This window comes from Jatropha curcas, chromosome 6 (assembly GCF_041381405.1).
Source record: "Jatropha curcas cultivar XTBG-Jc1 chromosome 6, XTBG_Jcur_1.0, whole genome shotgun sequence".
Taxonomy (NCBI): Eukaryota; Viridiplantae; Streptophyta; class Magnoliopsida; order Malpighiales; family Euphorbiaceae; genus Jatropha; species Jatropha curcas.
Genome location: NC_143156.1, coordinates 22,350,351 through 22,420,836, shown reverse-complemented (window position 1 = coordinate 22,420,836; position 70,486 = coordinate 22,350,351). Strand labels below are relative to the sequence as shown.

Genomic DNA, 70,486 nt, shown 5'->3' with positions numbered 1-70,486 from the left:
CTCACACCAACATACTTTTTTCTAATTCTTAGCTTTAAAAATTATGACACCACTTTATTCAAAATTCCACTTTTTTTTCAAGTCTTGTTATCACAAATTAATTATGAACTATTTCATTCACAAATTGATTCAAAAAAATTTTTTATTATTGTTACAAATTTTTTTTTGAGAACATATTATTACAAAAATCTACTCTTTAAAGATTTTCACTTTTACAAATTTACAAACAACTCATTCTAGTCAATTTCTTGTTTTTATATAATAGTTGACATAAATTATAATATCAAATGCAAATTCTATTTTTAAATTTATATAATTTTATACATATTATTTTCTACAACATCTAACTTTTCTCTAATTTCAGCTTCAAAATTTATGCGAACATTTTATGCAAAATGCCAACTTTTTAACAATTCTTATCTCAAACTATTGATGATGCCTATTATGAATTATTTTTACCCCATTTACATATTTCATTTCTTGCATTTATTAATTTCATTTGACAAACTACACATTTTTAACTAATCCTTAAACATTAAAAAAAAAAAAAAGCATAATAATGCTCATGGTCATTGAAACTGCTCCAAAAAAAATAAAAAGTAAAAAAATAAAAAAACTTCAACTTGTTTGTTCTTCTGTGGCTTAAAATGATCTATGTCAATCAATTTTACTCGATTTTATTCGAGGTGACTCGTTTTTCTTGTAAAATCCTTACATTTATCTTTACATTTATCTCTACTAATGTCAACCCTAATCCTTCTCAAATTTAAGTTACAATAATCTCAAAATTATAAAATAAAAATCAGATCAGTTGATTGTAAATTCAACTTGATCGAGGACGCATTTAACTTGGTAAGCTTCATCATACAACACCTCCCTCGAAACTAAGTAAAAGCCGAAAAAATTTTCAGAATAAAGATTAGAGAAAACATGTTACATTAAAAGGTTAATTTAGGTCTATTTGGATAAACACAATTTTGACAGTCACAATAATTAATTTCAATCCAATATCTCAAAATGTTTAAAATGATTTTCATTAGTCTAACTAACTTATAATCTAAGTTGCATGAATATTTCGTGATACATAAATTATACTCATTCAAAGTTCATTTTTTTAATAAGAAAATCATACTAATGTTGACTAAAGAATAATTATTTTATGATTAGAGAAAAAATTTAATATATTATAGTGAGAAAATGATTTCATTATATTAATGTAATCCTAGAGTCAAGCCCAAAATTAGAATGTACTAGCATTAAATTACACAGTAGTTTCTCTCGTATAATGATTTATCACGTATTGCAATTAAATAAGTTTTAATCGCACTGAGATTCCAATTGCATGTTAAAAAATATAAGTAAAGATAAGTGAAGATTTAATTAATAAAATCAACAACAATAAAAATAATCAACCAACACTATCCATTAAAATTTGAAATAATTTTCAAAATTCAAAATTTTAATTCTTTTTGAAGAAATTCAAAGATTTAATTTTATCATTTTTACTAAAATTTTTTCTTTTTAAACTAACAACATCGATTTTTTGGTTTAATGATTTTTATATTAATTAGTTAAAGGCCCCGCGCAGTTCACGAATCGATTTCTTATCTAAACATAATATCAAATTCTAAGTAATTAGATTGATAATAATCTAAGCTTCTTGGTGAATTCATAGTTTGGTAAAATTTATTCCTCATTATTTTATTAATTGAAATAAAAATGCGAAACTTCAACGTGAATTTTTATTAATCAAGATTCTGAGATGTGTACTATACCACATATAAGCAAGTTATTTTAAACATTTTTTTAAAATTAAATTAATATAAATGTTGGCCGACATCATAATATAATATTTGTAGTAGAGTTTGGAGTTTAAGACAGCTTTTCATGAAGCGTTATCTTCATCAACGTTTAATGTTTTATAATTTTTTATGACACATATACCCATCACTTGTCTTTACATTGTTCTCTACTTTTATACCCTTTTTGTCATTTTATATTGAACAGCTAATTAAACAGTTATTTGTACCGAAGACTTTTATTCTAAACCGCTATATAAACAGCTAACCACTAGTAAAACAGTTAACAACTATTAAAACAACTAACAGCTACTATAACAGCTAAAATTACCAAACTGACCCGTTGCTTTCCTAGAAATGTCTTTTTTTTTTTCTTTTTAATTTCATCTTTTTATTTGCTTCAAATTAGTTTGCAGTTAGTCCTTAAATGGTCACTAATAATATTTTAATGACACCTATGAGTTGTGACTCAGTTGGCAACGCATGATGGGTATGTGAGAAGAGCTCTCAGGTTTAATCTCCGTTAAACACAACTGTAAGGAGAAGTGAAGAGATTTAAGTGTGACTAAGCCTTGAGTTGGCTTCGACGGTCCTAGATACCAGTGATTTACACAAATATAGTAGGTAATTCTTTGCTTTAAATTTTTTCTTGGAAAATGAAAATTAAAAGAACTTTATGCATATGTTTGCTATGCATAAATATTCATTTTAAATTTTATAGTTTTAATTTTGTTCTGAATTAATATTTGCTGCAAATCATAAACCGAAGAAAAGACCATTTTCAATTCCAAACCCAACAAGTAAGAGCATGTAAAATACTGAAAATAACTATTATGATGATAGTGATATAGTGAGGCAGAAAAAGATGACTCCTATACCTGTGAAACATAATACTCCTCTATCTCATACAAAAATCATTTTATCCTTTTTTACCCTTAAATATTAATAAAAGTCTTTCATTTAATGAACACTCATAAAGATTATTAGAAGAAAAATAATTATTTAAATGTACAAATTTAGAAATTTTATAAATATTTTGAGACATCTAAAAAAAAAGGAAGAATACCCAAATAAAATGGGTCAAAGAGAGTAATTTATAGGCTCGGAGCACCATCTAGAAAAATACATAGTGAGGCAGAAAAAGATGACTCCTATACCTGTGAAACATAATACTCGTCTATCTCATACAAAAATCATTTTATCCTTTTTTACCCTTAAATATTAATAAAAGTCTTTCATTTAATAAACACTCATGAAGATTATTAGAAGAAAAATAATTATTTAAATGTACAAATTTAGAAATTTTATAAATATTTTGAGACATCTAAAAAAAAAGGAAGAATAAGCAAATAAAATGGGTCAAAGAGAGTAATTTACAGGCTCGGAGCACCATCTAGAAAAATACATAGTGAGGCAGAAAAAGATGACTCCTATACCTGTGAAACATAATACTCGTCTATCTCATACAAAAATCATTTTATCCTTTTTTACCCTTAAATATTAATAAAAGTCTTTCATTTAATGAACACTCATAAAGATTATTAGAAGAAAAATAATTATTTAAATGTACAAATTTAGAAATTTTATAAATATTTTGAGACATCTAAAAAAAAAAGAAGAATAAGCAAATAAAATGGGTCAAAGAGAGTAATTTACAGGCTCGGAGCACCATCTAGAAAAATACAAATGATCAACCATAAGCAAGATTTAGCAAGATTTTAAAAAGTTAAAACTCAAATGCAGTATATAGATATGAAGATCAGGACTTGATAAAATATAAAATAATATTAAATACTTGAAATTTCACGATATTAAGCATTCTATAAAACAGTTAAAAGTTGGTGATAATGAAAACAAAACATTGAAAAGGAATAGAGAAAGGACAATAGCAAATTAAATATTTCCCTATATAAAATAAAATTAAGATTGTACATAGTAAAATTAGTAAAAAAAAACAAATGAAAAGACTCGTGTCTCTCTTCTATATCTCATCAAGAAATCTCAATTTTCTATGTATTGTAGCAGTCAAAGTCTCAAGCTCTTTGCTTGATCTCTTACTCCATTCAGTTCCTCTCTTTCTCTCTTCAGATTTCTTTTATTTGACTTAAGACAGACCCCTTCTCTCTTATCTCTATCTCTTCCTCTTCTTGATGTCCTATTGGAAGAAATGGAGCTCTTTGGTATGCTTTTCAATGATAAGGTGAGTGGAAATCGAAGATCGATCATGAAGTTGATCAAGTTTTGTCACTTGACAAAACTTCTGTTGATGGTGAGTTTTTCACTTATATGAGACCTTGTCCTCCATATGTTATGTGACATATATACACTGATAGTTAGAAGTTTAAATTAGAAAAATATCCGTATAGGCTAACTGATAATAGTTAAATTTATTTGTTTATCATTGAAAAATCTATTTTAAATACAAATTAGATATAATGTAGATCTTAAAAGTAACATTTATTATATATTATATAGAGATAAGAGATAAATATAAAAAAATTGTTAGGAATCAGCTCTGATACCAGTTATTGGGCATCAGCTCTGATACCACTCGTTGGGCCCTTTCAACCGATTAAGAGAAAATTAACGCAGCGGAATAATAAACTTGTGACACAGATATTTACGTGGTTCACCCTCAACTGTTTAGGGCTACGTCCACGGGACAAAATCCGAATCATTCTTCCACTATTAAAATAGTAGGTATACAACGAGAGTAATACAAAAATAGTGACACTCAAAGTGTTTCCCAAAAACACTCCATAATAATTTCCTCACTATTTTTCTCTCCCCTAAGTTTAGGAAACCCATCCTAAAATTAGAAAACTCTCTCGCTACATTTTCTCTCTTCTTTCTTCTATGTGTTGTGTGTTCTGCCTCTGCCTCTATTTATAGGCAGGTTAACGCGTAGAAATGCCATGTACAACTCCTGCCGTGTACAACTCCATTGCCTTCCATTTTTGACTACACGTAGGGATGCCGTGTACAACTCCGTTGCCTTCCATTTTTGACTTCCTTTATTTTCCTTTCAAATTTATTGTGGGTCCCACTTGAGTGGGCACACAACCACAACAAATCTCCCCCTGCACACTCAAGTGAGGACGTTAGCCATCATCATCCCTGCAGCTATAATCTATTAGATCTGCCCACCATCTTGTACCGCCGCTACAACTTTGCGGGACACGCCGCCCGACCTCCTTTTGTCGGGAAGACTTTCGACACAAGACACCACCTGCAGATCTTTTTTCGGTCTTGGTTCTGTTGTTACACAGCAACTCTTTGCACGCTTCAGTAATCTTGACTGCCACGACACGGCTCCCTCTGTAAATGTGATTAGATATCCTGATGTAGACTTTCTCGAGTCAACATCCCCAGCCATATCTGCATCGGTATAACCGACTAATACTGGCTTCTCATCTCCAAAGCATAAACATACTTTGGTTGTACCTCGAAGATCCATTTCACTGCAGTCCAATGTTCTTTTCCAAGATTTGAAAGAAACCGACTCACTACTCCGACTGAGTGAGCAATATCTGGCCGTGTACAAACCATGGCATACATCAAGCTTCCAACTGCTGAAGCATATGAAATCTTTTCCATTCTTCCTTCTCTCCATCCGTAGAAGGGCACTGTTTAGAACTTAATTTAAAGTGATTAGTAAGAGGCAACTAACCGCTTTTGCATTCTCCATTCTAAACCTTTGAAGTACTTTCTCAATGTACTTCTCTTGTGACAACCATAATTTCTTAGTTCTTCGATTTCTTGTAATCTTCATGCCAAGAATTTGCTTTGTTGGTCCCAAGTCTCTCACGCAAAGACTTACTAGATTTCTGACCAACAATCAACCACATAGAGCAAAAACAATGTAGTCATCAACAGAGAATTTCTTCATAAAAACACAGTGATCTGAAGTAGTCTTTCTATAGCATTACTCCCCCATAACAGACTCAAACTTCTTGTACCACTGTCTAAGTGCCTGCTTCAAGCCGTACAGACTCTTCTTCAGTTTGCAAACACAATCCTCTTTTTCTACGAAACCCTCTGACTGCTCCATGTATATTTCTGAGATATCGTCCACCTCAGCAAACACTGGCCCACTCTGCTCTGAGTCGCTGGCCACTGGACTTTTGAGATATCGTCTACCTCTGCAAACACTGGCCCACTCTGCTCTGAGTTGCTGGCCACCATGTTATGTCTGTCATCCACCTCTGCAAACACTTGCCCACTCTACTCTGAGTCGCTGGCAACTGTGTTATGTCTGTCATCAACCTTTGCAAACACTGCCCACTCTGCTCTGAGTCGCTGGCAATTGTGTTATGTCTGTCGTCCACCTTTGCAAAAATTGGCCCACTCTGCTCTGAGTCGCTGGCCACTGTGGACTTTCTGAGATGTCGTCCACCTCTGCAAACACTGGCCCACTCTGCTTTGAGTCGCTGGCCACTGGACTTTCTGAGATATCGTCCACCTCTGCAAACATTGGCCCACTCTGCTCTGAGTCGCTGGCCACTGGACTTTCTGAGATATCGTCCACCTTTACAAACACTGGCCCACTCTATTCTGAGTCGCTGGCAACTGTGTTTTGTTTGTTGTCCACCTCTGCAAACATTGGCCCACTCTACTCTGAGTCGCTGGCCACCGTGTTATGTCTGTCATCCACCTCTGCAAACACTTGCCCACTCTACTCTGAGTCGCTGGCAACTGTGTTATGTCTCTTGTTCACTTTGACTTGTGCAGAATATCTTCACCAACATAAACCGTATACGTGAACAGTAGTATACGTGAATAGTGATCATGAATAGTAACAGTATACTCGAATAGTAACTGTATGCATGAATAGTAACTGTACATGTGAATAGTACTATGTGTGAATAGTGCTGGGTTTAACAGTGACGGGCTCAGGCCAATAGTAACTATTCACCATCAACCGCGAGTTACTATTTTACTATTCATCACTAAGTCGATTCTGCAACGTCTTTCCGAGCGGACAACACCAATGGACTCGTCGTAATTTTCTCTTCATCGTGGTATATTTATTTTCAAAATATATCCACGGATCCGGTACCACTATCTGACCGGCTGGGCCTACCGAAACCTTCGGCTCTGATACCACTTGTTAGGAATCAGCTCTGATACCAGTTGTTGGGCATCAGCTCTGATACCACTCGTTGGGCCCTTTCAACTGATTAAGAGAAAATTAACGCAGCGGAATAATAAACTTGTGACACACAGATATTTACGTGGTTCACCCTCAACTGTTTAGGGCTACGTCCACGGGACAAAATCCGAATCATTCTTCCACTATTAAAATAGTAGGTACACAACGAGAGTAATACAAAAATAGTGACACTCAAAGTGTTTCCCAAAAACACTCCATAATAATTTCCTCACTATTTTTCTCTCCCCTAAGTTTAGGAAACCCATCCTAAAATTAGAAAACTCTCTCGCTACATTTTCTCTCTTCTTTCTTCTGTGTGTTGTGTGTTCTGCCTCTGCCTCTATTTATAGGCAGGTTAACGCGTAGAAATGCCATGTACAACTCCTGCCGTGTACAACTCCATTGCCTTCCATTTTTGACTACACGTAGGGATGCCGTGTACAACTCCGTTGCCTTCCATTTTTGACTTCCTTTATTTTCCTTTCAAATTTATTGTGGGTCCCACTTGAGTGGGCACACAACCACAACAAAAATATCTATGTAAAAAGAAATTGAAAAGGCTCAAAAATTTGTCAAAAAAGGATATATAGAATGCATAAAAAATAGAGTGCCAAGTCAACATTTTTAAAATGTTTTTTACTTCAGGATCATATATATATATATATAGATATTAAAAGAATGAAAAGAGAAGTCCAAGGCACAAAAAAAAAAAAAAAAAAATGCCAACAAAACCAACCATTAACATATTCTCAATAGAAATATTCTAAGAAACGGACCGGTTATTGAACCATTTATAATAGAAACAGATGCATCTGGTGAAGGAATAATGTTGATGCAAGAGGGGCACCTATTAGCCTTTTCAGTAAAATCTTGTCTCCAAAAAACCAAAGACTTTAAACATAAGCGAAACCATAAAATAATTCGAATTTTGCTGGTTGTTTTAATTATACCTTAAATGCAACATTTTTCTCTTAATACACTAAAAAAAATGGCAATTTGCTACCGATTTAAAAATTGATCGCTAAAATAAGATTGTGACCGATTTGCGAGAAGCTATAACGGTTGCAAACTAGCTGGTTGCTAATTTGTTAGCAACCAAATATGAATGGCGATCCCAAATATGCAACCGACTCTATCGATTGCAAACGTAAGAGTGGATGTCGGAGAAGGATCTTCCATTGATTTTGGAAACATCCATCGCAGACACAATCTGTTGCTGTTCTGTAGGAAAATGGTCGCTAATAGTAGTTGCAAAGGTTGCAAAATAGTCGTTAAGTGGTTTATCGAATTTTTTTATGTAGTCTCAGATCGGTCACAAATTTATATTACAGGCAAAAAAAATAAAAAATAAAAAATAAAAATCTCAAGCACATGTTAGAAAAGCATATATATACATATTAAATTATACACAAACTCAAAAAGCTAAAATTAGCCGAAAATTTGTATACGGCTTAAAAACATAAAAAAAATATAACAAATAAAAAGATTTATGACTTGTTTTAATTGTTTTTTTAATTGTTAAAATAAGTATTAACAAATAGAAGCTAATACATAAGTATTAACATTTATCATAATAATTATTTTAATTGTTAAAAGTCTTATTGATTTAAGTAATTAATTTAAAAATTAAGTAGTAAATTAAAAACTCCTGTTGTCTTTCTGTGACACTCTCTTTCTTGTGTTCTTTAAGATTTTATTTCTAAACCACCGCTAACTGTCTTCTTTGGTCAGCGGTGGTTTCTTTTCATATTTCTCTATCGTTTTTCTTTATTTTGTTTAGTTTTCTTTCTAATTATTTACAAACCTATAATCGTTTGATAGATTATTTTAATAATATATGTGGCCCATATAATTAAAGGGCTGATTTTTAATTAAGGTGGCCCAAGATGATGGTTATTGGGCTTAATGGGATGAGGACCAGTTAGAATTTTAATACCTTTCCTCTACCTTATAAAAGATCAAGGAAATCAACAGTGTAGGTTAAGAGAGTGTGACGGCTACCTTAAACACATAGCGGTGATAGATTGTTTGAGAGAACATGAAAAGAAAACTCCCGTTGGAGTTGATAATTTTCTGACCATTAAGAGAGAAACTTACAGACAATAGGCCAGAGTGAAGAAAGATAAATCTACTGTTATGGTGAGAATCGAATTGCCGCAACGAGGTAATCAGTAGCTATGGATCAAGGTACGATTTCGTTAACAGTTTTTCTATTAAATAATTTCTGGACAAAAACGATCTAGGTAGCATTAAAGTTTTTATATGTGGTATCAGAGCCTGGTTTGTTCTAAATTTATTTGATAGATTTTGTATTTAGCTTGATTAATGGAAATTAATTTCGTATTATGAAATTGTTTTAATCTGGTAAAACGAAGCTAAAGTTATAGAAATTGGAAAACTGTTTGTTTTCTTTGTGCTTTCTAAATTATTCTGCTCTAATTTATAAAAGAAAGATCAAGACATCATATTGTATAATGTCATTAAAGTTTTGAGATCTTAATTTAATCTCATAAGGTTCTGCATAATTCAATGTTTAATGAATGGGAACTTGTTAGTCACCAAAATGACATTGTTTGGATTTATTTAGACATTTGATTATGCAGTTTTTCAATTGTTCATAACATGTGATGTCGTTAAATGACATAAACGATAAAATTGAACAACTAAGATCATTGATTATAATGTTATGAGGTTACCCAAAGGTAGACCATTACTTATAATCAATGGCGTCAAAGAGACCTATCATTGTATTTTATAAATATGTATGTATACCCAAAGGTAACATAGATATTTTCTTTCTATATTATTGCTAAAACTGGACTCCAAAAAGGAACACGGGCGTGCTACGGACTCCAGAGAGTAGCACGGGGCGTGCTGCAATGAGCACGGGCATGCTAGAGACCTCAGAGAGCAGTACGATTTGTGCTATAATTAGCACAGGTGTGTCCTGAACCTCAGAGAGTAGCACGGGCCGTGCTGTAATATAGCACGGGCATGCCTTTGCTCTTTAAATGACATATCCATTCGCAAGTTCCTGTGCATCAATGAAGGTCTATTAGAGTATTTTATTGATTAAAGCGATGTGTTTAAGTATTACCCAAACATGAATTTAAATGCATAATTAAGTTTGTTATTTGTTTGAATCCAATTAAGTTTTTTCTCAAAGTGTTAATGTATGAGTATATGTATTATGCTGCAAGTTTCTTCTAATATGTTCGCTATGGGCACTGGGTTGATTAAGTTCAATGGATTGAACTATGCCGATTGGTCTGAACAATCCATTATCAGTTAGGAGTTCTGGACATGGATCTAGCATTAGTCTCTGAAAAGCCAACAGCCATCATAGAGACCAGTACAGAAGCTGACAAGTCTCATTATGAGGCTTGGGAACGGTCTAACAGGCTGAGTTTGAAATTAATGAGGATGACAATGGCTGAAAATGTTAAGCCATCAATGCCCAAAACGGACGATGCTAGAGAGTACATGTTGAAGATTAAGGAATACTCCCAATCGGATATAGCTGACAAATCCATAGTAGGGTCCTTAATGAGTGAGCTAACGACCAAGAAGTTTGATTGGTCACAATCCATTCATGATCATGTGACTAGCATAAGAATTTGGCGGCCAGATTGAAATCGATGGGTATGGATGTGAGTGAGTCCTTTTTAGTTCCATTCATTATCAACTCACTCCCTCTTGAGTTTGGTCAGTTCTAGGTGAATTACAACACCCTTAAGGAAAAATGAAACATTCAAGAAATCAAGGCCATGCTGATACAAGAGGAAGGGAGACTAAAGAAAATGAAGGAACACTCCGTCAATCTCACTTTTCATAATGGAGCTAGTAGCAGCAACAATAAATCAGGAAAGAAAGGCAAGAGAAGGGACAAATCCCCAATGAAGGTGAATGAGGGCCAAATCCGTAAGGAGTTGAAGTGCTACTTCTATAAGAAGAATGGTCACTTCAAGAAGAATTGTCTGAAAAGGAAGATTTGGTTCGAAAAGAAAGGGATTCCTTTCAATCCAACCTATAAACGAAACTGAAAAGTTCCTATACATGGGAAACAAAATGAAGGAACGAATAGATGGAATTGGGACTTATAGATTGATCCTGGACACTGGTTGGTATCTGGATCTTGAAAAATGTCTCTATGTTCCTGAATGTGCTAGAAATTTAGTTTTTGTAGGGAGGTTGGACAATATTGGTTTTAATTTCAAGATTGGTAATGGTGTTTTTTCATTGTATAAACATAAGTACTATTATGGTTCTGGTACTTTGATTGATAGTTTTGTATCATTTTAATCTTGATGTTAAATTTGTTGTATCCTTGTTTAATTTTGAGCACAATATAGGCAATAAATGTAGTGAACAAAATAAATGTTCTGCTTTCTTGTGGCATCAAAGTTTAGGTCTCATATCCAAAGAAAGGATTTTGAGATTAGTGAAAGGTGAAATCTTACCTCAGTTGGATTTTACTGACTCGGATGTGTGTATAGATTGCATTAAAGGTAAGCAAACTAAACGAACATTAAAGAATCCAGCCATAAGAAGCAGTGAATTACTAGGTCTTATACACACTGATATATGTGGTCCTTTCGACGTTCCCTCTTGGGGCGGTGAAAAGTATTTAATCACTTTTATTGATGATTTCTCACGGTATGGTTATGTATATTTGCTACATGAAAAGTCTCAATCTGTGGATATCCTTGAGATATTCATTAATGAGGTAGAGAGGCAATTAAATAGAAGAGTTAAAGTTGTGAGATCTGATAAAGGTGGTGAATATTATGGTAAATTTAATGAAAATGGACAATGTCCAGGTCCATTTGCAAAGTTCCTTGAAAGTTGAGGCATATGTGCGCAATACACAATGCCGGGTACACCTCAACAAAATGGTGTAGCTGAAAGGCGGAATCGTACACTTATAGAAATGGTTAGAAGTATGTTAAGAAACAATATTGTACCTTTATCATTATGGATGCGTGCATTAAAGACCGTTGCATATTTGCTTAATAAGGTTCTTAGCAAAGCAGTTCCTAAGACCCCTTATGAACTGTAGACAGGAAGGAAACCTAGTTTAAGACATCTTCATGTTTGGGGTTGCCCAGCAGAAGTCAGGATATATAATCCACATGAAAAAAAAGCTTAATGCTAGAACGGTTAGTGGATTTTTCATAGGATATCCTGAAAAGTCAAAAGGGTACAGATTTTATTATCCTAACCATAGTATGAGAATTGTAGAGTCAGGTAATGCTCAGTTTATTAAAAATGACCAAATTAGTGGGAGTGGTGAACCACGTAAAGTGGATGTGCAAGAGATTCAGATTGAAAGTCCAACTCAGGTGGATTTTCCTAATGTCTCTTCTTCGATTGTTGTTCCTCTGGTTGTATCACGGTTTAACAACATGGTTGAACAACAAAATAACATTCCAAACCCATAAAATGACCATATAAATGATGAACCAGTAAATAATGAACAAGTCACAAATGAGCAAGTGGTTCCACAAGAAATGACATTACGGAGGTCAGAAAGGTGAAGAAGGCCAGCTATTTCTAGTGATCATGTGGTGTACTCACTTGAACATAAATGTGAATTGAGCATTAATAAGGATCTAGTCTCTTTCCAGAAAGCCATGGAATGTGATAATTCTCGAAAGTGGTTCAATGCCATGAAAGAAGAAATGAAATCAATGAGAGATAATCAAGTTTGGGACTTGGTTGAGTTGCCTAGGAGTTCAAAACAAGTTGGTTGTAAATGGGTTTTCAAGACCAAACGGGACTCTAAGGGCAACATTGAAAGATATAAGGCCTGACTTATTGCTAAAGGTTACACTCAAAAGGATGGCATTGACTATAAAGAGATTTTTTCTCCAGTTTCCAAAAAGGACTCTTTAAGAATTATTTTGGCTTTGGTAGCTCATTGTGATCTAGAGCTTCACCAAATGGATGTAAAGACTGCTTTTCTTAATGGGGACTTAGAGGAAGAAGTATACATGGACCAACCGGAAAGATTTGTGACAACAGGAAAAGAAAGTTTAGTGTGTAAATTAAAAAAAATCAATATATGGACTGAAGCAAGCTTCTCGTCAATGGTATCTTAAGTTCAATAACACCATCACTTCATATGAGTTTACAGAAAACACTGTTGATCGGTGTATCTATATGAAAGTCAATGGGAGCAAGTTCATTATGTTAGTCCTATATGTTGACAACATCCTTCTTGCTGCGAATGATGTTGGCTTGTTACATGACGTAAGGGTTTGCTCTCTAAGAACTTTGGAATGAAAGATATGGGTGAGGCATCTTGTGTGATAGGGATAGAAATATTCCGTGATAGGTCACAATGATTATTAGGATTGTCTCAAAGAGCTTATATTGACAAGGTTTTAGAGAGATTTAGAATGGAAAAGTGCTCCGTAGGAACAATTCCAATTCAGAAAGGAAATAGGTTCAGCGAAATGCAATGTCCTAAAAATGATTTGGAACGTAAAGAGATGGAGTCTATTCCCTATGCGTCAGTAGTTGGGAGCTTAATGTATGTTCAAACATGTACTCGATCGGATATTAGTTTCACAGTCGGAATGTTAGGGCGATATCAAAGTAATCCCAGGATGGACCATTGCAAAGCTCCAAAGAAAGTACTTAGATATTTACAATGCACTAAGGATCATATACTCACTTACAAAAAGTCCACCCATCTCGAAGTGGTGGGATACTCGGATTCAGACTATGCCGGTTGTGTAGATTCGAGAAATTTTACATTTGGCTACTTGTTTCTCCTAGCTGGAGGAGCAGTTTCATGGAAAAGTGGAAAGCAGTCTGTCATTGCTACTTCCACAATGGAGGTTGAATTTATGGCATGCTTTGATGCCACTGTTCACGCATTGTGGTTGCGACTCTTTGTCTCAAGTCTAGGCATTGTCGACAGTATAGCTAGACCGTTGAGAATTTACTATGATAATTCCGCAGCTGTTTTCTTCTCTGAGAGTGATAGGTATTCTAAGGGTGCAAAGCACATGGATTTAAAATATCTATCTGTGAAAGAAGAAGTGCAAAAACACAAGGTGTCAATTGAGCATATCGGAACTGATATGATGACAGCGGATCCGCTAACTAAAGGATTACCATCCAAAATCTTCACTGGCCATGTTGAAAGGATGGGTGTTATAGATAAGTCCTTGTTAGCATGATATTCAAACTTGTATATATAGATACTTATGGTTATTTTGCTCATATTATTGTGACACTTGGAAATTCAATTAAAGATGTGTTTTGCTTATTTATTTGTTATCCACACTATAGATGTATACAGGAATGGTTTAAGTGAGATAACAATAATGTTGGTTGCAACAATGTATTATTTGTTGCATCATTTCTCAATTAAGGATTTATGAATTGAGATGGTCTATGATATATGGAATGAATCATGTCGATTAATGACTTGTGACCGCCATAATCCAATCACTTCAATTCTAATTAAAGCTAATATAATAGATTCAAGAAAAGCACATGGGCCAAGTGGGAGATTGTTAGATTATTTTAATAATCTATATGGCCCATGTAATTAAACGATTGGTTCTAATTAAGGTAGCCCAAGATGATGGTTATTGGGATTAATGGGATGAGGACCAGTTAGAGTTTTAATACCATTCCTCTGCCTTATAAAAGATCAAGGAAATTAACAATGTAGGTTAAAAGAGTGTGCCAGCTATCTCAAACACGTAGCGGTGATAGATTGTTTGAGAGAACGTGAAAAGAAAACTCCCGTTGCAGTTGATAATTCTCTGACTGTTAAGAGAGAACTTACACACAAAAGGCCAGAGTGAAGAAACATAGATCTACTGTTACGATGAGAATCGAATTACCGCAACGAGGTAATCAATAGCTATGGATCAAGGTACGCTGCCGTTAACAGTTTTTCTATTAAATAATTTCTGGACAAAACGATCTAGGTAGCATTAAAGTTTTTACATCGTTTGGAATAAAATTTGGATTTAGTTTCTCAGATCTGTAGATCTTGAGTGTTTTTGCTACCCTTTTAGTGGGGTTATTAATTTCTTTTCTTTCATGGGGTTATTTCCTCATTGTTGATGAGTTTTTATGTGGATCTTTTTTTTTTCTCAGGTAGTTTGAAAGACAAAATGGATTGTTGATTGCTTGTGGTTGAAAACTTCAGATCTTCAAGTTCTGGTAAGATTCTTTTACCAATGGAGTATGGTAGTGTGGTCTGCTCCTCTATTAAACTCTTCTCTGAGCGTCAGTTATAACAAGTTTTCGAAAAATAATATTCGGGACAATATTGTGAAATGTTTCTTTTGTCGTCCTATTTGAAAATAGAGCAGTTTTTACTTGGAAGATTAACCTCTTCTGGCAATATCAAGAACATCTCCAGACAGAAAATTTCAATTTTTTATATTTATATTTATTATTCCTATCGGAATATTATTATGTACTCAACTTATTTTCATTATAAATTATTAAGTTTTCAAAAAAAAAAAATATGAAAACTTTAAAAATATTTAAAAAAGTTATTATTATTTTCAATCGCATCTGAAAACAACTCATAGTAAGTTTTTATAGTTTTACAGTAATATTATTATAAGATTTTTTTTAAAAAACAAACATTATTAATAGTTTGAAATTTTCAAAAAATAAAAATAAAAAGGAAAAAAAGTAAAGAATTATTACCAGATATAAAAAAAAGTAGGAATTTTTCAAAACAAAAAGTAAAAATATAGAATTACTTATTACCAGATTCAAAAAAAAATAATGTTATTAGGATTTTCAAAAAAAAAAGTAAAAAAAGTAAAAAGATAAAGTTAGTTATTACCAGAGTTAAAAAAAAAAAAAACACAGTTAGTAGGAATTTAAAAAATAATAATAAATAGAGGAAAAAAAAAATAGTAAAAACAATTGAGTTTATAGTGGATGATAATTTTATCAATTAAAATTTCAATGGTTTGATTTTGTGAAATTCATATGAAAATTTTATTAATTTTAGTAGAATTTGAGTAAACCACTTCCAATTTCATAAAATTGAAATCTATATATTTTTTTTTTTCATTTCAAACACAAAATTTTAAATTTTCAAATGAATTCTATAAAATTTTATAGAATTCATTTATTTTAAATGGTCTATTAACATATGCTCAATACCAACCCTTAAAAAGAAAAAAAAAATTAATTTTATTAGAAGTAACTTGTGGTTTTTTTTTTTTAAAAAAAAAATATGTAAATGTGCTAATATTGCTAGTATTCGATAATTTGCATAAATTATCAATTAAAAGATATTTTTCGTTCACATATGAAAATTATCTTTACAATTTGACATGTGAATTTGGGATTTTGAAATTTTTAAAATTTTAGAGGTTATTTTCTATTTTTTAAAATTATTTTTCATTTTGATATTTAATTAAAATATTAATTTTAGTTAAATAGAAAATCTCATGATGCCGGGTGGAATTCTATTTTAGCAAAAGGAAAAACATTTGCAATTTAAAATGTTTAGCACTTACAAACTAAGATTATTCAATAAAAAAAAAGTCAACTTTATCATTTTCAAGACCTAATTTGTAATCTTATCATATTTTAGTAAGTTTTATTCTGGTTGAACAAAATTCTTGCTGATGTATTTCAGACATTTTCCAAATCACAGAATATCGTTTCCCTCTGACGTTGTCCAATGCAAATGAATATGATATACTATAGCTACTGTCTCATTTGACATTTTAAAGAAGTAAAATTTTATTTTCTTTATATTAATGAAAGAAAAAAGGTTTATTATCAAAGGAAAAACCATATATCATGCCTTTCAGGCGGTAAAATATTACCATTGGAAGACAGACTCTTAAAATATTTATGTTGTCAAAATTTTTGTAAATTTTTTTTTTAAAAAATAAAAATTGTTGGATGGTTGATAAGTACATTGATGAGTGCAAGGTGGCGTCAATGGCTCCACTACTCCCTCCTCTAGAGGTTGCCAAGAAACCTTTCTTTTTTTGTCTGATTTAAACAACCTATGTTAAAATATATATTTGCAATTTTATAATTTTAGGATACTCAAATAATAAGACCAAATCCTAATAATTTACACTCAGAGCCACCAAACACAATCTTATTAATAGGTTGGATTTTATCCATTTACAAAGAATAAATTTTATATATACACACACACACACGTAAATATAACTTAATTTAAATTTTTGATATTTACGGCTAGAATATTATTATTCAATGTAAATTGAAAGTATGAGAACATATTTGTTGCATGAATCATCATCACTTGAAATGTTGTTTTCTTGTCCTTCTTATGTTCATATAAGACATTATTTTGATTCTCGTCCTTTAGCCTCTCTAGTCTCTCTTTCCTTAATTATGTCCACTTAAAATAACGAAAGAAAGAAATGTCAAGTATTTATTCAATATATCATCCACAAAATTTAATCACTTGCAACAAGTCGATTGCTTAGAAATGTCAAATAATATAGCTTTTGCGAAACAAAGATGTTTCCACACAATTTTTAACATTTGTAACTATTGCTAGAATTGAAACTATTGGATGGCTAATACAAATTTAGACTACAAGATAGCTAAACCAATATTCCTATTAATGAAACAGAAAAAAAAAAAAAAAAGAAAAAAGAAAGTGATATAGTTTAATCATACAATGCTTGCTTCAAACTGTGCTAAAACTTCCATAAATATAAACAATCCTCTTTGTGATTAGGAGAATTAGTAATCAAATTTATTTATACTAGCAAATTATAGTTTAAGTAGAAAATGAAAACTATGGTTTAAATAAAAAATAAACCTTTGCGTGTGAAGCTGCTGGGATTACAATCCTCCCCTTCATAGTAAGCAAGGGTGCAGACTTTGACAAGAGAATATCTACGGACGATACTCATTTTACTTGCATCATTCAAGTCCCTTTGCTATAACTAGTGTTCAATCTTTTAATCAAATTTTGAAATTAAAGATGAGAGAAGGCTTATCGCATTTATTTTTGTTTATGAAAATGAGTTTCAAGATAAAGACTAATCGTTTGATCACTCACCTTCGGTACTAATTTTTATCCATTCAATATTTTGTATAAACATATTAATTAATTTCACCCAATATCTCAAAGTCTTTAAAAAAAATTGATGAATCTAATTCATAATCAAGTTGGATGAATATTGCATGATAGGTAAATTAGTTTCAACATAAGATTTGCAATTTTAATCACCGTTACAAATATTTGGTATAAGAATATCATATAAATGTTGCTAGTTTGCTAAAAAAAACTGATTAATATCATTTGTTTTTAGTGTTTCGTGGGAAAACATTTGAGATGTGATTTTAGATTTTGAAACTATTAAATTTTTAGAAGTTATTTTCTATTTTTCTTAAAATTATTTTTCAATTTTGATATTTAACTAAAATACTCTCATGATGCCGGGTGGGATTCTTTTTTAGCAAAAGAGGAAAAACAAAAACAAAATTTGCAATTTAAAATGTTTACCACTTACACTGACTATTCAATAAAAAAAAATTCAACTTTATAATTTTCAAGACCTAAATTTTAATTTTATCACACTTTAGTACGTTTTATTTCATAAAAACGTGCAAATGATAATGGTTGAGCAAAATTCTTGCTGATATAATCCACACATTTTCCAAATCTCAGTATATCTTTCCCCTCTGACATTGTCCAATGCAAAGTGAGTATAATATACTATTGCCACCGTCTCATTTGACATTTTAATGAAGTGAAATTTTTATTTTCTTTATTCCTAAAAAAAATTATTTTCTTTATCTATATATATAAAAACAGAGCAGTTTGCATTATATAGAAGTCAGTGTAAGCCTTTGAAATTGACAAGTATGAGGAGGACAATAATTATTTAGCACGATTGTAAGAAGATAAAATGTAATGACAGCAATTGTAAGGAAATAAGTTGTTTTATATTTTTTTAGATAATATCTTTATCATGATAAAATCTATTAGTCACATCCTATTAACATGATGTATTACATTAAATTAAAATTTAATTAAAATTACAAATAACCCAAGCTATAAAATAAAAAAATTACTTAATTTTTTATTTTAATAATTACCTTGGTGTATGGATAATTTTATATATCAGAAATTAGATTGCACGAACATGAAACACGAAATACGGAACGTATGGAATATATGATAATAAATAAAAAACAAAAAATAAAAAATATTTAATTTTTTATTTTAATGATTACCTTGACGTATGTGGTAGTCTTATATACCAGAAGTTAGGTTGCACAGATACGGGACACAAAATACAGGAACGTACGAGATATGATAATAAATAAACAATCATTTATAATAAATAGAAAATATAAAATAAATTTTTTTTAATTTTTAATTTTAATATCATTAGTTTAAATTAAAATATATATAACCCAAACTATAAAATAAAAATATTTAATTTCTTATTTTAATGATTGCCTTTAACATATGGATATATCAGAAATTAAATTGCATAGATACAAGATACGAGATAGGGGAATATACGGAATATGATAATAAATAAACAATCATTTATAATAAATAACAAATGTAAAATGAAAAAATAAGTAATTTTTTATTTTAATATAATTAGTTAAATTCTCAAAATTATTATCACTTTTGAAAAATCTATATCTATCAATATAATGTATAAAAGCAGGGTAGTTTGCTTTATATGGAAGCCAAGTATAAATAATACATTTTGCTACTGGACATTCTTTTGGATTATAGAATGACGGATATTGGAATTCACATAATTTAGCACAATTATAAAAATTGTAAAAAGATCAGTTGTCTTATATTTTCAGATAACTCTTCTATCAAGATAATATCTATAAAAAAAAAGATTACCCTTAGTATTTAATATATTAATATAAATTTATTTCTTCTTACAAAATAATTAATAAGTAATCCACATGCTGAGAATGCGAAAAAACGATACATTACTATTAAATAAACAATATATAAGCAATTTAAGAGTATAAATTAGAGCATACAAGATACGATAATTTTTGAAAAAGTAAGACAATAATATTTCAAATAAATAAATAATAGTTTATAATAAATTATAAACATAAAATAAAAAAACTTAATTTCTTATTTCAATGACACAAAAAATATTTAAAAATACTTATACTTATTTTTTATGGGTAATAAAAAAATCTTGGTTGATTAGCTTGGTCTATAATGTCGTCTCATATACCAGGAGCTGAGTTGCACAGAAACAAGACACGAGATACGGAACGTAAACGATACGATAATTTTTAAAAAAGGTAGGACATTCACTCGCTTAAAACACACTATACTGAATAAGTAATACATTAATATTTTAAATAAATAAACAATCATTTATAATAAATATAAAATAAAACAACACTAAATTTCTTATTTCAATGACACAAAATCAAATTAAACAAAACACTTTATTTGAATTGGTAAGTTGATTAGCTTGGTGTATAGAGTAGTTTTATATACTAAGAGTTAGGTTGCATAAACACGAGACACGAGATGCAAGAACGTACGAGATACGATAAGTTTAAAAAAGGTAGGACATTCATACACTTAGAACACAATATGCTATATAAGTTATATATTAATATTTCAAATAAATAAACATTCATTTATAATAAATTATAAAGACAATAAAAAAACTTAATTTTTTATTTCAATGACACAAAAATAAATTAAAGAAAGCACTTCATTTTTTATTGGTAATAAAAAAACCTTGATTGATTAGTTTGGTGTATAGAGTAGTCTCACATACCAGGAGCTATGTTGCATGAAAAGGAAATACGATAATTTTTAAAAAAGATAGAACATCCACACGCTTAGGACGTAATACACTTAATAAGTAATACATTAATATTTCAAAAAAATAAACAATCATATATAATAAATCATAAGCATAAGATACATATAGGAGGGAAAAAAAAAAAGCAGGAGATGGCTTTTACTATTGCATACCTTATGAAAAATTTCGCATGATACTTCAGAAGACATATTTTAGCTTCGCAACTTTTCAGCATATCTCAATAAGATACAAATTATCATTTTATTATATAATTTTACTATTTTTTAATGATGTTATACAATACTATTTCATTTTTTAATATTACTCTGCGCATCGTGCGGATTATAAGGGAAAAAAAAAAGCAATTATATTTTCAGTTACTATCATATTAGAGGAAAAAAAAATTAATATTAATAAGTAAAAACTATTTTATTTAAAAATAAAAAAAGAATATGAGGGAAAAGAATTCCCATAATTTTCTCTTCAAATTAGAAGAAAAATAAAAAACTATAAAAATAAATTTGTAAAGAAAGATTAATTTTATTTTCTTTTATATCCAGAAAAATATGTACTAAAAGTTTTTCTGAAAAAAAATTTAGTCCCTTCTTATTTTTTTTGATTATTCATTAATAAAAAAGATACAAAAATAAATTAAAAAAACACTTCATCACGCGATACGGGTATGTATGCGATACGATAATTTTTTAAAAAGTAGAAAATCCACACGCTTAGGACACACTATACTAAATAAGTATAATACATTAGTATTTCAAATAAATAAACAACCATTTATAAAAAATCATAAACATAAAATAAAAAATACTTAATTTCTTATTTCAATACGATTAGTTAAATTCTCAAATTATTATCACTATAGAAAAATATATTAATAGTATGTGTGTGCATGTTTTGATGTAGGTCATACCAGGGGTGTCAAAATGGGTCACGACACGCAAACATGATTCACCTAACACGTGAAATAAATGGGTTAGGCTTGTGGTTAAACGAGTTCGTGTTATAAAATGAATTACTCATTTATGACACGAATATAAACGTATTGTGTCGCAGGTTGACATGCGGATTAGTCGAGTAATCCGTTTATTTAAGAGTAAAGAGGTAATTTTAGTGTTAGATATAAATACTCCAATTAAAACCTATTTAAATTTTATTGTTCTATTACTTTTTTACTTTAATTATGAATCTTAAAGAATTTATGCATTTTACGTGTGAAAATTTATTTTAAATATGTTGAGTTAAATAAGTTAAAAGTTAAAAATACTATAAGTAGGTTAAATGGATCGTATATAAGTCAACACATCCACTTAACCTATTTATGATATTAAGCGAGTTACACGAGTTGTATATGGATCAATACGACCCATTTAACCTACTTATGATATTAAGCGGGTTAAATGTGTCCTGTTTGTGTCAACCGTCTAATTTTCGTATTGTGTTTGTGTTGAAGTTATAAAAAATTATTATTTTTTTTAATATTGTTCCACGCATCGCGCGGATTCTAACACTAGTATTAATAAAAGAAAAAAAAAAAAAGCTTAATCATTATCAAAGAAAAAGCGAAAGATTGTGCCTCTCAGGCAGTAAAATATTACCAGTGGAAGACAGGCACTTAAAATATTTATGGTGTCAAAATTTTTTGTAATTTTTTTTTTAAATTTGTTGGATGGTTGATAAATACATTGGTGATTGGAAGTTGGTATCAATTGCTTCAGTATTCCCACCTCGAAGGTTGTCAAGAAATTTTTTTTCTTTTCTAATTTATACAAGCTATATTAGAATTTAAAATTTTTAATTTTATAATTTTAGGATACTCAATAATAAAATAAAATCCTAATAATTTACACCTTGAGCCACCAAATAAAATCTTATTAGTATATGAGATTTTATCAATTTACAAAAAATAAATTATATATATATATACACATAAATATAACTTAATTTAAATTTGTGATATTTACGCTGGAAACATTATCGTCCAATGTAAATTGAAAGCATGAGAACATATATGTTGCTTGCATGAATGATCACTGCTTTCTTGTCCTTCTTATGTTCATCTAAGCGTTGTTTGATTTCCATTCTCTAGACCCTCTATTTTCCCTTTTGTTAATTATGTCAATTAGAATAACAAATGAAAGATATGTCACATAGTTGGTCAATGAATAGGCACATATTGTAATAACCTGCAACAACAAGTTGATTGCTTTGAAATGTCAAATAATACACAGCAATAGCTTTTGAGAAATAAAGATTTTCATTTGTAACTATGGCTAGAGTTGTAACTATTGATTGGCTAATACACATTTAGACTACAAAATAGCTAAGCGAATATTTATATGTCTAAAAACAAAATGGTGAGCAAAGAAGCACTCCTTAATGCACAAACAAAAAAAAAGTGATACAATTTAATCATACAATGCTAGCTCCAAAATGTATTAAAACTTCCATAAATATAAGCAATCATCTTTGCAATTAGTAGAATTAGTAATCAAATTCATTTATACTACAAAATACAGTTTAAGTAGAAGGGCCTGTTAGGCAATACTAGATTGTTCTAGTAGTTATTAACTGTTTTAATAGTTATTAGCCGTTTTACTAGCTGTTAAGTGTTAGATGCGAGCTGTTTAAATAATGGTCAAAAGCGAATGTGTTAGATAAAAATAACTGTTTGATTGGCAATTAAATTTAAAATAACAAAAAAAGACATTAGAATTTTCACTTATAGATACAATTAAACTCATTATAAAAAAAATGATGATTTCACTAAACTTAAATTTTCAAATTTTAAGGGAGCAAAATCTGAAAAGTTCACTATTTTATGAATAAAATTGGAAACTTTTAATATTTTAGAGGATATTATTTTTGGTAACTTTAATTTTTAATATTTGCTTGAATTCAAATTCAAATATATAAACAAACATTATAAACAAGCCAAGCATAAAAAAAAATGACATAAGATGATAAGGGAAGGGTTGATTTTAAATTAATTAAGATAGTAAAATAAATTTCAATAAGAAGGCGTAAAACGGTACACGTTAGATGGATAATGTTTTAGAAAATACTCTTTGATCCTGTAAAAGCTACTTTATATCTCACATTACCGAATGCAATAATCTAGAAAAACAATGTTTTGACTAATTTAAAATAGTAAAAGCTATTTAAGTTGTTGCCAAACACACCAAAAAAGAAAACTATGGTTTTTTCTTTAAAAACATTTGTGGATAAAACTGTTGGGATTGCAATTCTTCCTCTGTAGTAACCACTAAGTGCACATTTTGACAAGAGAATATACATGGACACACTCACTTTACTTGCACCACTCGAAACCATTTGCTTTTCGCGGCTTTAGATCCTTTAATCAAATTTGAAGATTAAAGATGAGAAAAGGTCTATCACATTTACTTTTATTTATGAAAATGAGTTTCGAGTAGCAGTTTTATCACTCATCTTCAGTACTAATTAATTTATAATCAAGTTTTATGAATATTGCATGATATGTAAATTAGTTGCAACATAAAATGTGCAATTTAAATCACCATTACAAATATTTTGTACAAAATTATCATACAAATGTTGCTAGTTTGCTAAAAACAACTAATCAATATAACTATGTAAATTAACTTTTTAATATATTAGAGAAAATGATAATTTTGCTTCAACATCTCATTTTTTTTGTAGTGTTTCGTCGGAAAACATTTGCTAACGGCTTATCCGGACATACTTAGTCCATTTCATCATTTTTTTTTTTTTAATACAATCTCCCCTTCTCACCTTCATTGATTGTACCCAACTATCACAAAGAAATAAGAATTGTATAATAGTTTGACAAGTGTACCTAGAGACAAAATTGCTATGAAAAATTTTTTTAACATAAATATTGACAATGAATTTTCCGCTCAAGGAGAATGATACCTTTTTTTATGAATTCAAAAATTTTATAGTAACATGTAAATTTTTTAAAAAAAACTTAATAAAATATTTTACTAAAGCATGATTTATTATATTTCAATTTTTAAGTAGTGGTTATTTTAAAATAACAACTATTCAGTAGTAAATATATTAAATAGATATTATAATAAATATAAATGGTTATTATTATCTTTAAAATAATAGTTTTAGTTAATATTAAAATGGTTATTATATTAGATTATATAACAACCATGTAATATATTTTGATAATTATTAACCATCAGTTAGTATTTTATTTAATAATAACAATTTATTATATTATAATAATTATTAATAATTTTTAATCAATAGTTCAAATTATATTTTAATAAACTTTAAAAAAAATTTCATTGTCAAGTTAATTCATTTTATTTATTTATTTTTAACCTAGTTTAGAAATTTCATTTTGCACTTTAACTAGTTTTATTGCCAACTTACACTTTTTATAGTTTTAATATCCTTATGTAAATGTTTTCCGCTCTTTTAACAAAGTACGTTTTTCGAAATCGAACTTGTATTCTCACTCTTACAGGAATTGAGATCACTAACCACCTCAACTAATATATTATTTGGTAAATTTTAATTAACCTCTAATAACTGAACAATGTAAAAAAATTAGTACATGATATTTGCCGGAAAGGAAACTGCCAAAAATAAATGAATTTCACTTTCTTTGTGGTTCAAAACTATCCAAGTAGCCTATATTTACTTATGTTTGTGTCTAAGGGTGCATCCGTTGATTCCAAGTTTTAATTCCAAAAATCTTTATCTTAGAAATGTTAACTTTGGTTATAGCAAACCATAAGTTATCATATAAGAGGCGATTTGATCAAAATAGCATTAGAACGAAAACACAGTGGTAAACGAATAGAGAGGATAGAGAGAGAATACTAGGGTGTCGTTCTTATTGATGAAAAACCACATATATATAGGTTATAAATGGAACCTTAATAGAAAAAATAGAGTCCTACACATTAGAAAGATAGAGTTCATAATAATTAGCAATACAGACTTTTAGCCCATATATAACATTCACTAATTTTATAACAAATTTGTAATTTTATAATTTTAGGATACTCAAATAATAAAATCAAATCTTAATAATTTATACCTTGAGCCACCAAGTAAAATGTTATTAGTATATGAGATGTTATCCATTTACAAAGAATAAATTTTATATATATACACGTAAATATAACTTAATTTAAATTTCTTATATTTATGTTGGGAACATTATCATTCAATGTAATTGAAGTATGAAAACATATATATTGCTTGCATGAAAGATCACTGCTTTCTTGTTCTTCTTATGCTCATCTGAGCACTATTTGATTTCCATTCTATAGACTCTTTATTTGCCATTCTCTTAATTATGTCAACTAAAATAACAAAGGAAAGAGAAGTCACATAGTTGGTCAATATATCACGTACAAAGTGTCGTCACCTGCAACAACAAGTTGATTGCTTAGAAATATCAAATAATACACGGTAATAGCTGTTGAGAAATAAGGATTTTCATTTGTAACTATGGCTAGAATTGTAACTGTTGATCGGCTAATACAGATTTAGACTACAAAATAGATAGGTGAATATTTATATGTCTAAAAACAAAATGGTGAGCGAAGGAGCGCTGTTTAATGCAAAAAGAAAAAAAAAGTGATACAATTTAATCATACGGTGTTAGCTCCAAAATGTACTAAAACTTCCATAAATATAAACAATCATCTTTGCAATTAGTATAATTAGTAATCAAATTCATTTATACTACTCTCTCCTTTTTTTTTTTTTTTTTTTTTTTATTTAGAGAAAATAGACAAAGCTTTTGGATTAAGAAAGTTATTAAATTAAGTTCTTCCCCTAAAATGTCCTTCATTTTATCATTAATTATGGGAACAATAGCTAACACAAAAGGCAGTATCAATAAGTGCATTTATTGGCTACTTGCATCATTTGAGCGTAACTTCTAACCTTCTTTATTAAATCTTTTGACTTTATTAGAAGGGGGACGTTTTACATAATACGTGCAAAAAAACGAAAAAAATTTTGGAAACAAATTAAAGGCCAAATTTTTGAAGTTATTCATTGAAGGCCACAAATTTCCAAAATTTTTAGCGAAAATGAAGGAGGAAAAATTTAAATTTTAGTTCTAACTTGTTTAAACTTGAATAATTTTCAATTCAAATTCAAAATTAAAAATAAAAATTTGGTTTTTCCAAATTTAAATGAAATTCAGAAAGTAGTGCCCAAATGCAATACTTTGCGGCCAAAATAAAATAGAATTTGGAGCCAAATTTTTTGAGTTTACAATCAAACTCTTCAACTTCTAAATGTTCGCCACATATAAATGGAATCACAGTTAATGATCTGATTCAAGGAAAATCTATTTACTTCTCCATAACATCTAAATCGGTCACACCATATCCAAAAATGGCCACTACTTTGCCCCCTCTAGACTTGAATCCTATACATAATGAAGCAGAAATGGCTATAGTTGTCTACGATATGAGTGATCCCCTAAAATTCGAGTTTTAGTGTGAGTTTGAAGGCACAATTTTTTTAAAAAGTGCACACTCTAGCAAAATGTGTGACAACTTCACATTTTGAAAAGTGCACAACTAATAATAATAAGGCCACAACGTGGCTTACAAAAGAGTACAATCATTATAAGGATTTGAAAAAGTGCATAACTAAGAATAATAAAGCCACAAAATGGCTTACAGAAGTACACAACTAATAATTAAAAGGCACTAAGTGGCTTACAGAGGGTCAGAACCGTTAACTAACAAAAAAAAAAAAAAAAAACATTGAAAAAGTGCACATGTACTAAAAACATGGCAAGAAATGGCTTATAGAAGTTCACAACTAATAATTAAAAGACTACAAAGTGGGTTATAAAAGTTCAGAACCGTTAACTAACACAGAGAAAAAAAAATCATTGAAAAAGTACACATGTAATAAAAATATGGCCATAAAATGGTTCTTGTGTAGGAGGTTGGGTCTCATCTAAGTGTACGAGTGCTTAGTGATCACTACCTTCGGGCACATCTTTACTTTTTGGCCACTTTTTTCTCCATTAGGTGTTTTAGAAATCTCAGAATACTGACCCATTTCTTGGTGAAATTGCCTCAAATCAGCAACAAAAGACTACAGCTCTTCAATTTGTGCACTACTTTTCTTTGCTTGCTTAATGTTTTCATCTATCTTTTCCATTAATGTGGCCAAAAGAGTGGTAATTACATCCAATTTTTTCAGAATCGCAACATTATTTTCTGCAACTGAAGACACTCTTTCAGCCTTCTTGGAAGAGTAGCTGTCTCTTTAGTGTACGATTTTCATCTTTGGATCTCCATTCCAAGACATACAAATAAGGGCTAACTCTGTATTTATATGATCAAATTTATAAAAACGACCACTGTTACCATAAAACAAAATAAAAAAGTGAGTTGATAACTGGTCTTTTGAAATACACATGCATTAAATGCTGAGAATATTTGTGTCCGTCACTTTTCTTGATTATTGAGCCTCAATCTTAAAAAATAATATATTACAAGGCTTTCTAGTCTTTTTAATTTGGCTTGTATCACAAAGTTATCATTTAAAATAACTTTCTCTATATAAAAAATGCACCCAAAAAGAAAACTCTCTAAATAAAAAAAACGGAAAGAGTAGCAAATAAACCTTCGTGGATAAAACTATTGGGATTGCAATTCTTCCCTCTGTAGTAACCGTTAAGTGCACATTTTGATAAGAGAATATCCACGGACAACATATCACTTTACTTGCTCCACTCAAAACCACTCTCTTGTCATGGCGTTAAATGCTATAATCAAATTTTGAGATTAAAGATGGAAGAACACCTATCACATTCATTTTTATTTACAAGACTGAATTTCAAAATAAACTGGCTGATGGTTTTATTATTTACATTTAGTATTAATTTTTATTCTTTAAATAATTTGTATAATCATATAAATTAATTTCACCCAATATCTCAAAATGTTTGGAAAAAATTGATTTACTTAATTTATAATTAAGTTGGATGAATATTGTCTGATATGTAAATTAGTTGTAACATAAAATTGGCAATTTTAATCACCATTACAAATATTTTGTACAAGAATATCATGCAAATGTTGCTAGTTTGCTAAAAACAACTAATTAATATGACTATAGAAAATTTATTATATTTCAATTTTTTTAGTAGTAGTTATTTAATATAACAACTATCGAGTAGTAAATATATTAAATAGTTATTATAATAAACATGAATGGTTATTATTATTATTTAAAATAATAGATTTTAGTTAATATTAAAATGGTTCTTATATTAGAATATATAACAACCATATAATATATTTTGATAATTATTAACCATCAATTAGTATTTTATTTTATTAATAATAACTTAAAAATAGTATAATAATTATTAATAATTTTTAATAAATAGTTCATACTATATTAATAAATTTTAACAAATTTTTTCATTTTCAAGTTAATTCATTTTATTTGTTTATTTTTAACCTAGTTTACATATTTCTTTTTGTACTTTTACTAGTTTTATTGCCAACTTACACGTTTATAAATTTTAATTTTAATTAATCTTTAATAACTGAGCAAGATATAAAAATTAGTAAATGATATTGGCGGGAAAGGAAACTGCCCAAATTAAATGAATTTCACTTTCTTTGTGATTGAAAACTGTCCACGTAGCCTATATTTACTTTTCAGTGTCAAAGGATGCATCCGTTGCTTCAATTTTTAATTCCGAAAATCTTTGCAGGTATCCTTATCTTGTAGGATAATGCTTGTAATTTTTTTATTTTGATAGCTGAATGAAAAATGTTGTTAATTGATGAGTGTTTAAATTTTTTTTTTTTTAATTTGTCTCTTGATTATCCGGACGATCGAAAAATATATCATTGTCATATTATATATATATATATATATATATATATATATATATATATATATATATATATATATAAATAAAGAAAGAAGAATCACAGAGACATTTTTGCATGCTGATATGGCGCTTTTTCTAAAAAGTGAGAGTCTGCAATATTTAAGCATGTATATTTATCTTAATTTTTCGAGAACTTTGTGTTTGTTAATGGTAAAAATTAAAGAAAATTTTTGGATTTTTAAGGAGTAGAATTGCCTTTTTGATTACCTCTTGGGCTTATAGAAGTATTTTTGTTCTTAAGTTATTAGAGGCCAGAGGATAGGTAATTTAAACTAGAATATTTAAGACATGTCTTTGCCATATTTTCTTTTTATGGATTTATGAGACTTTTATAATCATGTGGCTCAAGAGTTGTTATTCATGAATGGGTGGAGCAACAAACGCTATCCATTGCAGTAGCAGAAATAACAATTGTTCTCGATTCTAGAACATCCTTGGTTGCAGCCACTAATCCTCCATCAGGATGCTATGATGATCTTAAGGTCAGTAGAGTTGTTTCGTGTTTCATCTTTATCAAGTTATTTAATGCATATTCTTGGTGAGAAACTAAAAAATTATTCACTTTTCAGACTGCATGTATATATTGATTTTGATAGAAAACTAAACTTGTCTATAGCTAACTAAAGTCTTGGTTGGTGAAAGCATAATCAATGGATGGTGCCTAACTTGGACTAAGGTGAGTAAAGTCTTGGTTGGTGAAAGTATAATCAATGAACGGTGCCTAACTTGGACTATTGTTGGAAAGCTACCAAAGTGGATTTAACACACCAATCATATTGCCTATATATACATGTAAAACACGAATGAATAAATGAGATATAGAGAGATTAGTTTTCTCTTCTATGTGTGTGAGTTTATAAAAAAAAAAAAAAGAGTGAGTTGTGAGTGTGTCTCCCTTGTAATATTATTCCATAATTGAGTGCTTGTATTTGAGTATTGTGATTGTTCATAATTAAGTAATTTATATTATTGCCAACATTTGGTATCAGAGCCACGTTCAAATCTTGCCATGGCATCCACAAGTACGTTCCAAACACAAGTGCCTAGATTGACAAAGAGCAATCATGATATTTGGTGTATACAAATGAAGGCTCGGCTGGGATCACTTGATGTGTGGGATCTCATGGAGTCTGGATTCACCGAACCCGACTCGATGGCGGAAGCACAAATGAAGAAAGAAGAAAAGGAGGAGTAGAAGGAGCTAAGAAAGAGGGAGAAGAAGGCCTTGTTCACAATATATCAAGGTCTTGACGAAACCGCGTTCGAGATAGTCGCCCCCGCTAAGAGTCAAAAGAAGCATGGGAGATACTCCAGAAAGGGTTCAGTGGTGTCGACAAAGTAAAGAAGATTCGCTTACAAGCTCTCCGCACTCAATTCAAGTCACTACATCAAGAAAGCTCGGAGTCCATTTCTGACTATATCACGAGGGTCATCTCGATCGTTCACCAAATGAGAAGAAATGGAGAAAATCTGGATGATGTTCGAGTTGTTGAAAAAATCCTACGGTCCCTTGATTCCAAATTTGATTTTGTGGCCGTGATGATAGAAGAGTCTAAGGATTTAGAGGAGATGACGGTAGAGCAACTCATGGGCTCTCTTCAAGCACATGAACAACGGCTTGTCAAGAGAGGTGAAGGAAAATCCCTAGAGCAAGCATTACAAGCGAAGCTAACTTTGAAAAATCCCAATTCTCGAGGTGGTTCTCAAAGAGGAAGATTCATGTCAAGAAGAGGAAGAGGCGGTCGAACAACTACCACCATTGAACATCCCCATAATGACGATGGAGAATCAGCCGAAAAAGGAACTGGTCGAGGACGCGGCCGTGGTCATGGTCAAAGACGCGAATGAGGTCGTGGTGGATGGAGATATCACAAATCTGATGTTCAATGTCATATTTGTAAAAAATATGGCCATTATGCAAAGGAGTGTTGGTATAACACCGACAACGGCAGAGAAAAGGCAAACCTCGCGGAGAAGACCGATAAAGATGGAGTACTCTTGATGGCCTATGATGGAGTGGAGAATCCAGAATCCATCACATGGTTCATAGAACGGGCGCATCCAATCATATGTGTGGGAAAAAAAAACCTATTTGTGGATCTTGACGAAAGGCGTGAAGGGTATATTACCTTTGGCGATCTTTCCCAACGACCGATTGAAGGGAAAGGTAAAATTCTATTTGAACTTAAAAACGGGCAGCGGCTGTGCATCTCTGATGTATATTATGTTCCTGATACGAAGAATAATATTTTGAGTGTCGGACAATTACTCGAGAAGGGGTACGATATTCGAATGAAAGACCAAGATCTTAGCAATCGTGATAAAAATAACAAACTTATCACAAATGTCACAATGACGAAGAACCGGATGTTTCCTCTAAGACTAAGCATTAATGAGGAGAATTGTTTAAAGGCAGTAACCATAGACAATTCTACTCTTTGGCATATCCGGTATGGCCATCTCAATTTTGAGGTGTTGAAGTTGTTGAAAACGAACAATATGGTGAGAGGCATGCCGAAAATTGATCGTCCTAATGGAGTATGTGAAGCATGTGTTGTTGGAAAGCAACACAGGAAGCCGTTCAAAAAGTATCCTTCAACAAGAGCAGCTGGACGTCTCGACTTGGTCCACTCCGATGTATGCGGACCAATCACGCCTATCTCAATCGGCGGAAATAGGTACTTCTTGACATTTACTGATGATTATAGTGGCAAAACTTGGGTTTATATGATGAAGGAGAAAAGTGAAGTTTTAAGAAAGTTTAAAGAATTTAAAAGTATGGTCGAGAAACAAAGTGGATGTCCCTTGAAGTGTTTACGCACCAATAGAGGGGGTGAGTACACTTCTCGGGAATTTGATACGTTTTGCAAAGAAAATGGGATCATACATCAACTTACGATGCCGCAAACACCCCAACAAAATGGAGTCTCAGAGAGGAAGAATCGGACCATCTTGAATATGGTTCGTTGTATATTAAACGAGAGGAAGGTTCCAAAAGAATTCTGGGGAGATGTTGTTGCTTGTTCAGTTTATTTACTGAATAGGTTTCCTACGAGGAGAGTTGGAGACATAACACCGGAAGAAGCATGGAGCAAGAGGAGACCGAACGTTGATCATCTTCGAGTCTTCGAGTGTGTGGCATATGCAAATGTGCAAGAAGAAAAGCGGACAAAGCTCGAAGATAAAAGCTTAAAGTGTGTTATGCTTGGATATGGAGAAAATTCCAGTGGATATAAATTATACAATCCTGTCACAAAAAGGATTGTGATGTCAAGAGATGTTGAGTTTGTTGAAGATCGTGCATGGAACTGGGAGGATAACAACCAACAGAAGGAAATCACGGTAATAAAAGATTTAAAAAAGGACAGCGGTCGGACCGAAGGAGAAGAAAATTGGGAGCCAACATTACCCCCCACATGTTGGTATCCATACGGAGGAAAGTTCCTTCAGTGAATCCCCTGTGAGGAAGACAAGGACAATTAGTGACCTTTATAATTCCACGGAGGAAGTTAATATAGACGAAGAAGAACTATATGGTAACCTTTGTCTCTTTGCAGGATATGATCCCATAACCTTTGAGGAAGCCTCAAAAGAAACAAAATGGAGACATGCCATGGAGGAGGAGATCTGATCCATCAAGAAGAACAAGACTTGGGAGCTCACCTCACTTCCATGAGGTCATAAAGCCATTGGAGTCAAATGGGTGTATAAGACAAAAACAAACGCAAATGGAGATGTGGAGAAATATAAGGCAAGGCTTGTCGTGAAAGGATACAAGCAAAAATTCTGGATAGACCACGAAGAAGTCTTTGCACCGGTGGCTCGGCTTGAGATAATAAGATCACTCATTTCACTTGCTGCTCAAAAGAAATGGAGAATTTTCCAAATGGATGTAAAGTCAGCATTTTTGAATGGCAATCTTGAAGAGGAAGTTTATGTTGAACAACCACCAGGATTTGTCGTCAAAGGAGAAGAAGAAAAGGTGTACCGATTAAAAAAGGCGCTCTACGGGCTAAAACAAGCTCCAAGAGCGTGGAATTCCAGAATCGATGACTACTTTATTCGAAGTGGTTTTGCTAGGTGCCCTTACGAGCATTCCTTATACTTAAAGAATAACCTCAATGGAGATATTTTGCTTGTGTGTTTATATGTAGATGATTTGGTGTTCACAAGCAATAGTCCCTCTATGATTGGAGAATTCAAGCACTCCATGGAAAAGGAGTTTGAAATGACCGACTTGGGCCTTATGGCTTACTTTCTCGGTATTGAGGTAAAGCAAGAAGAAGAAGGGATATTTATCTTTCAAAGTAAGTATGCCAAAGAGATCTTAAAAAAATTTTCTATGGAGGATTGTCAACCAGTTGATACTCCGGTCGAGTATGGAGTTCGAATTACAAAAGAAGGAGAAGGGAAGTTAGTGAATCCAACTCATTACAAAAGTCTCGTAGGCTGTCTACGTACTTGACGTGTACTCGACCTAATATACTCTTTGGAGTTGGTTTGGTGAGCAGATACATGGAAACTCCAAAGACCTCTCATTTCAAGATGGCGAAAAGAATCCTAAAGTACATAAAAGGCACACTTGACTACGGGCTGTTTTATTCCTCAAAAGAAAGCATGGAACTTGTCGACTTCAGTGACAGCGACTAGGCCGGAAGCATTGATGACCGCAAAAGCACATCCGGATATGTGTTCTACCTTGGAGGTACGACATTTACTTGGTCATCTAAGAAACAATCCGTTGTTGCATTATCTACCTGTGAGGCAGAGTATATTGATGCATCATCATGTGTTTGCCATGCCATATGGCTAAAAAGATTATTGGAGGAGCTCAGAATGAAACAAGGAGGACCGACCAAGATCTATGTTGATAATAAGTCAGCAATTGCGCTTGCGAAAAATCCAGTCCATCATGAAAGGTCCAAACATATTGATACTCGATTTCATTTTATTCGAGAGCATATCAAGAGCAAGGACGTAGAGCTCGTGCATGTAAAGACCAATGATCAAGTTGCTGACATATTTACGAAGGCTCTGAAGACTGATATGTTTCAGTACTTACAAAGCTTGCTCGGTATCACCGTAATTGAAGAGACAAGTTTAAGGGGAGGAAACGATAGAAAAATAAACTTGTCTATAGCTAACTAAAGTCTTGGTTGGTGAAAGCATAGTCAATGGATGGTGCCTAACTTGGACTAAGGTGAGTAAAGTCTTGGTTGGTGAAAGTATAGTCAATGAACGGTGCCTAACTTGGACTATTATTGGAAAGCTACCAAAGTGGATTTAACACACCAATCATATTGCCTATATATACATGTAAAACACGAATGAATAAATTAGATATAGAGAGATTAGTTTTCTCTTCTATGTGTGTGAGTTTATAAAAAAAAAAAAAAGAGTGAGTTGTGAGTGTGTCTCCCTTGTAATATTATTCCATAATTGAGTGATTATATTTAAGTATTGTGATTGTTCATAATTAAGTAATTTATATTATTGCTAACAGATTTATAGACTACCATTCTTTCTGCATTTGACTTGATCTTCATTGTGAAACAAATTTTATCTCTGCGAGAGGTAAATTAGAAGACAATTCTCAAACCAATCATGAATAAAGAAGATATCTGCAATTCCTGTTTGAAAATTGGTTTAAGTTGTATTCGTTACTTTTTATAGCCTGAAGCAAGTAGGGATAAAAGGGTCAAAGAGCACAACGTTATAATGGTTCGGACACATTACAAACCAAGTAGGGTGAGCTCTTAATACACATAGGCCTTTAAAGAAAAATCTCACTAGAAAGGCTCATGTACAAGGGGCATTGTTGACGCCAGCCCAATTGCAGGCCGAAGATTAGAGCCCATGCAGATAATGATCAAATCACGTAAAGAGGGAATTTGGAAGTACGGTAGATATTCTAGAATATTCATTTTATTTGGAGTCACTCCTCCAACTTGTATAAATATGAGAGACACTGTTATAAATAACATGAAATCTTAGAGATGCTAATTTGAATGAGCTAGCATTTACTCTCTCTCTCTCTCTCTCTCCTCATTTTTTCTTCTCCACCCAATTTTTCTATTTTCTCTCAATCCTCTCGCCTAGTTATTCACTTTTCTAGTTATTTTCTCTCAATTTTCCTAAAGTGATATTTTCTATTTTTTACTTATTTAACTTAGGTGTTGATTGTTTTGGATTAAGTTTTTTGTTTTTGTTTTTTTCCTTAAAAATAACAAAACTGGTTTAATTTTTTTTCTTTACTTTTTATAAAACTGTTTTTTAAAACAAAATCAAATTTTATATAATAGTTTTTGTAATTGTGTTTTCTGTTTTTATTCTACATTTCTCATTTTTTTTCATTTTTTATAAGACTTGTCCTCATAAAGTTTTCATTATTGTTATTACTATTATTATTATTTTCTCTATCCATATAAATCTAATGTCATTTATTTATCCAAAATACATGAGCATTAGTTTTATTATCTCTATTAAAATTCTACATTTTTTTCCATCCCTTCTCTATTTAGTATTATTTTTATATTTATTATTGTTTTCTCTATCCATATAAATCTAATATCATTTAGTATTATTTATTTATTATAATATTTGGATATTATATTTTTATTCAATTGATTGTATGCATAATAATCAATAGTTAATTTAACTTTAAATTTAGAAATTAAAGTGTGAAATATATTTAATTATTTTATCTTAGATTTTTTATTTTTAAATTTTTTATTATTAACTAAAATCTTTAATGGCTTAATAAGGGAGAGATTTGATAATTGGAAGGATTTTTCACATCATGAACTAAAAGAAAGGAAAAAATAAATTTAGGAAAAAAAAAACTGTTTTGAGAAATAAGTAACCACAAACTGAAAATAGTTTTATGTTTCTAATAAATAAAAAATTAAAAACAAACAACTGTAACAAACGGGATCTTATTAGTTTTATCAAAATTCGTTAAAACCATTTAAAATTTAATTTTATTTAAGGAAAACAGAAATACATTCATTGTTTATTATTGGAAAAAAAAAAGAATTTAAAACAGTGTATTTTTTAGTAAATAATCAGTCATAGAGGTAATTAATCGTTCATATAATCGTTTATGACAATACTGTTACGTGGCATTTTGAAAATAAAAAGTGTCAGATAGGCTATAAAAACAATGCTTTTCATTTTTTCATTATGTCATGTAAAAGAATATTTAACAAATGGCATAAATTTAATATATTGATTAAACAAGATTAAATTTATTAATTGTGCTCTAATAAATTATCATATATTAAAATTATACTCTTAATCATATAATATTTAATTTAATTACAACTATTATCAAGAATTTTATAATTATAATATATATCACATAAAACCTATATATATTTAGGATGAGATGTGAGTGTATTTATTTATTGAATTTTATTATTTATATTTGAATATAAAAAGATATTATATTACATATAATAAAATATCACTGGTGCATGTTATTTGTTTTTGTTAAATTATTATGTCAAGGATATTTAAAGCAATAAAGACAAGTAAATTTTTATTTAAAAATTATTCCAAACATAATTGTAGAATTCAATTGAATTCTTTACATCAAATTATGACATACCAAAAATAAAAAATTTATTTACAAATGAATTTTACATCCATGGTTCATTTGTACCTAACATGGTAAAAATGTCAAAATCCTATTCAATATGTCACAATTTTGAAAATAAAAAATGTTTAGGACTTATATTATCAATTAATATAAATTATAGACTTTTAAATCTTGAACATTTGAGTTTTAACCTGTCAATTAACACCTAAATTTTGATAAGTTTTACTTCAAATTCATGCAATTCATCATCGACTAGCAATTCGCTAACCTTTGTTTATTACAGGCCATGTAGATTATTCATTGAGATTCAATTCAGAAGGCAGAAAATGATCATTTTACTTTCATCTGATCCATTATTACATTTGTGTTCTACACGAACAATCTTATTAACAATATCCCTTCACCCAGGATATCTAAACAGTTCTAAGACAACAACCTTACTGAAGCACAATAAAGAACACGTATGAATTGAAATCAAGCATCAGCCCAGGTAACTTTCGTCCATCCCCATTCATCATCACTTTCTTTAAAACCTAAAGCTTTCCAAACTGCTTTCGAGGCATCAACGATGTTATTCAAACATCCCCTATTGGAGTCACACTCATCCACTACCTTAGCCTTAACAGTCCTTCCATTTGCATGAATTTTAATGTGATGGTGACACCTCTTCCCCTTATTGTACCATCCAGTGGACAATGCCACAATTGGCGTATCGTTGTCATGGTACTTACCATCACATTCCGATGGGCCACCGCCATCCCCGCCCTTCTCGAAGCTGTTGATGGTTAAAATGGCTGGTGTATGCTTGGTCACCGGCGGTGAACGTTTATGGGCAGTGTAAGATTTGCGTTCCTCGCAGCAATCAGCACCGTTACTTTGGTCACATTCATCGTGTTCCCTCACTTTTCTACTTGGCTTGCATTTTTGTGCCTCAACCATTATAGTAGCTGAAGCAACAAGAATTAAGAAGATTAAAAGATAAGTAAAGCTAATATGAATTTGCTTCATTTTGTTGAGAATTTAGATTGCTTACTAGTGTTAATGCTTAGAGCTAGTATAAAGAAGATGCTTAAATGGTGACTATAAATAGAAATTCTTGGGGCCAAAAGGGTAAATCTTCAGCTGAAATTACAAGAACAATGTGTCTTATGGTATTTTATCATTTTTGGTAATTTTTTGTAGTAGAAATCAATGTTAGAAATACGATGATTTCAGTTATTACAAAGTATAGAAATTAACCATATCAGTTTAATAAATGTTTACAAGGCCTTTGATTGACTAGACCATTATTATATTGGAGATAATTTTTTGGCATGTACGATATGGTTCATAGAATGGTTCGATTCGGCAGAGTAGAGGATTTATGGTATCTACAGAAATACACTTGATAACAAAAGTTGTGGAGCAGAAAATTCTTAATAAATGAAAGATTTATGAATTCCAAGAGTAGCCTAATTAAGAAGTGTTAAGTGTTTATTAACATTCAGTGTTATTTCTAACTTAGGATTTATAAGTCTGAAAACAAATAAATAATGACAGTATAAGGAAGGTGGCAGTAATAATGAGCCAACATAGAAGACAAAGCTATTTATAAGCCTGCAGAATTTTCTATCATAAAAGAATTAGGTGAATTACGGGTTATGGCTCAATTGATAACGCAGACTGAGGATGTGGGAAGAGTTATCGAGTTCTATTCCCACTAAATACACCTGTAGAGATGAGCGAAGAAACTTAACTGTGACTAAACCTCAAACTGAATTAGGCGGTCCCTAACAATATGGTCCAGATATCGGACAAACAAGTAAAAATTGGCTCCAACTATAAAATGATACAATTCAGGATTTTATAAATGATTTATAAATGTTATTGTTTATTAACATTCAGGATTTTTTCTAATTTAGGATTTATTAATCTGATAAAAACAAATAAATAATGACAATGCAAGGAAGGTATTAAATTAGGGTATCTTTGTGCTATTAAATTAGGGTATGTTTGTGGCAGTAAATGGCAATGAAAACATAGAAGACAAAGCTATTAAATTAGGATATCTTTGTTGAGTTAATTATAATGGAATGAAATATAATATTAAATGTGTTTAATATTCCTTCCGTCTCAAAAAGATAGTCTACTTTCTATTTTCACAAGATTAAAAAATAGCAGTTATTTTGTTTAAAGGATAATCTTATTTATATAACTTTCCTATTATACTATCTTAAATAACATATGAGCAATTATTATATTGGAATAATAAGTAAGAATTAATGAGAGATATTGAAAATAAGATAAAATTTCAAAAGGGTATGGTAGAGAATTTAAGGATTAACTAGAATCAAAAAAAGAAAAGTGGACTATATTTTGGGAAAAATCAAAAATGAAAAATAGACTATCTTTTTGAAACGGAAGGAGTATAATATTTATATTCATAATTAATATGTTTCGTCTTATTGATAGCTTATTAGAACTTCAGCTCATTTGATCAAACAACAATGGAATAAGTTTGTTTGTTTGAACTGAATTAACAATTGTTTATCTGAATTTACATGCAAGCTGAAATTTGTATGAATCATTTTTTTTAAACAAAAAAAAAACCGATTCAATAAGCTATATGATTTATTTGGATGAACAAGTAAAATTGACTCCTACAACTATAACACCATATACCATACTCTTCTAATATATAAAAAAAAAAACAATTGACTCTTGTAATTAAAAAATGACATGACATGATATATCATTGTTCTCTTAACATAAAAAGACAATTAAATTACCTTCATTTATATGTTTAGTTTTGTTAACTTTCAATGTAATTTTTTATTATTAAGTATTTAGAATATTAAATATGAAAAAAAAAACTTACTAGATGACTCAGATATTTTATTTACCAAATCATCTAAATAATTGAATAATTGGCTAACAAATGAATACTTAATTTTTATATCATCTAAAAAAACTATATGATCGCGCATATTGAGAAATAGACTAAATTAGATCATGAAGTGCATGCAATGATACAAAAACCAATTGCTTAAAGGGAAAATTATAATTTTTATCTTGTATTCTCATAATATATAATATTATTCCTGTATTTTTTAGAAATATATAGTTTTTTTTTTCATCTTTTCCCTTCATTATTCTGTTATATATATGTCCTATTAACATTTTATACTTTTTTCGTTAATAAATTACTATTTTATCTCTATACTTTGTCAAAATTAACTATTTTATTTTGTATTTATAGATTATTTTCTTCCTGTATTTTTTAATGTTAATTATTTGTTAATTTATTTGATGGAAAAGTATCAAAATTTGACAAAATGATATAACAGTATAATGGAGTAAAAAATAGGGACAGAATTATATATTTTTAAAAATATAGGGGCAATATTATGTATTTTGACACAATGTCAGGATAGAATAATAATTTTCCTATATATAATTACTTGCCTCCTCGACGCAAAAGCACCAGCACTCTTCTTACATTATCCATTTGTTAGAAAATAAATAAATAAATATGTTAGGAAAAATAAAACGAATTCCAAAAGTCCCCATAGTCAAGACCACAAGCTCCTAACCAAACCAAACTATCCATTACTTCACCTTATGAGAAGCTGTAGCTACTTCTCCTATCAATGGCAATATCTTCGCTTTCTTTGAGCTGGGTTTCAACAATCTTATCCCAAAAGGTGCCATTGTTTGTCTCCTCTATACATTCGATCTATTCTTGTTTTCATGGTCACTGCTGTTCTTTCTGAGCAAATTTGTACAGAGAATCAGTTTTTTATTTCTCTTTTTTCCAGTTAAATGCCCCTTCCTTATATGAATTGCCTCGGGCCATTTCATTAGCTGGTAACAACTCTGTTACGTGCACTGCAGAAGCAACCTTAACTGGAGAAAGTAAGATACCCATTTAAGTTTCTCTTTACTTACAATAAATTTATCATTTATTATATCAGAATTCTGTTGATGAAATTGAATTGGATAATGTGAATTTTTCAAACCAAATAGGTCGTTTTCATCATTATCCCTTTTGATTTCTCTCACTCTTTTTATTGCTTGCACTTGAATACCATATCAAAGAAAATATGCTAAAACTATGAACTAATTTTGGAATAATGAGTAAATGAATTTTGATTTTGTATACAAATAATTTCACTTACATAATCAACTTTTTGTGCCCCTTATGTGATGATTCAAAATCCCAATCTATTGTAGGCAAGTGCAGGAGACAATTGTTACTATTGGGAGTTGGAGCACTGACAACAAGTTTACTCCCAGCAAAGCCCCTTCTTGCTGAAGGTACAGTATACTGGTCTATCTTCAATTACATTATGGCAGTCATCTAAATTTTGAGGATACAATACTTGCTTAACCAGATTCATATTCATATAGCCGCACCTTATAACACCCTTCTTACTTTTTGGTGTTGTGTAGAGGTACCAAAGAACTATAAAGCTTTTGTTGACTCAAAAGATGGATATTCATATTACTACCCCTCAGATTGGATAGTAAGTTATGTACTAATTATATTAATATGGAAATGTGTTCTTTTAGCAGTTGAAACTTAGAACAGTCTCTTTTCCATTTCTTAGGATTTTGATTTCAGGGCTCATGATTCTGCCTTTAAGGACAAAATCCTGCAATTGCAGAATGTTAGAGTGAGATTTATACCGACTGATAAAAAAGATATTCATGATTTGGGACCAATGGAACAGGTAAAAAGAATCATAATGTTGCTCCTATTTTGAATAATTAGTGTCTAAATATTTCTTGACCAGATATTTAATTCTGCAGGTTATATCCGATTTAGTGAAACATAAGTATGCTGCACCAAATCAAGTTGCAACTATATTTGGCATGCAAGAGGTTGATACTGAATATGCTACTACTCTATATCTACTATGATAGATTTTGGCCAGTTTGACATTGCTACTACTAATAGCTGTTTCTAAGTTAAAAATGAGAAAAATCTCATGAGTTGATGAGTAATCAATTCTTGCAATTCTGCTTCCATTGGACTAAAACTGATTTTGGGGAAAAGTTTCAAATATGAGCTTTTCTCAAAATCAATTGTAGTCCTAATTTTGTAGTCCAAAATATGTTAGCAATAATAATGCTAAACAAACCTTACTATCTACTTAAACTCAAAAACTCTTAATTCTTGCCTATTGTCTAACTGTCCTTTGATGCCATTTATGAACAAAGACAATTAGTAGCCAAAAATTCCAAATTTTGATTTCAATAGCCAAAAGAGGAAAACACAGCTCAAAAGAAATTACCATCTGATTAGTTAATTGTATATATGCATAAATATGGAATTCGATTAAACATGTGTGTTCTTATTTTGTGTTTTGAGTAAATGAACATATAATGGATATTGGAACAAAGGATTCACATAGCCGATCCCAAGTAGTTTGGGACGAAGTGTTTGAGTAAATAGAATGACTTTTATGACTATCTACCAAATGCAGAGATCTGAAGATGGGAAAAACTATTACACTGTTGAATATCAGCTTACATCTCCAAACTTCTCGACTACTTCGTTTGCAACCATAGGAATTGGCAATGGTAAGCATCCTACCATCCCAAAACATCAATATCATAAGAATATTTTAATAATGAATAAAATAGCACCATATGTATGATATATTCCTGCATTTTAATAGCACTTGGTTTGCAGGACTTGTAACCCTTGTTCCATATAAATGAATTTGACATTGTAAAACAAGCCTTGATTGCGCTTCTGTACAGGGAGATATTACACTCTGGTTGTGGTAGCAAATGAAAGACGGTGGAAAAGATTTCGCGACAGGCTCAAAGTAGTCGCTGACTCTTTCAAGATACTTGATATCTAAATAAGAGTGCTTGCATTGGTCTGTATATAGTACACTTGGTAGAAAATTTTTTGTTATCATCACCTCATCTTTCCTTCTTTATTTTCACATCCCTTGACACAGATTGTATCATCCTTCTTGTGTTGCTGCCACATTTATGCATCTGGGAATATCACATTACATGGTTTATCTCGTCCCTTACTAGTGTCATATAAAATGATTTTCATGGACATGATTTGAAATTCTTAAAAAAAAGGAGACACTTAAAATTTTAAAGAAAAAAGGAATGAAAATACTCTATTTTTGAGACAGGACGAGATGAGATGAAACTTGAGTGAGCACGGATCGATTTTAAACAAAGAACTAGTCATGTCCCATAATACTTTCAGGATGGATTATCAAATTAATATTGGATATTTTTTGAAATGAAAAGTTCAGAAAGGGATTCGGAATAACACTATTAAGTTAATATCGAATATTTTTTAGAATGAAAAATTCAATCATCGTGATTCCCGTGGTGTCATGGACGCCCCTGTCAATTTATACCGAAAGCAAGTAACAATAGTCATAGTACTAGTATAACTATAGTACTACATGTAGTCATAATTTATAAATACACTATAATTAGTTCAGTAATAATATAGTCCTACAATATAAGAACATTACTTAGAAATTAAAAAAGAAATCATTTGTAATTAGGAAGGTTATAATTACAATACTAACTTTCTAGTTGTGATTTCTTAGATTAATTAATAAAATGTTTAGACGTAATCAATAAAATTATAATCAAAATTAGGTTTATGTTCATTGCACTTAAACTTATAATTAACTGGATATATATATATATATATATATATATATATATATATATATATATATATATATATATATATATATATATATATATATATATATATATTAAATTTATCAATGTTTAATAATTAATTTATTATTATTAATTATACATGTCTGATAAAGTTGATAATATATTTATAGCTCAAACACATATGGCATTGGAATTAGGTTGCAAAGTTCAAAATAAGAGTGGACTGTTAATTTTGGATTGGGTCGATTCAGATTTTCAACTCGAACAGAAACAGTTGAGATTAGAGCTACACATGACCCGTTATAACCCGATCCAACCCGAGCGATCTAATTCAACCCAATCCAACCCGGCGAGTTTAAAAATATAATGGATTGGATTGGGTGGGTCATTTTTATAATTCATAGATTGGGTTGGGTCACGGGTTCATTAGATAAACCCGCAGACCCTACCCAACTCCTAAATAAATTATGAATTATTTAGTTAATTTGATTTAATTTGTAATTTTGAATATAAATATTAAATTAATTACATATTTAGTAGATATTACCTTTGTAATTGGAGTATAGTGTAGCTTAAAATATATTATATAATTATGTTACTAAGTATTTTTAATTTTGCTGGTTCTCTTTTTTATTAGAAAATTTGATTTTTCATTATTGATGATGATGATAGCGGCGACGATGATGATGTTAAGAAATTTAATTTTAATATTGTCATTGGAATATATTTGTAGTTTTGTGAAAATTATTATATAATTAAGCTTTTAAGTATATTTAATTTTTTTAGTAATCCTCTTAAGCAGTTTTATTTTATTTAAAAATGTTTTTATTATTTTCATGTATTTGACCCTTAACTTATGTTGAACCAGTACGCAACCCAATTGGTGCGGTGAGCATGGAACACACCTTCAAACCCTAAATATTCCATAGTTTTTCTCGATTCCTATGGCTAACGACTCTACTGAACGCCTTAACATGGAAGGTCAAGACAACACCCATGGCGAGGCCAACCAACAACCCACATTCGCCCCTCCTCCAGCTACCAATCCCCAGGTAGCGGCTACTTTGGCCTAAGCTTATTCTCAGTTCACTACCATGTTGAAACGCATCCTGGAGGCCCCACACCTTAGTGGCGAACTGATCCCACTCACTAGACCAACAGACCTTCCCCACCAAGAATACAACATCCCTCTTACTTCGCCTAGGTAGCGAAGTCATTCAATATCTAATCGATATAATGAGGCAGAGTCAGAGGTGGACCCCAGTGTGACTATTCCCGACAACCAAGAACTGAGTCACACCCAGCCAATTTTGGATGGTACAAATCTCTGGAATGTTGTCAAAGAACTAGTTCGAGTATGTAGAGAGACAAGAAAAGCAGGGGATTATGGTCTCCGATAGGATTCCTCATTGTCAGTTGATATCTTGAGTGCAGATTTCCCACCAAAATTGAAGCTTCCTACTTCCAATCATATGAAGGGTCTACCGATCCTTGAAGCCACATGGCGACCTCCGAACTATGATGTATCTTCAAACCAACTCGAAAGATTCTGATTGTAAAGTCTTCCCAACTACCTTAAAAGAAGCAGCTCAAGAATGGTACCAAACACTCAAAACAGGATTCATTCATTCCTTTTCCCAAATAGCCACAACGTTCCAAGCTCGTTTCATAACATGTGTGCCATCCAAAAAAATATTATCTAACTTGGTAGAATTAAAGAGGGAGGAGGGAGAGACCCTAAGGCATTATGTCTCAGAATTTCAAAGAATAGCGATGCAAGTGGAGAACTTGAATGATGAGGTGGCGATTAGTTCTATGGCAAAGAATTGCAGGTACATCAAACTGTTTGAAAGTTTAAGTATTGACCCTCCCCTAACTTTCGCCGAACTCACGGCGCAAGCTCACAAATACACAAAATTGGACAAAGCTATGAGGCTCAGCAACGTAGATCGCCCAAGGAAGAGAAGTATAGACACCAAAGACATTCCTCCCTAGTAAGGAGACGATCGCCCCAAAGAAGATCGCCCATCTGGCTCTTACGAACCAGTTACTCTGTTAGAACCCCATATTCAAAAGAGGACAGACCGCAACAAGTCTAGAAATTAACCCCCTTTGAACAGACCGCCCTCGAAAATATTGTCTTGGGTGAGAGGACAAGGTAATCAAATTCAGTTCTATTACCCTAGAAAGATAAAGACACCTTGGGCCACCAAGATAAGAGCAAGTATTGTGAGTTCCATAAAGATGTAGGTCACGAGACCGAGGCCTGCTAGCAACTAAAGAAGGCGATTGAACGCATTGTGCAAAGAGGCAAACTGAAACAATTTGTTGGGACAGCTCAGAGGGAAAGTGAGCAGAAGGACAAGCAGGTGAAAAAGTGCCACACATTGGGCACAATCCATACTATATTTGGTGGTTCGTTAGCGGAGGACAATAACTCAGCTAGAAAAAGGAGAGCCAAGGAAATCTATTTCATTCTAGCCTAGCAGAGGCTGAACACTAGACCGCCCATATCATTCTCTAAAGTCGATGGCGAGCTTGTACATGCCCCACACAATGATGTCCTAGTGATTGAGGGGTTTCAAAAAACTTTCTAATGAAGAGAATCTTAGTAGATGAAGGTAGTGCTGTGAACTTGTTGACTATGAAAGTATTCAATGCTCTGAAACTAGACCAGGCAAAGCTTAAACTTGTCTGAACCCCTTTAGTCGGCCTCGCAGGAAAACCTATAAAAGTGTCTGGGTCCATAGACATTACCTTAGAGCTCGAAGCCAAAATCTGATTAAGGAAGCTTAAGTTGGAGTTCATGGTAGCAGATATTCACTTTCCATATAGTGCCATATTGGGCAGGCCAGCCCTATATGAACTGAAACCGGCCACATGCATCAAGTATCTCACCATGAAGTTTTACTCCGATAAGGGCGACATTGTTACAGTAGGGGAGACCAGAAAGTAGCTCGGGAAGCATACATGATAGCACTGAAAGGGTTACAGCTTGCCCTGCCAATCATGTGGATGCTAGAAGCAGAACCACCCACAAAATCAACTGACCACTAACCCTTTGGCATTCCTAAACATAATGTAGATTTGATAACCTCGCAAAGCGGGCAAATCTTGTTATGTTATTTCGATATAAATTGCATGAATGCATGATTGTTTTTATACATTTTACGTTTGTTTGTGTTGTTTTGTTTTAAAGTGAATTGCAGGAACAAAGTTGGAGCAAAGACTTGTTCTATACAAAAATAGGGTCAAAACAAGTTAAAAAGATGGAAGAATTCCTTGATCCAGCCTTCGCGCGTTCAAGCAAGTCGCAACAAAGAAAAATGCCCACGTCGCGAGCAATACCAATTGTCGCGCGCGCAAGCTAAAACCAGAATAGCTAGTCGCGAGCGCGACATTTATATACGCGGGCGCGACAAGCAGATCTGAGTGGAAGCAATTGGACCAGAAGACGCGAGCGCGATATTCATATACGCGGGCGCGAGAAAGCACCTTTAAGAGGCAGAAAGTTTGCCAGCGAAATACGCGAGCGCGAAAAGAACTTTTGAGAGGCAGAAGCACTTGGAGCCGAAGTCGCGAGCGCGACCTTCATCAGCGCGAGCGCTAATCGAGATTACCAGGAGACGTGATTGCTGCCTTTTCATTAGAGAATCATATCTTTTCATGCAAGAGTCGGGACTCCTCCCAAGAGAAGTCACCTCAAGCACCTCTTGGCCAGCCAATCACTACCAAAACCACCATCACTCTCCTACTCTATAAATAGCAAACAAAGAGAAGAAAAAGACAGACATATAGGGAATTAATTCTAATTCAGAGTTATATTCACAAAAACACTTAGATTGTATTAGGGGAAGTGTGTTAGTAGTACTTAGAGCAAGATTGACGAAAGTCACTTATTATTGATTGTGCCAAGAACACCAAGAAGTTCCTCGAGGTGTGACGCCCTCCGGAGGCTTGAGTTTGATTACTTCTTTCTCTTGTTTTATAGACTTGTTGTATGTTGGTCTTCATAATTCTTCTATACAAAGCAACAATTTTAATTGGTAGTATTCAATAAAAATTCCTTAAGTTATCTTTTGATCTTTGTTTAATCAAAGTTACTAGATTATATTCTCAGAAGGAAATAGTTTAGTAAAGATCAAAGAGATTTAATTCATTGAGTTGAATTTACATATGCATATTTTACTTATTCCTGTTGAAATTAAATTTGTCTTATTGAAATAATCAAAGAATAAGAATTAGGTTTAATATTTAACAAGATAGGGATTTTATTATATGTAGCAATACATATAATAGATAGTATAATTCTATACTGAGAAGTTGAATTATATTATACCATATGTAATTAAGAGATTCTTTATTGAATATTACAAGCTTTTGCATAGAAAATGAAAATCCTGTGTACAATTAATTAGTCTAAGTATTTTACTACACATTTGTCTTTATGATTAATTATTCTAAGTATTTTAATGCACATTATTCTCTGAAGTTGAATAATCATTAGATCTAGAATAACTAAGAAATTCCTTAGAACTATTTTATATTTGTATTCCTGTAAACATATCAATAAGAATAAAGTAGCAAGTGTATTCAACCCGTTCCTTGTGGGATCGATCTTTTATTACTACGTTGCGATCCGTATATGTAACAGCCTAGCCCATGGTAGATATTGTCCGCTTTGGGCCGCACAAGCCCGCACGATTTTGTTTCTGGGCCAGGGAAACCTCCACTCTGCCAGCCCAAAACGCGTCTACCATGTTCAAGGTTGCCACCCTTTATGTATAGGACTTCCACCTCGTGCGTAGCCGATGTGGGATTCGCCTAAGGTGTTGTGCCCCAAACCTGGGATGTCACATACACCCCCCCCTTAAGGACTCAGCGTCCTCGCTGAGGTTTGCCCCACCACCGGCCAGAGGGACAAGGCTTGGCTCTGATACCAAATTGTAACAGCCCAGCCCATGGTAGATATTGTCCGCTTTGGGCCGCACAAGCCCGCACGGTTTTGTTTCTGGGCCAGGGAAACCTCCACTCTGCCAGCCCAAAACGCGTCTACCATGTTCAAGGTTGCCACCCTTTATGTATAGGACTTCCACCTTGTGCGTAGCCGATGTGGGATTCGCCTAAGGTGTTGTGCCCCAAACCTGGGATGTCACAGTATACTTGCGGGAACTCAAAAGAGACGCAACAAGTTTTTGGCGCCATTGCCGGGGAACGGTGTTCTGTCATTTAACGAAATATTCTTATATATGATTTACAGCTTGTTTTAATTAAGGTACATTCTTATAGTTGATTCAAAATTTTGCAGAAACACATAATTTACACACCTCATATGCCAAGCACCAGATCTTCAAATAGTGAATTGGAGGATTATCAGCCTGAGATTAAACAATTCCTTTCACAACGAAAAAAGAAGAAGAAAAGAAGAAATTCAAGAATCATGGGTGATGGAAATCCGCCACAGAGGTTGATGGACTTTGTTACTCCAAGTTTAAATGGTTCACAAAAGGGAGTAGTACGTCCACCGGTAAATGCTAACCAGTTTGAGATTAAACCTGCTTTATTACAAATGCTTCAAAATAGTGTTCAGTTCTATAGATTACCAAATGAAGATCCTAACTCACATATAGCCAGTTTTCTTGAAATCTGTGATACATTCAAGATGAATTCAGTACTAGCAGATGCTATCAAATTACGTCTATTTCCTTTCACATTGAAGATAAGGCAAAAGCTTGGTTGAATTCATTACCACCAAACTCTATCACTACTTGGGAAGAACTAGCCCAAGCCTTCCTATCTAAGTATTTCCCACTAGCGAAAACCGCTAGGCTTATCAAAGAAATAACCTCATTTACCCAACATGAAAATGAATCCTTATATGAGGCATGGGATCGCTACAAAGAGCTCCAACGAGTTTGCCCACACCATGGCCTTCCCCAAAATATATTGATTCAAACCTTCTACAATGGGGTAACACCATCTACAATGGGAACTATAGATGCTATGGCAGGAGGATCATTAATGAAGAAGACTACTAATGATGCAATTGAGTTACTAGAAGAAATGGCCAACAATAATAGCATATGGCCAACTGAAAGGGCTCAGGTAAGTCATTCTACTGTTAGTAATGAGTCTTCTTCTTCTTCAAAAAATTCAGCAAAGAAAGTGCATGAATTAGACCCCTTAACTATGATGCAAGCACAGATTTCTGCTTTGTCTTATAAAATTGATAACTTAAACATAAGTAAATCAACATCTCTTATTTGTGACAATTGCGGTCAAAATGGGCATATATCAAATGAATGTAATTATAAGCATCCGGTTATGGAGGAACAAGTGAATTATGTCCAAGGACAAATTCGTGGTCCATATTCGAATACTTATAATGCTGAAAATCGTAATTATCATAACTCTTTTTGGAGAAACCATGATAATCAAGAAAAGGGAAATCAGGGTAGTCAGTCTCAAGATAGACTGGGACAATTGACTAATAAAATTGATAAATTTCTGGAGGGATTTAACCAAAAGATGAGTAGTCAGGATGATAGCTTTAAATGGTTAGAATCAAAGTTTGATAAGTTATTCAAAAATCATTCATCATCCATACATAACTTGGAGGTACAAGTAGGGCAACTTGCAAGTGCTATTTCCTCACGTGAAGTGGGAAATCTTCCTAGTAATACAAAAAAGAATCCTAGGGAGAATGTAAGTGCCATTGCCTTGCGAAGTGGAAAAATAGTAGATAAAATAAATCCTTCGGGTACTGATATTAATATTTTGAATAGTGCAAATGTGGAGCCGGTTTGTAAACCGAGCATTGAGGAAAATAGTGCAGGATCAAGAGGACAAGAAAAAGGAAAGGACACGGAGAAGGACAACGTTAAAATTTATCAATCTAGGCCACCTTTTCCGCAAAGGCTCAAGAAGCAGGAGCAAGATAAGCAGTTCTTAAATTTTATTGATAAACTGAAAAATTTGCTTATCAACATGTCACTTATGGAAGCTATCACACAAATTCCAAATTACGGTAAGTTCCTTAAAGAATTGATCTCAAAGAAACGTAGTTGGGAAGATGTGTCGACAGTCACTCTAACTGAGGATTGCAGTTCCATAATCTCAAGTAAGTTACCTACTAAACTCAAAGATCCAGGGAGTTTCACTATACCATGCAAATTAGGTAAAGTAGATTTTCCTAGATGCTTGTGTGATTTAGGAGCAAGTATTAATTTGATGCCATTATCTCTCTTTAAGAAATTGGGATTAGAGGATGAAGTTAAAAGAACTAATATGGTTTTACAACTTGCTGACCAAACTATTAAAAGACCCTATGGTATCATCGAGGATGTACTTGTTAAGGTTGACAAATTTATTTTTCCAACTGATTTCGTCATACTTGACTTTGTTTATGATAAAAATTGCCCTCTTATTTTAGGAAGACCATTTATGAACACAGGGAGAGCATTAATTGATGTTTCAGAAGGAAAATTAGTCCTTAGAATAGGTGATGATGTCATTGAGTTTCATATAGATAAAGCTATGAAATATCCTATGGATGAGGGAAATTGCATGAGAATTGACATAGTTGATGCATGCATACTAGAAATATTTACCTTGGAAGGTAATGAAAAATTTTGAGGAAGAAAATTTCAATAATGAAGAAGAGGAGTTTATAAATTTAAGACCTGAAATGTTACTTAGGGAGCATGAGCCTTTACCACCATCAATTGAAGTTCCACCAACAGTAGATCTTAAAGAGTCACTTGCGATATGCTTTCTTAGGAAAAAATCACACACTTCCTATAATTATTTCTAACAAATTAACTGTAGATCAAGAGAATGATTTATTAAAAATTGTTAGAAATAGGATTAAGAGTATAGGATGGCAAATTTCTGACCTTAAGGGGATAAGTCCAAATCGAGTCATGCATTACATCAATCTTGAGGATGGACATATACCTAAGGCAGAAAGACAAAGGAGACTTAATCCTAATATGAAAGAAGTAGTGAAGAAAGAAATTATCAAACTGCTAGATGCAGGAATAATATACCCAATTTCGGATAGCCAATGGGTTAGTCCAATCCAATGTGTGCCTAAAAAGGGAGGAATGACTGTAGTAAAAAAATGAAGATGGTGAACTAATTCCTACTAGGACCACTACAGGTTGGAGGGTATGTATTGATTATAGAAAACTTAATTCAGCCACCAGAAAAGATCATTTTCCGTTACCATTCATAGATCAAATGTTAGAAAGAATTGCTGGTCATGCTTTCTATTGTTTTCTCGATGGCTACTCAGGATATTTTCAGATTTATATCTTTCCGAATGACCAAGAGAAAACTACATTTACTTGTCCATTTGGTACATTTGCATATAGGCGCATGCCTTTTGGATTATGCAATGCACCTGCAACATTTCAACGTTGCATGACCTCGATTTTTAATGATTACATAGAAGAAATTATGGATGTCTTTATGGATGACTTTTCTGTGTATGGTGATTCATTTGAAGGTTGTTTAAAAAATCTAGATCTTGTATTATCAAGATGTGAAAGTGCTAACTTGGTTTTGAATTGGGAGAAATGCCACTTTATGGTTGATAAGGGCATTGTTTTAGGGCACAAAATAAGTAAGGAAAGAATCCAGACAGATAGGGCAAAGATAGAAGCTATAGAAAAATTACCTCCTCCTACTACGGTTAAAGGTATAAGATCTTTTCTAGGCCATGCAGGATTTTATAGAAGATTTATAAAAATTTTTTTCTATCATTGCTAAACCTCTAACTAACTTACTTGTTAAAGATGCATCTTTTAATTTTTCTCCAGAATGTTTGGAAGCTTTTAATACTTTAAAGAATGCCTTAGTAAGTGCGCCTATTATAGCAAAACCCAATTGGGGATTACCATTTGAAATAATGTGTGATGCTAGTGATGTTGCTGTTGGTTGTGTTTTAGGCCAGAGACATGAGAAAAAGTTGCGTGTGATATACTATGCTAGCCACGTTCTAACTAGTACTCAAATAAACTATACAACTACTGAGAAGGAAATGTTGGCTGTAGTATATGCATGTGATAAATTCAGATCATACATGTTAGGAGCAAAAGTCATAATCTATACTGATCATTCTGCATTGAAATACCTGTTTGCTAAAAAAGATGCAAAACCACGTCTTATTCGATGGGTATTATTATTGCAAGAATTTGACATTGAAATTAGAGATAAAAAGGGTTCTGAAAATTTAGTTGCAGATCATTTATCACGTTTGGAAAATGAAGAAGGACCAATAGGAGAAACTACAATTATAAATGAAAGTTTTCCAGATGAGAATTTAATGTTAGTACAACATGTTCACACAACTTGGTATGCCGACATTGCAAATTTTCTAGCTTCTAACATCATACCTCCAGACATGACTTATGCAAAAAAGAAGAAGTTCTATGCAGATGCTAAAAATTTCTTATGGGACGAACCATTCTTGTTCAAGATAGGTATGGACGGTATGATTAGAAGGTGTGTAGGGGAAACTGAAATACAAGATATACTTATGCATTGTCACTCTAGTCCATATGGAGGGCATCATGGAGCAAATAGAACTGCTTCATAGGTTTTAGAAAGTGGCTTTATTGGCCCACTCTATTCCACGATGCTCGTATATTTGTGTCTCATTGTGACAGGTGTCAACGGGTTGGCAACATAAGTCGAAAAGATGAAATGCCTTTATCCAACATACTCGAGGTAGAGATATTCGATGTATGGGGAATCGACTTCATGGGACCATTCCTTATTTCACAAGGTAAAAGTTATATCTTAGTAGCTATTGACTACGTTTCCAAGTGGGTGGAAGCACAAGCTTATGTCACAAACAACGCCAATACAGTGGTAAAATTCTTAAAAGCATTATTTACCAGATTTGGGGTTCCCAGAGCAATCATAAGTGATGGAGGTACGCACTTTTTAAATGGATCATTTGAAAGTCTTTTAAGGAAATATGGAGTACATCACAAGGTATCTACTCCATATCATCCACAAACTAGCGGTCAAGTGGAAATCTCCAACCGCGAGCTTAAGTGGATTTTGGAAAAAACGGTCAATTCATCACGTAAGGATTGGTCACTTAAACTCGATGATGCACTGTGGGCATATAGAACAGCATTTAAGACACCGATTGGGATGTCCCCATATCGTTTAATCTATGGTAAGGCATGTCACCTACCCCTAGAATTGGAATACAAAGCATATTGGGCAATAAAATCTTTGAATTTTGATTTAAGCAAAGCTGGTTACAAAAGGAAACTTCAGTTGAATGAACTTGATGAGATCAGATTATTAGCATATGAAAATGCCAAGTTATATAAGGAAAGAACTAAGAAATGGCATGATAATCAAATTCGAATCAAATCATTTAAGGAAGGAGACCAAGTGTTATTGTTCAATTCAAGACTACGCCTATTTCCTGGAAAACTGAAGTCCAGATGGAGTGGACCATTTGAGGTAATCAAAGTTGCAGAACATGGAGCATTAGAATTGAAGAATCTATCTAATGGATCCACATTTATGGTCAATGGACAACGGTGTAAGCTTTATTTGGGTAATAGGATTGAGGATCCACCACAGGTAACATTTTAAATCAATTACATAAGTATGTATAATTTCAATAACTACTTAATATACTTTGTTTATTATAATGTATTATTTGATTATTTGTTTTTATCAGTAAAAAAAAAAAAAAAAAGGAACCCATTAAAAATTAAGTGTGCAGAGAATTCTATTTTTGCAGGAAGCCAAACTCGTGAGCGTGAAGAAAGAAAGCGCGAGCGTGAACATTGCAAAAAAGAGACAGAAACTTTTTTTACAAAACTCGCGATCGCAACATCTATCTGCGCGAGCGCAAATTCTCCACACGAGAAGTCAGAAGCTTCAAGATCCCCATTCGCGATCGCAACAAATATCTGCGTGAGCGCGAGTTTTTGCAAAACAAGTCAGAAATAAGGAGATACCCTCTCGCGATCGCAATAATACCAAGCGCGAGCGCGATTAGGGCACAACAGAGGACAGAGGCCAGGCAAGAACCATTCGCGAGCGCGAATTTTCAGACGCGATCGCGACTCCAAAAAAATTCCTGGCGCGATTCCACAAATTTTTGGCGCAACTTCCTAACGGTCAGAAATTCTCAACTGCCCTCTCACATTCTAATCAATTCTTCTCCTTCCCAAGGCATTCAAACCTGCGAAAAACTGTAAGTAACCTTTCAAATCCAATCAAAACTCTTCCTTTTCAACTTCCCCATTAACTACTCAACCCTATCCTTCCCTAAATTCATCTATATAAGAAAATCAATTCCTTTCTTTACAAACCCCGAAACTCTGTCGCTACAAAATCAATTCCCAGCAACCCTCTTTTCTACATATCTTGAGCAACAAATAACTCCATCCACACTCACACCATGCCATTTAAGCAAAAGGCTAGGAAGAATAAGGAAGGATCTTCCTCCTCTGCACCAGCACGAAAGGATTTGGCCACCAGATATAAGGCTCCTTTCCCCATATATACTATAGCGGAAGGAGAACACTACACACGCCTAGCCAAGTGCACTTTCACAGGTATGTATCTTCTTGACCCAGCCTTTTTACAAAATACTGGTATTTTAGAGAAAGTACAGGAATATTTGAAAACTCTAAATTTTGAAATATTTAATCAATTACAAATTCCTGAAAATGCTAAATTAAGTTTAGAGTTACTAACTACTATTGATTGGGTGGATGATAATGAAATGGCCATCCAATTTAGAGTGGATGGAGAAGAATTAACTGTGGGATATGATCAAATGCATGAATGGTTAGGATTTCCCAAAAGTTTATGTCCTCCTAAACCGAAAGGATGGAATGCATCTTCCGTTTGGGAAAAACTAACAGGGCAATCAACTTTTACCCCACGAAATTCTGGAAATAAATGGATAAATGATAGGTGTTAATTTTATAGTGTTTTTAATATAGTTTTTATTAGATTTTGAGTAAGTTTTTATTACTTTAAATCACTTTTAGTATAAATATGTTCAAAAGCTTCCTTGATCTTTAATCCGCTTGATCTAAGAGAAAATTTCAGGAATTTGGCACAGAAAAGAATTTTATAACACAAGGCACTTAACTTGTGGCACGCCCGGGCCGTGCTAAAAGGCACAGCCGTGCTAGAAACCAAGGAATCCAACAGAGAGACAGAAGAGAGCACGGTCAGGGTGTGTCAAAAGGCACGGCCGTGCTACAAGGATACCAAGGCGTGCCATATAGCACGCCCATGGCAGCTCTAGGCAGACTTCCAGAGAAGAGCACGCCCTTCCCGTGCTAAGTGGCACGCCCGTGCCTCGGTGCTTCACTAGCCCGTGCTAAGTGGCACGCCCGTGCCTCGGTGCTTCACTAGCCCGTGCTACCTAGCACGCCCCGTGCTTCACTGGCCAGACTTCCAGACTCAAGCACACCCAGCCCGTGCCATATAGCACGCCCGTGCTGCGCAGGCGAAACCAGCGTAAATTTAATACGCAAATCAAGTTTTTCTCACATGGGCCGACTTCAGGGAGTTTCCTAAACACATTAAACAAGACCTCGACCTATTCTTGGGGAAAAAGGAGTCCTAATCAAGAAGAAATCAAGAACCTAAACAGTCATGATCTCCTATAAAGGATTTTGCACTAAATAAGGATTCTATTTCCTAAAAGGAGTCAGACTTGTCTTCAGGAACTCTATATAAAGAGAGGAACTTCTCATAGCAAGGGATCTCTCGTTTTTTTTATGCAATTTCTTCACATAATTCTCTCTCAAAAAGACTTCAAGCATCAAATAATTGTGCCAAGATTCAAGGAAGCCATCAACATAGTTGTGATACAGTTTTTATTCTAAACTCTCATCTTGTTTCTTTCTTTTACTATTGTATTTAATTATGATGGATGATTCAAGAATGAGTGAGTTTAATTTAATTACTATGTCTAGCTAAACTCTTATACTAGGGATTTGATGTAATTTAATTCGATTCCAGCTTATACTATTAGATTTATTTTTCTTTGTTCTTGTTATAACTTATTATTGTGCTTAAGACCTCCAGGCAGAAAATTTCCCCTAGATTGATTTATTTCAATAATCACATTCGGGAGAAGGGTTATTGATATGAAAAAGGTAATAATTTACTTGAGAATAATAACTTGATGTGGAAACTATATGGTTTGACTCAAGGGGGGTTTTCATAAGTTAATAAATTATTAAGTTGTGAATTCACAAAACAACCATAAAACCTAATGATCTGATTTATGTTTAATTTCACTATTAAGATAGGTAATTAAATTGGATTAGAATAGCTAACAATAAATCGGGAGAGCTTGTTAGTAACCTTAGGGTTGTTTCTCCTACTCGAACAATTAAACTTGATTAATGAACTAAAAGAATAAGCTGGATAGAATTGAATGAAATCAAATTCCCTAGTATCTTAATCCTTTGATTTCTTTTTCACCTGAATTTGGTGTTTGATTTCTTTTGTTTTTACTTTAAATTTTATTTACTTTATAGCGAATTCCTTTTATCATCGTCTAAATAATAATAGGTTAACATAATTTTGGTAATTGATAAACAATCCCTGTGGATACGATACTTTCTTACTCTATATTACTTGTTGCGATTTCGTACACTTGCGAAAATAAGCTGTCAAGTTTTTGGCGCCGTTGCCGGGGATTGGTGTATCAATATCAATACGAATTATCCTATTATTAATTTAGACACTTTTTCGTGTTTATTTAATTTTCTTTTAAGTACTGCTCCAGGTTGTTTTATGCAAAGGAGATCAAGGAGGACTGAACCTCTAATCTTTGATCCGGAAATTGAACGAACTCTTCGAAGGCTCAATGCTGCAAGAAAACCACAAGAAGTAAAAATCGAACAACAGGCAGACATGGCTGACGAAATCGAAAACGAGAACATAGTTGGACCACCACTTCAGCATCCGGTCCGTACCTTAAGGGACTATACAACACCTAATCTGAATGGGACAACCTCAAGTATTACTAGACCTAGGGTAGAAGCTAATAATTTTGAGATTAAACCCGCAATTATCCAAATGCTTTCTACCTCGATCCAATATGGGGGTTTACCTAGTGAAGATCCTAATGCTCACATCACCAATTTTCTGGAAATTTGTGACACTTTTAAACAAAACGGTGTTTCTGAAGATGCAATCAAATTAAGACTTTTTCCATTCACTCTTAGGGATAAGGCTAGATCATGGTTACAATCGTGTCCCGCTGGAAGTTTTACAACATGGGATGAATTAGCTCAAAAATTCTTAGCTAAATTCTTTCCGTCCTCAAAAACCACCAAGTTGCGCAATGAGATAATGACATTTGCTCATCATGATCAAGAGAGCTTGTATGAAGCTTGGGAAAGATTCAAGGACTTGTTAAGAAAGTGCCCACATCACAGTTTTTCCAAGTGGTTACAGGTACAAACTTTCTATAATGCATTATCTCCTAACATCAAAATTACCTTAGATGCAGCTGCAGGTGGATCCTTTGAAAAGAAAGGAATTGATGAAGCATATGAGTTGATAGAGGAAATGGCAAGCAATAGCCATTACCAAAACAATACCGAAAGGAGAAGAACTGCAGGAGTCTATGAAATAGACGCCATTACATCACTTAATGCCAAGGTAGATAACATGGTAAGGAAATTGGACATGTTAACTACTAATTCTGTAAATTCTGTTATGCAAGTATGTGATAGGTGCAATGGACAACATGGAATTGGGGAATGCATCATGGACTCTTTAAATCCACAAACTTTGGAGCAAGTGAACTATGTGATGAATCAAGGAAGAAAGAATTACCCTTATTCAAATTCATACGATAATAGGTTAAGGAATCATCCTAATCTATCTTATGGTAATCCTAACAATGCCTTGAATGCACCCCCAGGTTTCCACCCTCCAGAAAAGAAATCTCATGATGACCTCCTCACTGCTCTCTCCAAATCACACATGGAATTCATGAATGAAACCAGGGAGAACCATAAAATCCAGCAGACTGCAATCAGGAATTTGGAGATTCAGCTAGGGCAATTTGCAAACTTGATGGCATCTCGACCCCAAGGTACGTTACCTAGCAATACTGAAAAGAATCCAAAGGAACAAGTGCAAGCTATTACCTTGAGAAGTGGCAAACAATTAGATGAACCACCAAAGAAAGAAAAGGAAGTAAAAGAACAACCAAAGGTGCCTATCATTGACTTAGAGGAGAAAGAAAAGGTAAAACCATATGTTCCTCCTGTTCCCTTTCCCCAAAGATTAAAGAAAGCACAAGATGACAAGAGCTTCCTCAAATTTCTGGACGTGTTTAAAAAGCTTCAAATCAATATTCCATTTGCTGAAGCTCTTGCTCAAATGCCTAGCTATGCTAAATTCCTAAAAGATATTTTGAGCAAGAAACGAAAAATTGATGATCAAGGAACAATAATGTTAACCGAGGAGTGCAGTGCAATTATCCAAAACAAACTGCCTCCAAAGTTGAAAGATCCAGGAAGTTTTTCTATCCCTTGTAACATTGGTAATCTTGACTTTGAAAAAGCTTTGGCAGATTTAGGTGCTAGCATTAACCTTATGTCCTATGAAGTTTTTAAGATGTTAGGTATGGGAGAGCTCAAACCAACAAGGATGTCTTTGCAATTAGCGGATCGGTCAATTAAATATCCTAGAGGGATTGTAGAAGACGTGCTTGTAAAGGTAGGTACATTCATCTTTCCTGTTGATTTTGTTATCCTTGACATTGATGAAGACAGGGAAGGATCTCTAATCCTGGGACGACCTTTTCTTGCAACTGCAAGAGCATTAATAGATGTCTATGAAGGTAAGTTGACTCTAAGAGTTGGACAGGAAGATATTGTGTTTGATGTACTTAAATCTTGTAAACTTCCTATGGATCATGGAGACTGTTTTAGAATTGATGTTATTGATGAATGTGTGAAGACCACTTTGCATGTTGAAAATAACATTAATGAATCAAGCATCTTGAATGAAAAAGAAAAGGAATCACCTAAGCATGAACTGAAACAACTTCCACCTCATCTAAAACATGCATTCTTAGGTGAAGACCACTCTTTTCCTGTTATTATTTCTTCTCACTTAACACTTGATCAAGAGGAAAGGTTGTTGCAGGTTCTACGTAGGCACAAGAAAGCATTAGGATGGTCTATTTCAGATTTACAAGGAATAAGCCCAAGTGTGTGCATGCATAAAATCTTGATGAAAGAAGACTACAAACCTTCAATCGAACATCAAAGGTGATTAAACCCGAACATGAAGGAGGTAGTCAAGGCTGAAATTATCAAGCTCCTAGATGCCGGCATCATTTATCCAATTTCAGACAGTAATTGGGTAAGTCCTGTCCAAGTTGTTCCAAAGAAGGGAGGTATGACTGTTATTTCTAATGAAAACAATGAATTAATCCCCACAAGAACAGTCACAGGTTGGCGTGTGTGTATAGATTACAGAAAACTAAACAAAGCAACACGCAAAGATCACTTTCCCCTTCCCTTTATTGATCAAATGCTTGAAAGACTTACAGGTTATCCGTTTTATTGTTTCTTAGATGGCTATTCAGGATACTTCCAAATACCTATAGCCCCTGAAGAGAAAACCACATTCACCTGTCCTTATGGCACTTTTGCCTACAGGAGAATGCCTTTTGGGCTATGCAATGCCCCTGCAACCTTTCAAAGGTGCATGATGTCCATCTTTTCAGATATGGTAGAAAAATTTATTGAAATCTTCATGGATGACTTTTCTGTGTTTGGTTCTTCCTTCAATGCATGCCTTCATAACTTATCTTTAGTACTGCAACGATGTGAAGATACTAACCTTATGTTAAATTGGGAAAAATGTCACTTCATGGTGAGTGAAGGTATTGTCTTAGGGCATAAAATCTCTCAAAAAGGGATTGAAGTAGACAAGGCAAAAATTGAGGTAATTGAAAAACTACCTCCTCCTAACACAGTGAAAGGTATAAGAAGTTTTCTTGGGCATGCAGGATTTTACAGGAGATTCATAAGGGATTTCTCAAAAATCACTAAACCTCTTTGCAATCTACTAGTTAAAGATGTTCCTTTTGATTTTGACAAAGATTGTTTAGATGCTTTTAACAGGTTAAAGAAGGAGTTAATCTCAGCCCCGATCATCACTACACCAGATTGGACTTTACCCTTTGAACTCATGTGTGATGCTAGTGATCATGCTGTAAGAGCTGTTCTTGGACAAAGAAAAGACAAAAAGTTGCCTGTTATTTATTATGCCAGTCGCACATTGAATGATGCGCAATTAAACTATGCAACTACGGAAAAAGAATTACTAGCTATTGTTTTTGCTTTTGACAAATTCAGGGCATATCTAATTGGAGCTAAAACAATAGTCTACACAGATCACTTCGCCATCAAATACTTGCTGGAAAAGAAAGATGCAAAACCGAAACTCATTCGTTGGGTACTTCTATTGCAAGAGTTTGACCTAGAAATTCGCGACAAAAAGGGGACCGAGAACCTCGTTGCTGACCATCTTTCCAGGCTTGAATTGGGGGAAGAAGACACAAGCGAGCTACAAATCAATGAAAGCTTTCCTCATGAGCAACTTCTTCTAGTAGCAAATGCTCAAACCCCCTGGTACGCTGACATAGTTAATTATATTGTTTGCAAAATTCCTCCCAATTTTTCTTACCAACAAAGAAAAAAATTTTTTCATGATATCAAATTCTACTATTGGGAGGAGCCATTTTTGTTCAAATATTGCAGTGATCAGCTATTTAGGAGATGTATACCGGAAACTGAAATAGAAAGTGTCCTTAAATTCTGCCATTCAATGGAATGTGGAGGTCACTTTGGAGCAAGCAAAATAGCTGCGCGTATACTAGAAAGTGGTTTGTATTGGCCTAATCTCTTTAAAGATGCTTATAACTATGTTCATCTTTGTGATCGTTGTCAAAGGTTAGGTAATATTTCGAAGAGACATGAAATGCCCCTAAATAGCATCCTTGAAGTCTAAATCTTCGATGTATGGGGTCTGGACTTCATGGGACCTTTTCCACCATCGTATTCAAATCAATACATTCTAGTGGCGGTGGATTATGTGTCAAAATGGGCAGAGGCTGTTGCTCTTCCAAATAACGATGCCAAAAGTGTAATGAGCTTCATCAAGAAAAACATTTTTACAAGGCATGGTACTCCTAGGGCAATAATCACGGACGGAGGTAAGCATTTTTGCAATAAATATTTAGACTCCCTTCTTGCAAAATATGGTGTCACTCATCGTGTAGGTACTCCATATCATCCTCAAACAAGTGGACAAGTAGAGGTCACTAACAGGGAAATTAAGAAGATCCTTGAAACCACTGTTGGACAATCACGAAAGGATTGGTCCAAAAAGCTAGACGATGCTCTATGGGCCTACAGAACGGCATTCAAAACGCCTATAGGTATGTCTCCATATCGCATGGTGTATGGTAAGGCTTGTCATCTTCCTGTAGAGTTAGAACATAAGGCGTTTTGGGCCATTCAATTTCTCAACTTTAATGCCAAGGAGGTGGGACAAAAACGCTTGTTACAGCTAAACATGATGGATGAATTGCACCTCCATGCTTATGAAAGTGCTAAAATATACAAAGATCGCACTAAACAATGGCACGATAAGCGCATTATCATGAGGGATCTAAAAGTAGGCCAGCAAGTGTTGCTCTATAACTCTAGGCTCCGGTTATTCCCTGGTAAGTTGCGCGCTAGATGGTCTGGACCATTCACAATCAAGGAAATCTTTCCTCATGGCGCGATTGAAATAGTGGATGGTAAGTCGAATCGAAGTTTCAAGGTAAATGCTCAATGTTTGAGACGCTATCATAATGAAAACTTTGAACCCATCAAGAGTACAATTGGTCTTGCTTAGCCTAAACTAAGATAAGTGCGTCGAACTTAACGACGTTAAACAAAAGTGCTTATGGGAGACAACCCATCTATTTTTCTTGCTTAATTTTCATCCATTTATTTATTTTTATCCCTTATTTTATTTGTCAATTCCCCATATTTTCTCCATGAGTGTGCTTTTGTTTTATTTAGAGTTTTTGTAGGGAAAAGTAGAAATCCAGAACAGAGCACGCCCTAGCCGTGCTGGGTGACACGCCCGTGCCATTTTTCAGGGTGCATCCACTCAAAGGTTAGAGAAGAGCACGCCTAAGGCGTGCTCAATAGCACGCCCGTGCTACTGAAAAGAGGAAAAGATCACTTGAGAGGCAGGGACAAGCACGCCCAAGGCGTGCCATATAGCACGCCCGTGCTATCCACAGGCACTTTTCCATTCGAGAGGCAGAGAAGAGCACGCCCCAGGCGTGCCCACTGACACGCCCGTGCCATGAGGAGAGAAACCAGCACGCTCAGGTGTGCCCTGAAGCACGCCCGTGCCATAGAAAAGGGCCAAATACCCTTGAAGGTCAGAGAAGAGCACGCCCTAGGCGTGCTAATTGGCACGCCCGTGCTACTTGTGCAATAATCATCACCCAAAGGGTCAGAGAGGAGCACGCCCTAGGCGTGCTCAATAGCACGCCGTGCCAGGTACGCCTTTTCTTTGTTTTACAGGTCAGTGCAGAGCACGCCCAGGGCGTGCTAATCAGCACGACCGTGCCACGATCAGACCCACTTATTAATTGGCGCCCCTATTTAAAGAGCACGCTTCCAAATTCTCTCTTTTCCATCCCGCACGCCCTAGCCATCACCTCTTTTCTCCCAAACTTTCTCTTTTCTTCTCCCTTTTCTCTCAAATCAAACACTCTCCACCCAAAATTTTCACATAATCATCTCCAACAATGCCTCCTAGATACAAACGCAGCAGACCCGCATCCTCCGTTGCTGCTCGGAAGCGTACAACTACGCGATCCTCCACGGCTCCTCAACCTCCTTCACCTCCTGCACTTCCATTCGAATTTGCCTCATCCGATCAACAAGAAAGGTACACAAAATTATCTCTTCGGCCTATTTTACCGAATCAATTTATTGATGAGACTGCTCTAGCATAAGTGGGTCTTAGGGATATTGTGTTAGAACCACTTAAAAGAATAGGGTGGGGGCAATTTCTTGAAATGAAGGACTTAGTTTATGCTCCTTTAACTCTAGAATTTTTCAGTTCTTATTCTTCTTTTATTCGGTTTTTGCCTACATCTCCACCGAGCAAAATTCGCTTTAGGCTTCTTAGTCAGGATTTTGAACTGTCTGTGAATGAGATTAGCCAAATTTTCGGATTCCCCACAGAAAATAGTCAAATTCAAATATCTAGTGATTTTAGTGCACGCAATACTTGGCAAGAATTTACCGGTGAAGTAAATTATAATCCTAGATATTCAAAGGCATCCAAATTAAGAAAACCTTCTTTGCGATACATTCATAAATTTTTGTCGAACACTATATTCGGAAGGAGTGAGAGCGACGGAGTGTTAGGTTTGAATGAATTATATTTTCTGTGGGCTATTGAAAATGGGGTTTTGTTAAATGTTGGGTATTGGCTCTGCCAGAGATTTGCAAGGGTGGCTAGAGCCGACAAAGGGGCTATAATGATGGGGTGTTTTGTAACCCGGATTGCTAGATATCTACAGGTTTGGAACCCGGCTAGGCCAATTTATGATAGTGTAGGAGGGGGGAGTGGTACCAAGCTGGATGTCGATGTTATGATTCATATGAAGTTGATTGAAAAAGTTGGGGATGCATATCGAGTAGTAGGTGCCCCAGAGAATGATTCTGATGATGAAGGAACCGAGGCTGCAGGCGGTGCTGACATGGAGGAGGATATCCCTCCACCTTTTACCTCTTCTTTTGGCACAGGTACATCCGGTGCTGGTCCATCATTTCAAGGCACATCCAACATGTCAAATGATGAAGTCCTTGCTAGGATGATGTCTCGAATGGACCTCTTTGACACGCGCCTTAACGAGATGGAAACAATGATCACCGACCGTTTCCAGTCCATTGAGATCATGAATGGCAGTCTTGACTCGAGGATGGACACCATGCAAGGCCAACTCCAGACCATCCTCCAGTTTCTGCAGCCACCCCCACCACCAGAGAATTGACGGATTTCAATATATATATATATATATATATATATATATATATATATATATTATTTTTTTTATTATGTTTCTTTTGTTCTAATACATTGTCTTAGTTACTTTCATTTTAACTTGTTTGCTTGGTTGTTTGTTATGTGGATTTTTATAACTTCTTAGTAATTTTTGTTCTTAATGTTTAGTTGCTCCTTTAGCTAAGACACATTCCACAACCTTTCTATTGTATTGTTCAATACAATGTTGGTAAGTTTTCTTCTTCTCTCTTACTGCTTTCTTTCTAAGCAATGCAATAAGTTTGGGGAATTTATACACATTGGGGACAATGTGATTGATTGAATTGGGGGAAGGGAATTTTAGCTAAATATTTTTGTTTTGGTTAACATGGTTGGAATGATTACAAGCAAGCTTGAAGGTGCTCATGTCTAGTAATAAGTGTTAAATATAATTGATTCTCAATTCTAACATATTTAAGTTTTGAATTTGAAATTTTGATTTAAACATGTTTATTGATCTAAATTATTTGTTTCTAGAATTTTAAACACTAATTTTATGAAGAGTTATGATGTATAGGTGTGTTTTGATCTAAAGTATTTTAAACCTCGGCATTCCTAGAACAAAACTTAGAAATCCCTTCGAGGCGAAAAATTTAAATGTTTACATTTTGAAAGAGATGATTTAGGCAATTTTTGTTGAAACCTATATTTAGCCTAGACCACCTAAATTAAAAATATGACTCTTGAAACCAACTTTGAGGCCTTAAAACCGTAAAATTTTCTTCTTCACCCTTAATAAACCAAGCCATTAAAGCCAAAATTCAAATTTCCTACCCTGAGTACAAAGGATTGTATGATTGAAAAATTCGATTTTTAATTAGAATGTAGCAACAAAAGAGGGAGAATTCATCAAATAATACTAGCAAATAAAAGAAAAGAAGAAAGAATCAAGAAAGAGGCACATGAAAAGCAATCAAAAGAATTCAAGAAAAATAGAAAAAGGGCAAGGAAGAAAAGTGCCAAAAATATTAAGAAAAGAGCTTGTCCAAGATGCCTCTAGCTAGTAAGAAAGTTTCAAAACAAGACACTCCCTAGAACTAGAAAAAGTTCAATTAAAATAGAATCCTGAATGTTATACATTCTTTTATACTCTTTGTCTACATTTTATCCCTTTCTTTGATTAAGCAAAATTTACACCAAGAAAGCCCCATTACAACCCAAAATAAAGACCTTCTGATCTTTTAATCGTATACATTTATATCGTGGAGAAAGGATGACTAATTCTGCATATGGGAATGCCACTTTTATCAATTGTCTTATTTTTAAATGCTTTAGATGATTCATGTCCTATTTATCATAATTTGAATAAGTATTAGTGTTGACAATCTCTTTAAACTTGTATTTTACTCAATGAATATGTTTTTTTCAAGAAATAAAAGACAAGCTTAAATGTGAATAGCATGGAGAACAATTGAGTCTATCCACTTATTTACTATTCATGATATATTGAAAAGTTTATTGAGATCATCTCCAACCATGGTAAGCTAGTGTCGTCAAATTATTTTAGTTTTGTTGCTTGAGGACAAGCAATGGTTTAAGTTTGGGGAATTTTGATAGGTGTTAATTTTATAGTGTTTTTAATATAGTTTTTATTAGATTTTGAGTAAGTTTTTATTACTTTAAATCACTTTTAGTATAAATATGTTCAAAAGCTTCCTTGATCTTTAATCCGCTTGATCTAAGAGAAAATTTCAGGAATTTGGCACAGAAAAGAATTTTATAACACAAGGCACTTAACTTGTGGCACGCCCGGGCCGTGCTAAAAGGCACAGCCGTGCTAGAAACCAAGGAATCCAACAGAGAGACAGAAGAGAGCACGGTCAGGGTGTGTCAAAAGGCACGGCCGTGCTACAAGGATACCAAGGCGTGCCATATAGCACGCCCATGGCAGCTCTAGGCAGACTTCCAGAGAAGAGCACGCCCTTCCCGTGCTAAGTGGCACGCCCGTGCCTCGGTGCTTCACTAGCCCGTGCTACCTAGCACCCCCCGTGCTTCACTGGCCAGACTTCCAGACTCAAGCACACCCAGCCCGTGCCATATAGCACGCCCGTGCTGCGCAGGCGAAACCAGCGTAAATTTAATACGCAAATCAAGTTTTTCTCACATGGGCCGACTTCAGGGAGTTTCCTAAACACACTAAACAAGACCTGGACCTATTCTTGGGGAAAAAGGAGTCCTAATCAAGAAGAAATCAAGAACCTAAACAGTCATGATTTCCTATAAAGGATTTTGCACTAAATAAGGATTCTATTTCCTAAAAGGAGTCAGACTTGTCTTCAGGAACTCTATATAAAGAGAGGAACTTCTCATAGCAAGGGATCTCTCGTTTTTTTTATGCAATTTCTTCATATAATTCTCTCTCAAAAAGACTTCAAGCATCAAATAATTGTGCCAAGATTCAAGGAAGCCATCAACATAGTTGTGATACAGTTTTTATTCTAAACTCTCATCTTGTTTCTTTCTTTTACTATTGTATTTAATTATGATGGATGATTCAAGAATGAGTGAGTTTAATTTAATTACTATGTCTAGCTAAACTCTTATACTAGGGATTTGATGTAATTTAATTCGATTCCAGCTTATACTATTAGATTTATTTGTCTTTGTTCTTGTTATAACTTATTATTGTGCTTAAGGCCTCCAGGCAGAAAATTTCCCCTGGATTGATTTATTTCAATAATCACATTCGGGAGAAGGGTTATTGATATGAAAAAGGTAATAATTTACTTGAGAATAATAACTTGATGTGGAAACTATATGGTTTGACTCAAGGGGGGTTTTCATAAGTTAATAAATTATTAAGTTGTGAATTCACAAAACAACCATAAAACCTAATGATCTGATTTATGTTTAATTTCACTATTAAGATAGGTAATTAAATTGGATTAGAATAGCTAACAATAAATCGGGAGAGCTTGTTAGTAACCTTAGGGTTGTTTCTCCTACTCGAACAATTAAACTTGATTAATGAACTAAAAGAATAAGCTGGATAGAATTGAATGAAATCAAATTCCCTAGTATCTTAATCCTTTGATTTCTTTTTCACCTGAATTTGGTGTTTGATTTCTTTTGTTTTTACTTTAAATTTTATTTACATTATAGCGAATTCCTTTTATCATCGTCTAAATAATAATAGGTTAACATAATTTTGGTAATTGATAAACAATCCCTGTGGATACGATACTTTCTTACTCTATATTACTTGTTGCGATTTCGTACACTTGCGAAAATAAGCTGTCAATAAAAGATGAGAGTATTTTATATTTGCAGAAGTATTTGTGTTATGCCTTGTTTGGACGGGTGGAAGCATCCAAAGTCCAAACAAGAGACTTGTTTATTTTGGACTGTATTTTACAGGGAAAACGAGTGGACGTTGCAGGAATAATACTCGATACAATATACAACGCCTCTCGTCATCAAGGCAAAGTTACTTTAGGAGTGGGTAGTTTGGCGCCTATCTTGGCATATGTTGCTCGAATGCCCATTCCACCTTATCAGCCCCAACCAACAGACACTTTTAGGTATATGGATGGCACATTCTTGAAAAAGACAGGTTTGGTTGAAGAAGTAAAAACTGGCAGCACAGTTCTTTATCGTTGGAAGCCATGGGAAACAAGAGTCGGGCAAAGCGATCGTAATGAAGGAACCTCTGATGCACAAACACAAAGACAGCGGAAGGGCAAAGCACCGGTCACATCATCTTCTCATGCGGAAGAAGAAGAAGATGAAGTTGCCGAGTGGAAACAAGTGTTGAGTAAAGTGGAAGCTTTACAGCAATCGCAGGAAACCTTGCAAGTTACTGTTCTTGACATGGGACAAAAACTGCATACAATTCAGAACAACCACGAGCTGATGGAACGGAAGTGGATGAAATATTTCCACCATCAAAACATCGAGTTCACTCCATCGCCTCCAGGTTCTCCGGAGGCCTAAGGTTTTTCTGTTTCCCTTTAAGTTTTTCTTTCTATTTTTGGTATTTGTTTGTGTGTTTATGCATGTGCTGTCTGTTTTATTTGCATTTCCCCTCATACAATGAGGACATTGTGGCTTTTAAGTTTGGGGGAGACTTCCATTTTCATTATCTTAATTAATTTTTCATTTTCATTTCATTTTATATATAAGTATGACAAGTTTATAATAATAATAATAAAAAAAAAAGTGTGACAATTAAAAAAGTCAACTCCTTTGCCTTAGTTCAATGTTTTAGTCTCTACATGTTGATTTGTTTGTATTTTGCTTGTTGAAATAGAAGTCTTGAATAAAATACCATGATTAAAGAGATTAAATTCTTATATGAACTTAAGTATTAATATATTACATATGACATTTTAAACTTTTCATATAGCACATTTTAATCTTTAGTTAATTATCTAGACATTATCTTATGTTTTAGAAAAGCCTGAATCCTACCTTGAATGAAGAATAGGAAGCAAATGAAAATTAAATACTTGTGTGTTTCAAGTCAATAAAGGATGAAGGTATGTTCAAGAGAGAAAAATATAAGATAGGGGAATAACGGAAAATCCGTTTTAAAAATAAAAGTGGTATGGAGCATAAAATGCAACCACTTATCATTTACATTCCTACATACCTAGAAGGAAAATGATAAGCAAAAGAAATATGTGGTATGGAGCATAAAATGCAACCACAAAAGTTCAAAAAAAAAAAAAAAAGGTGTTATGGAGCATAAAATGCAACCACTTAGTGAGATAAAAATAAGACTACCTAAAAATGCCTTGAGACAAGAAACACTACATGTATGCTATCTAAAGTACTTCCTATTCTTTGCATTTTAAGGATGGAGGATTGCCTATCTCATTTCTTAAAAATGGCTAGATTTTTTATACTTTAGATTTTTGTTTGCTATTTTGAAATTTTTACATGTCATATTCATTTACACTACTTGGTTCATAAAATACATAAATCTCTTATCTTTGGTAGATTACTTAAGAAGTCTAAATCAACGAATAAAAACAAACATGATCAACATGAAGTTCACGGAAGAAGGATAAATATTTTGCTTAGGGACAGGCAAAGAGCTAAGTGTAGGGGAATTGATAGCCTCGCAAAGCGGGCAAATCTTGTTATGTTATTTCGATATAAATTGCATGAATGCATGATTGTTTTTGTACATTTTACGTTTGTTCGTGTTGTTTTGTTTTAAAGTGAATTGCAGGAACAAAGTTGGAGCAAAGACTTGTTCTATACAAAAATAGGGTCAAAACAAGTTAAAAAGATGGAAGAATTCCTTGATCCAGCCTTCGCGCGTTCAAGCAAGTCGCAACAAAGAAAAATGCCCACGTCGCGAGCAATACCAATTGTTCCGCGCACAAGCTACAACCAGAATAGCTAGTCGCGAGCGCGACATTT

The 70,486-nt window shown here is 33.2% G+C and overlaps 2 protein-coding genes, 2 non-coding genes and 1 pseudogene across 5 annotated transcripts; 2 read left to right on the top strand and 3 right to left on the bottom strand.

Annotated features, from left to right (window-relative positions):
- Positions 1-37,765: 37,765 nt before the first annotated feature.
- On the bottom strand, positions 37,766-38,299 carry LOC105634659 (kiwellin-1). The gene has a single exon (XM_012217542.3). It carries the CDS (start codon positions 38,297-38,299, stop codon positions 37,766-37,768), a length of 534 nt encoding a protein of 177 aa, XP_012072932.1.
- Positions 38,300-40,785: 2,486 nt separating this feature from the next.
- PNSL1 (PsbP-like protein 2) lies at positions 40,786-43,319 on the top strand. 2 transcript variants are annotated; one of them, XM_012217541.4, is made up of 8 exons: positions 40,786-40,974; positions 41,089-41,185; positions 41,504-41,587; positions 41,723-41,796; positions 41,881-42,003; positions 42,083-42,154; positions 42,760-42,856; positions 42,969-43,319. In XM_012217541.4, the coding sequence occupies exons 1-8, from the start codon at positions 40,921-40,923 to the stop codon at positions 42,995-42,997; spliced, it is 630 nt and encodes a 209-aa protein (XP_012072931.1). In that variant the 5' UTR covers positions 40,786-40,920; the 3' UTR covers positions 42,998-43,319. The 2 variants fall into 2 exon arrangements, with proteins under 2 accessions (XP_012072931.1, XP_012072930.1); XM_012217540.4 differs by having other exon boundaries at positions 40,788-40,974; positions 43,040-43,319.
- A 2,402-nt stretch (positions 43,320-45,721) lies between these two features.
- LOC149495722 (uncharacterized) lies at positions 45,722-54,902 on the top strand (annotated as a pseudogene).
- On the bottom strand, positions 49,775-49,881 carry LOC149495723 (small nucleolar RNA R71). Its single transcript, XR_016321547.1, has one exon. It is a non-coding gene; the product is annotated as a small nucleolar RNA R71 (small nucleolar RNA).
- A 3,395-nt stretch (positions 54,903-58,297) lies between the features above and the next one.
- Positions 58,298-58,403, bottom strand: LOC149495721 (small nucleolar RNA R71). Its single transcript, XR_016321555.1, has one exon. It is a non-coding gene; the product is annotated as a small nucleolar RNA R71 (small nucleolar RNA).
- Between the last annotated feature and the right edge of the window lie 12,083 nt (positions 58,404-70,486).

Excerpts from the sequence above, each read along its gene's own strand:
- LOC105634659 (XM_012217542.3), bottom strand. The coding sequence starts at position 38,299 with ATGAAGCAAATTCATATTAGCTTTACTTATCTTTTAATCTTCTTAATT.
- PNSL1 (XM_012217540.4), top strand. The coding sequence starts at position 40,921 with ATGGCAATATCTTCGCTTTCTTTGAGCTGGGTTTCAACAATCTTATCC. Across the intron at positions 41,186-41,503 it reads AGCAACCTTAACTGGAGAAA|GCAAGTGCAGGAGACAATTG; the intron begins GTAAGATACCCA and ends AATCTATTGTAG. Across the intron at positions 41,588-41,722 it reads AAAGCCCCTTCTTGCTGAAG|AGGTACCAAAGAACTATAAA; the intron begins GTACAGTATACT and ends GGTGTTGTGTAG.